At 46.0% G+C, this 60,948-nt stretch overlaps 3 long non-coding RNA genes across 6 annotated transcripts; all 3 read left to right on the top strand.

Moving 5' to 3' along the window:
* Window positions 1-1,590: 1,590 nt before the first annotated feature.
* On the top strand, window positions 1,591-4,138 carry LOC131561321 (uncharacterized). The gene is made up of 5 exons (XR_009275064.1): window positions 1,591-1,751; window positions 2,280-2,344; window positions 2,966-3,029; window positions 3,722-3,797; window positions 3,915-4,138. It is a non-coding gene; the product is annotated as an uncharacterized LOC131561321 (long non-coding RNA).
* A 6,014-nt stretch (window positions 4,139-10,152) lies between these two features.
* LOC131561308 (uncharacterized) lies at window positions 10,153-37,947 on the top strand. 4 transcript variants are annotated; one of them, XR_009275061.1, is made up of 7 exons: window positions 10,153-10,373; window positions 11,147-11,211; window positions 11,830-11,893; window positions 12,585-12,660; window positions 12,778-13,086; window positions 13,427-13,541; window positions 14,136-15,172. It is a non-coding gene; the product is annotated as an uncharacterized LOC131561308 (long non-coding RNA). The 4 variants fall into 4 exon arrangements; XR_009275063.1 differs by lacking the exons at window positions 10,153-10,373; window positions 13,427-13,541; window positions 14,136-15,172 and adding exons at window positions 36,811-36,928; window positions 37,603-37,947 and having other exon boundaries at window positions 10,993-11,211; XR_009275062.1 differs by lacking the exons at window positions 10,153-10,373; window positions 13,427-13,541; window positions 14,136-15,172 and adding exons at window positions 36,811-36,928; window positions 37,514-37,947 and having other exon boundaries at window positions 10,993-11,211.
* On the top strand, window positions 34,378-36,802 carry LOC131561328 (uncharacterized). Its single transcript, XR_009275065.1, has 4 exons — window positions 34,378-34,581; window positions 35,206-35,269; window positions 35,967-36,042; window positions 36,160-36,802. It is a non-coding gene; the product is annotated as an uncharacterized LOC131561328 (long non-coding RNA).
* Window positions 37,948-60,948: the final 23,001 nt, after the last annotated feature.

The following is a 60,948-nucleotide window of genomic DNA, read 5'->3' as shown; positions in this document are numbered from 1 at the left end:
TCAGCGGCGCCGCGGGCGAGCGTATTTTGGCGGGTTTGTGACAGGCATGTGGGTAAACGGGTCTCTGTGCCGGGGTCCTGTCACGGCCGCTTTCCCGCCCTAGGGAGCCGAGCCGGGGCGAATAGTTGCGAAGAGCCGAAGAGCCGAGTGTGGCCAGAAACAGCCGAGTTTCACCGAAGAGCCGAGTGTGGCCGGAAACAGCCGAGTTTCCCCGAGGAGCCCAGAGGAGCCGAAAACAGCCGACTTGAACCGAAGAGCCGAGTGTGGCCAAAACAGCCGAGTTTACACCAAGAGCCGATGATAGCCGAGTGTAGCCGACACTGGCCGCTTTTAGACAATGTGCCGAATATGACCGAGTTTAGCCCAATCGTGCCGAGTTCGGCCGAAGAGCCGAACTGAAACGAGTTTAGACCAAGAGCCGAACGGAGCCGAATTCAGCCGAGTTTCATTCAACAGAACCGAACGCCGCCGCAGCGCTGTGCCTGCAGTGCGCCTGTGCAGACGGCAGGAGGCGCTGTGCCTGCAGTGCGCCGGGACAGACGACAGGGAGCGCTGGGGCTGCAGTGCGCCGGGACAGACGGCAGGGGGCGCTGTATAAAGTAAGTATCAAATATCAACTATCTATAAGAAGGGATTAAAAGCTCTATGTCACGTGCAGCAGTAGAAAATTTCAGGCTCCCAGGGAATAAATAGTTTTCTTTAAATCATTTTCGTTTTGGAGGTTTTTTTTTACTCCCAGGTATCCTGACAGTTTCTACTGCTGCTGTTTTATTCTAAAGCTAGAAAGATAAACCAAGATCAGAAATACAAGAAAGGGATAGGAAAGGAAAGGAAAGGAAAGGAAAGGAAAGGAAAGGAAAGGAAAGGAAAGGAAAGGAAAGGAAAGGAAAGGAAAGGAAAGGAAGCAGGAGAGCAAGAGGGAAGGGAAGGGTTGAAAACCAGAGTGAAAAAAGAAAAAAGAGTTGGAGGGAAAAAGAGAGGGCATTCGGGAGGAGCGGTGCTGCCTCGGGTCCTTCCCCGCCCTGGGGCGAAGGAGCCGTTTGATGCCCGGGAGGGAGTGCAGCTCCCGGTGGCGCGGGACGGCGCCGTGGCTGTCAGCCCGAGACTACAACTCCCGGCAGGCCGTGCTGCCGGCGCGGCGTGTGACGCAACGGCTGACGCGGCCCATGAGTGGCTGGCGTGCCAGGCGGCCGCGCGGGGCTGTGCGCGGGCAGCTGGCGGCGCCTCTCCGGCGCGGGACGGCGACGCTGGAGGGGCGAAGGCTCCGTGTGGGCGCCCGCGTGGAGCTGAGGAGCGCGGAAGGAGCGTCCGCCCGGTTCGTCGGCCTCACTCAGCGGTGCCGGGGGCGGGGGCGCTGCCGCCCGCCGATGGCGGAGGGCGAGGCGGTGCTTTGCTGCCGCGGGCCGGGAGCTGCAGGAGCCGCCGCGGGCGAGCGGCGCCGGGCGCTGCCGCGGTCCCGGTGGGGCGGCCGCCCTCGGGCTGGCGGAGGCGCCGGAGGAGCCCCCGAGCCGCAGCCGTCTCCCTCGGGCTGCTGCCGGTGCTGCGGGCGGAGGCGGCTCCGCCGCGTGTCGGGCGTTGCGAGCAGGGAGCGCTGCGACATCGGCGGCGTGACGGGGCTGCTGCCCGCGTTAGTGCTCGTGGCTCTTTGCGCCGTGGAAACGGACGGAGCGGCGCTGAGCGGTAAAGCCCGAGATGGCCGGGAGAATGCCCAGCGCGGGGAGCCGGCGGGCTGTACCCTTCGGATGGCCCAGGTGCGAGCTGCAAACTCATCCCCGCTTCCGCCTCTGCCCTCCCGAGCCCCAGGGAAAATGCTTTCCAGCATTGTCGAGCTTCTGAAAGACAAAACTTGTGATTTGACACTAGCATCCAGAAAAGGTTTCTGTCTAGATTAGCAAATGCCTAAATTGTTCTTGGTTACATCCCGTGACCGGTTTTAGGCAGTGACTTTATACTGCTTTTAGGATGTTCTTGTACAATGGTGAGAAAAGTGGCAGGTCTGATAGTGGTTTCACTTTTTTCTACTTCACGTTCCATAAGATTCTTTTATCCAAGCACTTGTTTTAAAATTCTACTGTAGGTGTTTATGGTTCACTTTTTTTTTCTTTGCAGCACCCGTGACTTTTTTTTTGCTCTAAATCGGGAGTAAATATAGCTGAGTAAAATCACCTTGGTTTTCTTCCTTCTTTTTTTAACTGAATTGTTTTTATTAAAAATCCTATTTGAATATGTAGAAAAAGTGGGGATGTCCTGTAATATATCCTAGCTTTTCTTCTTTCCAGGGTACCCAGAAAATATGTCTCCCTTAGAGTCCCACAGAAACGTTCTCAGTGCGATCTCTATCAAGGTATGTATTTCCAAGTAAGTGATCCCTTTAGATATTTGCCTGTGAATTACCTTTTCCTGTAATTGAGAGCTTGCGTTCTGTGGGTTTTATGATAAAGCTGTAAAACATGTAAAAATGGTTTTGCAAGTCTTAATCGTTGAAGGCAGCAAGAAGTGGATTTAGAGCCTGTTCTTGAGCAGACAAAGGGAAAAAGTGTGACTTTGATGCTGAACTTGTCATTTTTCATTGGACTTGTCTGGAATGATTTAAGAATAGAGAGAGCTAGAAAAAGAGAGAAATAGAATTGGTTCTTGAGCCCTCCTCAAATGCTCACCATGATGCAGCGTAGAGCCGAAGGGAAGGGTGATGGAACAGAGCTCTGTGCTTTACAAGGAAATAAATTTAAACCTGACCTCCACACAGAGTCTCACTAACTTCTGTTGTTTTAAAATACCAAATACGTTTAGGAAGTGTTGGAAGTTAGTATTTTGGGAAAGAAATGGCAGTTCCACAGAACATTCCATGGAACAGAGGCTCTGGGAACCATTCGTGTTGTAACTGCTGTCACTGCAATCAGTTGGTGGCTCAGCCTTGCAATGTGCACTTGGCCTTCTATAAAGCACTGTTTTGTTTGCCTTTCAGTGCTGTGAGTCTTGATAAATTGGAGAAGAGCCCAAGAGAAATTTTTCATCCCTTGATATAAAAGGTAGGAAGTGACTTTTTTTGGTTTGGTACTTTTTCTTTATTATTTTCTGGAAATAAAAGTAATTAAGTATAGGTACTACTGGTTTGTTTCTTCCAGTAGCAGGTGATAATAATAGTAGTAGTACTAGTAAAAATAATAATAGACATAATTATAATAGTAATGTAATACTACTTACACTGTCTTTATCCATTGGTCTGGCCATTTCAAATCAAAACTTCTAAACACAAATCAAGCCATCATCCTTGTAGAATCTTTCACAGCAGTGGGCTAAAGATCCTGGTTTTGTTGACAGGATTTATTGGTTCTGGAAGAACAAGAGGGAAGTAGAAGCCTAACTACTTCTAGCTCACAGAGCCGTCCAGTGAACAGAGCTTTGTGTTTTGATGGGCTTGTGATGACTTTGAAATCAATTGCTCCTTACAGTAAAAAAAAAATTCATGTTTTTTTGAACGTGACAGCAGAAATACTTTTAGGCACCAACTGAATAATAATAGATCACCAATTTAAGTAAAAAATTCATGCTATACTATCAAAATTTAAAGGTAAATTATTATGTATTAGGTGATGGTCTAAAGTGTATGTTCTCATGTGTAATGCAAAGATACATACGTACCTGAAAGTCCTTAGAGGAAACAAATTTTTATGTCTGCTGTTTGACTGTTTATCATACGATATTTGGTTTTCTTTCCCAGGGATGGGTGAATTTTAACTTTGGAGTCCTCTATGCTAAGGATGCTCAGCTTACAGGTGATGAAATGTTCAGTAATGGTGAGTTTTTCACCTTCTCTTTAATTGCTGTGCTGATCTGCATAAGAAAAAAACAAAAGCAAGAGAAAAAAGAAGGATGGTTTATTATTTTTGATGCTGTTTTGTTTGTTTCCTCAGTATTTGCTGCAGCTCTGCGAACCCAAGCTTTGGGTTCCTTCTGTCCCACTGGGAGTTGCCCAATTTGGTTGCATCTGGTGAAATTCCCCCTGAGACCTTACAGAACTAGCTCAAACTACGTGAGAGCCATTTGCAGTTCTCTCCAGACACCTGGAGAATGGGCGACGTTTCTGAGGATCCGGCGAGCGTGCTTCTGTCAAAACTCAGTCTGTGAAATTCCTGGGGAAAACCCTTCTGTGTCCTGAAGGGTTCAAACTCTGGTGAGGATGCAGTTATCAGGTGCTCACCTGGATGGTTCCAGCTCCCAAAGGTAACACTTGTACTCTTGCCCTGTAGTTTACATCTATTGTATTTTTGTTATTTTGCAAGATTTTTTGTCTTTGCAAAATATTGTGCATTTCACTCTTTGGAACCTCTCAGATGGTTCTTTGGTGCAGCACCACCCCATGGGACACTTGGCTGCTGTCCTGAAGGGGTTGGTTGCTGGAATTGTAAATCCTGGAGAGTTTATATGTCTTCTGTCCCCAGGCAGGTATCATGGTTTGTTTCCTTTTGTTCTGTTGGGTAGGCGCTGCTTCTCGTTGCAAGTATGAATTTCAAACTGCCCTGTTCTTACTTTAAGTGTTTTCCTGGTTCTCTCCACACGGCAGGGAAAGACTCTCGTCTCCTTGCCGTCGGGCTCGGTGCTGTCCAAGAAGATGCAGAGACTAAAAAAATCATACGAAGCAAAATACGACTGCAGGGAAAAGAAGCTGGAGAGAACAGGAGGTGATATTGTTATCCTTACCCTGTATTAGAAACATCCGCTGTGCTTTGATGCTGGCAGCTGCCAGGGGCTCGTTAGCTCTTTGTAGGCGGGTGTAGGTGTTCACTTGTAGGTTTTTTCTCTGGACAAGTCAATTCAAACTTTGCTAAGCTTATATTTGCAGATTACTCTGTAGCACAGTCCAGCATGACATTTTTGAATGTTGTAAAAATCCCATGTTACTTGGAAATTGCTAATGAAGAGAAGCTTTAGGGGAAAATAAGATTTCAGGGTTGGAAGATGTGAGAAGAATTTTGTGGGGATGTTAGACTGAAGTAAAGCACACTTAAAGCTGGACTGGCACGCTGGCAGGTCCCCTATTAAACAGTAGTGTTGAGATTAGCCTGGGGGTTGCCCGTTGTTTCTGTAGAAATCAGTGTTTGCTGGTCTTCAGAGGTAAGCTGCTTTGAAAAGCTGGAAGGTGCAGCGTGCTGACAAGCCCCGTGCTTTGGATTAAAAGTAGATTTCAGAAGGGTCCTAAGCTTTTGTCTTTTCCTAGAAGTCGATGTAATCCTATCGAGGGGTTTTTAATATAAATCTGTGTTGCCACGTCATCCATCAGAGCCCTGTTGTACTAATCATCATACAGATACAAAAGAGAAAATCAGAGCCTGTCCCAACCACTTAGAGCCCAGAAGACGATTTCCTCGGGCTGCCATTTGCGTGCCATCGGTACTCACCACGAATTGACCCCTGTGGCTGTGACACAGCACCGGGACGCTGACGGAAGGAGGCTGGTCGCAGAGCCTGGAGGTCCCTGTCCCACGGGGAGGGAGAGGACGAGGCAGCGTCGCCTGCAGGGAGGGTCTCGTCCCCAGAGAGCAGCCGGCGACTCCATCCCTGCCCGGGGCTCCGGGTGCACCCTCGGGGAGGACGCCTGCCCTCAGGTTTCCCCCTGGGCACCCGGGGAGGGAACCAGGTCCATCCGTGTGGCAGCTGCAGGGCCTGCGGGCTCTGGGGCTCTGCAGCCGTGTGCCTTGTCACAGGGTGGCAGGGACGTGGCACTGCCCGGCCGCGCCGCTGGCCTCGGATCCTTGCTGCTTTCCTCCTGATCCCACATGGATGTACCAGCAGTCTTCTGTATTTTCTTTAAAAGTGTCCTTGGGAGACTTCAAAGAGAGGGTAATCAGTGATGTCAAAGCCGACATATTTGACCCGTTGGCACTCCGGAGAAAAGACAAAAAGCTGCTTTGCATCCTTGTGCCTGCAAGTCATGAAGGGGCTGGGCGAGGTCACTGAGGCTCTGAGATGGAGGTGAGTTTGCATTCCAGTTTATTGGAACGGAGGCTCATCAGAAGTTTCCTCGGCTATCCAAGGCACCGAGCCCCTGAGCCTGAGCTGCTGCGTGCTTGCTGTGAGCTTTGGGGTGAGCGTGCATCGTTGCAGGCCTGGGATGGATTGAAATGCGCTGAGGAAAGCAGAGGCAGGGAGGGAGGGAAATGCTCTGTTAACTTGTGCCAATTCTTCTGTCAGACTCATCACGGCGGGACAGCGTGAGGACTGAAAGTGTAAGAAGATGTGGAGGGAAACAGAGAACCTGACAGGAGCATCGGACGCACGAGTGCACAAATTTTGCTTTTTGCTTGGATGTAAACTCAGGAGTTGAAAGGAATTTGGGAGTGAGAAGGGACATTTTAGAAGGAGAAGGAAAAAAAGAAGTTGTTGTTGTTACAGACCTGGCAAAAGCTTTTGTTCTAGCTAATAAAAGAAGTTAGTTTAAAAAACAAAAAGGAAAAAATGTAGTGTTTTTTTTTTACTTCACTATGATATTCATTGGTGGTATATGGTGTGTTGTTTTATTTCTTGGTATTATTAACTCTGTGTAAATTGTTTTCTGAGTGAAGCTGTCTTTCTGGATTGGTTGGTTTGTATTTGAGGCAGGATTAATTTCAATAGGATTCTTTCATAGATTTCTGATGGGTATTACTGGGATTTTGGTTTTGTTTGTTGTATGCATAAACATAGAGCTTTGGTAGGGCCAGCTGGGCTGCTGGAGTTTTGGGTGTGAATTTATTAGATGGCTTTTGTTAGATGCAGTTTTTAATTTTTGAAATGTTTTTCAATGTAGTGGTCTTAAGGTGGTTTTTAAGAATTCCTTGTATTGTTTTCTGTTGTTTGTAGTTGGTGTATGATAAGGGATGTGGTGTGACTTCTTGAACGCTCTGGTTTTGGTGTTCCTAAGTTGTGATTTCTTTCTGGTTCGATAGTTTTTTTTGTTTTTATTTTTTGGGACAGGGGCATTTATATGGTGGGTTTTTATAGGCAATACGTTTTTTAATTTAGGCAGTGATATTTTTTAGTATTTTAATAGTTTAGATTTTTTATTTTCATGGTTTTAATTATTTTTTTTAATTTTTTCAAATAACTTGTATAGATGATAGGTTGTTATTTGTGCATGAGCATAAAGGTAGAGCTTTGGGGACTTTTTTTAGTAATGTTCAGGGTCAGTTGTACAGTTTTGAGTCTCGTGAGTTGGTTTGATTTAATTTTTAGTGGGTGTTTGTTTTTATTAGCAGTTGTGTCATTTTCAAGGTGTATTTGAGTTTTTTTGGGGTTTTTGAGATACTGGTTTAGGAGGAAGTTTATGATGAGCATGTGCGGAGGTTTTGGGCTACTTTATAGTGGGATTTAAAAATGATTTACAGTTAGGTTTATTTGAGTTTTTATTGGGGTTCAGTGACGTTGTGGGATGTTTGTTCCGTTAGTGATAGAAATAGGTTTTGTTTGATGTGCTGCGACGGGACGGGCGTGTGCTGCGTGCCGGCGCTGACAAAGGTACGGTATCGTTGTGGCTCCGGTGTGTCGGGTTAGTGAACTTGTATGGTTTAATATAGAGATGAAAATAGCAATAAATATGAATTTAAAAATAAATCTAAAATTAGAGTGGTAAACATAAATATAGATAACAGATACATACATAAAACTATAATACATGGTATATAATTGGAACATATCATATCGGTAAATGATAGTCTATTTTTTATATATATATATATATATATATATATATACAAAGATATATAAATATAGATTGTAAAAATAAAAATATTTAAATAGAGTAAAAGTAAATTGGGGGTTTTATTAGGTTATAGGCTGGGGTTTTTAAATAAATGATTGAAATAAAATATAAATTCAGATATACAAATATATATAGAAATACAAATATCTATACATATTTAATTTAAATAAATAGAAGTAAAAAAATATATATAATACAGAAAATATATATCTATGATTCTATTAGAAGGTATTCTCTCTAATATATATAATATCTATGAATAAAATAAATAAAAATATCCATATAAATATCATTCTAATTTTGAAAAATAAATTTACTTCCTAAATTTTAAACCTGGTTCAAATAAAGGGGTGTCGTTGGTTTTTATTTGGTTAGAGGCAGGAGTTTTATTTTAAATAATATAAGTAATATAGAAATGTGGATCTTAAGATAGAAATATATAATAAATATATAAAGAGAAATTGCTAAAGCATGAATATAAATTTATATATAAATATATGTAAGTAATATGAAGAGTTGTAGTACAGAATATAAATAACATTATACGGGAATATAAATATAAAAATATGTAAATATAGTTTAAAAGAAAGGGAATGTTTTGGCTTTTATTGAAGTGGAGGCAGGGGTTTGATTTTGAATATTATAAGTGTTAGAGAAGTAAAAATCTTGACGCAGAAATATTTAATCAATGTATAAAAATATATAAATAACTACTCGCATCAGATGTAGTATAGAATGTAAATTTATTTATAACTTGACATTGGTAAAGATAAATGTATATGTAAGCAATAGACATTAATATACATTATTATAAATAGAAATACGAATATAAAAATCAGACATAAGGATAAAACCTATTTAAATATTTTTTAAAAGAAAGGGTTGGGGTCTTTTTTATTATTGGGTTAGAGGCAGGGTTTTCATTTTAAATAATATGAATGTAGATATTATTGTTACATATTTCTTAATATTGAGATATTAAATCGAGATATAAATATATATATATATAAACACAAAATATAAGTAAATATAAATAATAGGAAGAGATGTAATGGAGAATACAAATAAGAGTATACATTAGTATACATTTTAAATGTAAAAGTGAATATCAACCTGGAAAATTGAATTTTAAAAAATATTTAAATACAGTTGAGAAGACTGAGGTTCTTTTTGGCTTTCATGTGGGTAGAGGCAGGGGTTTTATTTTAAATAATGTGTTACAGATGTAAAAATCCTAACACAGAAAGTTATAATAAATATATAAAGATATGAGTAAAAGTATATAAAGATATAAGTAATAGGAACACATGTAACATAGAATATAAATTTATAAATAAATCGCTAAATATGAATGCAAAATCGATCATACATCAGTAAATATTTTAAATATAAATTTGAATTTTTTTTTTTTTAATTCAAATACAGTTGAAATGAAAGGGGTTTTTTTTGCCATGTATGGGGTAGAGGCAGGGGTTTTATTTTGAGTACTGTGAGTGTTACAGAAGTAAAAATCCTAACAGAAATATATACTTACTATGTAAAAATATGTATAAAAATATAAAAATAAATTTAAGTTTTAGGGATATATGCAATATGGAATAGAAATGTATTCATAAAAACAAATGTATAAATGGACAGTGTACATCAATATACATTATTAAATAGAAATGTGAATATTAATATGAAAAAAAATTTTTTTAAAAGATTTAATTTTTTTTTTTTAAAGAAATTGTTGGGGTTTTGTTTTGTATTATCCTATTAGATTAGAGGCAGAAGTTTTTTTTTTCCTCTTCCCGGTTGTTTTGGGGCATTTATTTCAGAGCAGTTTTCGGCGGGGGTCGCCTCTGTTGTTTTTTGCCGCCTTCGCTGCCCGCAGCCCCGAGGCGCGCTGCGGCCCCGGCTGGGGCGGGCGGCAGTGCTGCCGCCTTGTGGGCAGAGCGCGGTACTGCAGCCCTGCGCCGAGAGGCCGCCACCTTGGGAGTGGCGCGTGGCGGATGTCGCGGACTTTTAATTGACCGTCTCAACAGGGCGGCGAAAAGGGCGGGGAAGTGGAGGACCGGGGTGGGTGTCAGTGGACTGCCTGCATGGAATACCGACCCCGGCGCGGCCCCGGTGGTATTTTCTGTGGCGTTTCAAGTGTACCCGACACATGCTGTGGTCTCAGCGGCGCCGCGGGCGGGCGTATTTCGGCGGGTTTGTGACAGGCATGTGGGTAAACGCCTCGCTGTGCCGGGGTCCTGTCACGTCCGCCTTCCCGCCCTGAGGGAGCCGAGCCGGGCCGAATTGTTCCGAAGAGCCGAAGAGCCGAGTGTAGGCGAACGCAGCCGACTTGAGACGAAGAGCCGAGTGTAGCTGAACACAGCCGACTTGAGACGAAGAGCCGATGATAGCCGAGTGTAGCCGACATTGGCCGCATTTAGACAAAGAGCCGAATATGACCGACTTTAGCCCAACCGGGCCGAGTTCAGCCGAAGAGCCGGAAAAGCCGAATTTAGACGAAAAGCCGAACCGAAACGATTTTAGACCTAAGCCGAACCAAGCCTAATTTAGCCGAGTTTAATTAAACAGAACCGAACGACGCCGCAGCGCTCTGCCTGCAGAGCAACGGTGCAGACGGCAGCGGGCGGTGTATAAAGTGAGTATCAAATATCAACTATATATGCGAAGGAATAAAAAGCTCTGTGTCATGTGCAGCAGTAGAAAATTTCAGGCTCCCAGGGAATAAATAGTTTTCTTTAAATCTTTTTAGTTTTGGGGTTTTTTTACTCCCAGGTAGCCTGAAAGTTACTACTGCTGCTTTTTTATTCTAGAGCTAGAAAGGCAAACCAAGATTAGAAATACAAGAAAAGGAAAGGGAAAGAAAAAAAAGGAAAAAAATGGAAAAAAGGAGAGGAGAGGAAAGGAAAGGAAAGGAAAGGGAAAAGGAAAAGAGTGAAAAACAGAGTTAAAAAAAAGAAAAAGAGTTGGAGGGGAAAAGAGAGGGCATCCGGGAGGAGCGGTGCTGCCTCGGGTCCTTCCCCGCCCTGGGGCGAAGGAGCCGTTTGATGCCCGGGAGGGACTGCAGCTCCCGGTGGCGGGGGACGGAGCCGTGGCTGTCAGCCCGAGACTACAACTCCCGGCAGGCCCTGCTGCCGGCGCGGCGTGTGACGCAGCGGCTATCGCGGCACATGAGTGGCTGGCGGGCCGAGACTCCAACTCCCGGCAGGCCCTGCTGCCGGCGCGGCCTGTGACGCAGCGGCCGACGCGGCCCGGCATTTTTCTCTAAATCGGCAGTAAATACAGCTGAGTAAAATTTGCTTGGTTTTCTTCCTTCTTTTGTAACTGAATAGTTTTTATTAAAAATCCTATTTGAATATGTAGAAAAAGTGGGGATGTCCTGTAATATATCCTAGCTTTTCTTGTTTCCAGGGTGCTCAGAAAACATGCGTCCCTTAGAGTCCCTCAGAAAGGTTCTCAGTGCGATCTCTACCAAGGTATGTATTTACTAATAAGTGATCCCTTTAGATATTTGCCTGTGTACCTTTTCCTGTAATTGAGAGCTTGCGTTCTGTGGCTTTTATGATAAAGCTGTAAAACATGTAAAAATGGTTTTGCAAGTCCTAATCGTTGAAGGCAGCAATAAGTGGATTTAGAGCCTGTTGTTGACCAGACAAAGGGAAAAAGTGTGACTTTGGTGCTGAACTTGTCGTTTTTCATTGGACTTGTCTGGAATTATTTAGGAATAGAGAGAAGTAGAAAAAGAGAGAAATAGAATTGGTTCTTGAGCCCTTCTCAAATGCTCACCACGATTCAGTGTAGAGCCGAAGTGAAGGGTGATGGAACAGAGCTCTGCGCTTTAGAAGGAAATAAATTTAAACCTGACCTCCACACAGAGTCTCACTAACTTCTGTTGTTGTAAAATACCAAATACGTTTAGGAAGTGTTGGAAGTTAGTGTTTTGGGAAAGAAATGGCAGTTCCACTGAACGTTCCATTGAACAGAGGCTCTGGGAACGATTCATGTTGTAACTGCTGTCACTGCAATCAGTTGGTGGCTCAGCCTTGAAACGTGCACTTGCCCTTCTATAAAGCACTGTTTTGTTTGCCTTTCAGTGCTGTGAGTCTTGATAAATTGGAGAAGAGCCCAAGAGAAAGTTTTCATCCCTTGATATAAAAGGTAGGAAGTGACTTTTTTTGGTTTGGTTCTTTTTCTTTATTATTTTCTGGAGGTAAAAGTAATTAAGTATAGGTACTACTGGTTTGTTTCTTCCAGTAGCAGGTGATAATAATAGTAGTAGTAATAGTAAAAATAATAATAGAAATAATAATAATAGTAATGTAATACTACTTGAACTGTCTTTATCCATTGTACTGGCCATTTCAAATGAAAACTTCTAAACACAAATCCAACCATCATCCTTGTAGAATCTTTCACAGCAGTGGGCTATAGATCCTGGTTTTGTTGACAGGATTTATTGGTTCTGGAAGAACAAGAGGGAAGTAGAAGCCTAACTACTTCTAGCTCACAGAGCCATCCAGTGAACAGAGCTTTGTGTTTTGGTGGGCTTGTGATGACTTTGAAATCAATTGCTCATTACAGTTAAAAAAAATTGATGTTTTTTTGAACGTGACAGCAGAAATAACTTTAGGCACCAACTTAATAATAATAGATCACCAGTTTAAGTTAAAAATTCATGCTATACTATCAAAATTTAAAGGTAAATTATTATGTATTAGGTGATGGTATAAAGTGTATGTTCTCATGTGTAATGCAAAGATACATACGTACCTGAAAGTCCTTAGAGGAAACAAATTTTTATGTCTGCTGTTTGACTGTTTATCATACGATATTTGGTTTTATTTCCCAGGGATCGGTGAATTTTAACTTTGGAGTCCTCTATGCTAAGGATGCTCAGCTTACAGGTGATGAAATGTTCAGTAATGGTGAGTTTTTCGCCTTCTCTTTAATTGCTGTGCTGATATGAATAAGAAAAAAACAAAAGCAAGAGAAAAAAGAAGGATGGTTTATTATTTTTGATGCTGTTTTGTTTGTTTCCTCAGTATTTGCTGCGGCTCTGCTCACCCAAGCTTTGGGTTCCTTCTGTCCCACTGGGAGTTGCCCAATTTGGTTGCATCTGGTGAAATTCCCCCGAGACCTTACAGAACTAGCTCAAACTACGTGAGAGCCATTTGCAGTTCTCTCCAGACACCTGGAGAATGGGCGACGTTTCTGAGGATCCGGCGAGCGCGCTTCTATCCAAACTCAGTCTGTGAAATTCCTGGGGAAAACCCTTCTGTGTCCTGAAGGGTTCAAACTCTGGTGAGGATCCAGTTATCAGGTGCTCACCTGGACGGTTCCAGCTCCCAAAGGTAACACTTGTACTCTTGCCCTGTAGTTTACATCTATTGCATTTTTGTTATTTTGCAAGATTTTTTGTCTTTGCAAAATATTGTGCATTTCACTCTTTGGAACCTCTCAGATGGTTCTTTGGTGCAGCACCACCCCATGGGACACTTGGCTGCTGTCCTGAAGGGGTTGGTCGCTAGAATTGTAAATCCTGGAGAGTTTGTAAGTCTTCTGTCCCCAGGGAGGTATCATGCTTTGTTTACCTTTGTTCTGTTGGTTAGGCGCTGCTTCTCGTTGCAAGTATGAATTTCAAACTGCCCTGTTCTTATTCTAACTGTTTTCCTGGTTCTCTCCGTCCGGCAGGGAAAGACTCTCGTCTCCTTGTCGTCGGGCTCGGTGCTGTCCAAGATGCAGAGACTAAAAACATCATAAGAAGCAAAATACGACTGCAGGGAAAAGAAGCTGGAGAGAACAGGAGGTGATATTGTTATCCTTACCCTGTATTAGAAACATCCGCTGTGCTTTGATGCTGGCAGCTGCCAGGGGCTTGTTAGCTCTTTGTAGGCAGGTGTAGGTGTTCACTTGTAGGTTTTTTCTCTGGACAAGGCAATTCAAACTTTGCTAAGCTTGTATTTGCAGATTACTCTGTAGCACAGTCCAGCATGACATTTTTGAATGTTGTAAAAATACCATGTTACTTGGAAATTGCTAATGGAGAGAAGCTTTAGGGGAAAATAAGATTTCAGGGTTGGAAGATGTGAGAAGAATTTTGAGGGGATGTTAGACTGAAGTAAAGCACACTTGAAGCTGGACTGGCACGCTGGCAGGTCCCCTATTAAACAGTGGTGCTGAGGTTAGCCTGGGGGTTGCCCGTTGTTTATGTAGAAATCAGCGTTTCCTGGTCTTCAGAGGTAAGCTGCTTTGAAAAGCTGGAAGGTGCAGCATGCTGACAAGCCCCGTGCTTTGGATTAAAAGTAGATTTCAGAAGGGTCCTAAGCTTTTGTCTTTTCCTAGAAGTCGATGTAATCCTATCGAGGGGTTTTTAATTCTGTGTTGCCATGTCATCCATCAGAGCCCTGTTGTACTGATCATCATACAATTACAAAACAAAACATCAGACCCTGTCCCGACCACTTAGAGCCCAGAACACGATTTCCTCGGGCTGCCATTTGCGTGCCATCGGTACTCACCACGGAAGCGAGCTGGGGATTGTTGCACCCGTTGGGAACAAACCGCTTCTCGTCACACAGAAATGGAATTGGGACGACGCCTCGGCCAGCCCCTCTCTGCCATCAGCTCCTGAATCTGCAGCAGAGCAGTTCCAGTCCATGCAGGCACGTGTAATCCAGCTCCTGATGATCTGAGCGCACGGAGCAGCGCTCAGCTGCTTTGGGGGGCTCAGGGAGGGCAGAGTGTGCATTGTCATCTTCCTGAACCTACAGACGAATCCAAGTCAGAATCCACAGCGTGGAAATCAGTCGCATATATGCTAAATAAAACTTGCAGATTTATTTAAGAATTGTTTCTGCTTGTTCTTTGTTGTGCTTCTGTGCTTAGAAAACCTCCCTTTAAAATCAGTTCAGTCCATCAGTTGAACCTTTGTTTGCAGACCCTCAGTGAGCAGAATTTGTTGCAGACTCAGTGCACGCTGTGCTGGCCTCCTGGGAGTGTGAGGAGCTCATGTGTGCTACTTTTTGCTTTAGGACGCTCTAAGGTATTTATTCCTTTTGGGATACATGATGAGAATTCCCAAGAGAGGTAGTTATAAGGTATGACATCGGGAAAAAGCCTGTGTGGTTGGAATGTTGTTGCTGTCAAAAGTTAATTTTTCCTTCTTTCTTAGCCAGTAGTTAGCTTTTTGCTTAATTTTTGTGGTATCAGTATTTTATTGTCTAAAAAATTGCTTCAAAATAACTTCGGTGGTTGGTGTTGGCCACCAGTACCTTGTTCAGATTTGCCTATTTGCTTGTAGCTGAAATGTTCACATCTTGTTTATCATTCTATTTAAGAAACTGCTGCCCAGCCAACTAATAACTGAATATCCATCTGTCTAGGACATGGGGAGAGGATTTAGGTAATGTCTTTATTTCCAGAAAAAAGTTCCAGTGTAGTTTCTAAATAGAGGAGAAGGGGGTGAAGACTCGGGGCTCTGATGCCGTTGGGGCACCCCAAGGTCCCCAGGAGAAGGAGCCCCACTGCGGTGCAGGAGCAGGTGTGTTCTCATGTAATATTGAACAAATTATAAATATAAATATGAAAATTATAAACATGAAAATATTTTTAAAATACTTAAATAAAGTGGGTTTTCTTTATTGGTCAATATGAAGGGTTTTGATTGTAAAAATTATAAATACAAATAATATAAAGGTAGAAATCTAAGTTTAGAAATATATAATAAATACATACAGATAAATATAAAAATTAAAAATATAAGAAAAAATTAGTTGTAGCAGTAGATATTATACATAATTTAAATAATAATTTAAATATATTTTAAAATTTTATATATATCATTATTAATGTAATACATCCAAAGAAACGATAAATTAAAATATGAATGTATAATTATACAAAGTATAAATAAAAAACATTTCAGTATCCTTTAAAAGAAGGGGTTTTTTTATTTATTTGGTTAGAGACGGGGTTTTTATTTGGAATAATGAAAGTATTATAGAAGTATAAAACTAAATATAGAAATATACAGTCAATATAGAAAGATATTTGTAAAAACACGAACGACGCCTCCTTCGGCCGAATGGAACGAGCTCAGCCGAACCAAGGCGAGACCGGCGGAACCTGACGGCCTCGAGCGAACCGAGGCCAGGCTTGCGAGGCTGCCTGAACGGAGCCGAGCTCAGCCGAACCGAGCCCGCTGCTCTCGTGCGCGCTAATTAGCGCGAGTGCGGTCACAGCCCAATGAGCTCCTGTGCCACCCCGCGCTCCCGGTCGTGTCCGTGCGATGGCCGGGCCGCCCGCGGGACGCGGCAGGAGGAGAGCCCCGAGCCGAGTTTAACGTGAGGCGGCGCCGCTTGCCCGCCCTCAGGGAGCCGAGCCGAGGCGAGCTCAGCCGAACGCGGAGAGAGCAGCTCCGAGTTCGGCCGAAGCGAGCCGAGCCGCGCCGAGCGCACAGAGCGGCTCCGAGTTCGGCCGAAGCGAGCCGAGCCGCGCCGAGCGCAGAGAGCGGCTCCGAGTTGGGCCGAAGCGAGCCGAGCCGCGCCGAGCGCAGAGAGCGGCTCCGAGTTGGGCCGAAGCGAGCCGAGCCGCGCCGAGCGCACTGATCGGCTCCGAGTTGGGCCGAAGCGAGCCGGGCCGCGCCGAGCGCAGAGAGCGGCTCCGAGTTCGGCCGAAGCGAGCCGGGCCGCGCCGAGCGCACTGATCGGCTCCGAGTTCGGCCGAAGCGAGCCGAGCCGCGCCGAGCGCACAGAGCGGCTCCGAGTTCGGCCGAAGCGAGCCGGGCCGCGCCGAGCGCAGAGAGCGGCTCCGAGTTCGGCCGAAGCGAGCCAAGCCGCGCCGAGCGCAGAGAGCGGCTCCGAGTTCGGCCGAAGAGAGCCGAGCCGCGCCGAGTTGGGCCGAAGCGAGCCGAGCCGCGCCGGGCGCAGTGAGCGGCTCCGAGTTCGGCCGAAGCGAGCCGAGCCGTGCCGAAGGGTCGAGTCCAGCCGAATGCAGATGACAATGGCCGAGTTTAGCCGATTACAGCCGCATTTAGCCGAGCAGCTGTGAGCCTTGCACGCTTGAGGTGAGCGTGCATCGTTGCCGGCCTGGGATTGAGTGAAATGCACTAAGGAAACCAGCTCTGGGGAGGGAGGCAGGGAAATCCTCTCTTAATGTTAGCAATTCGTCCGTCAAACTCGTCACGGCAGGACAGAGTGAAGACTGAAAGTGTAAGAAGATGTGGAGGGAAACAGAGAATCTGGCAGGAGCATCGAACGCACAAGTGCACGAATTTTGCTTTTTGCTTGGATGTAAACTCAGAAGTTGTAAGGAATTTGGGAAGGAGAAGGGACGTTTCAGGAGGAGAAGAAGTTGTTGCAGTCCTGGCAAAAGCTTTTGTTCTAGCTAATAAAAGAAGTTAGTTTAAATTAAAAAAAAAAAGTGGTTTCTTTTTTCTTCACTATTATATTCTTTGGTGGCATATGGTGTGTTGTTTTATTTCTTGGTGTTATTAGCTCTGTGTAAATTGTTTTTTGAGTCAAGCTAACTTTGCATGGGTTGTTTTGTATTTGAGGTAGGATCAATTTCAATCGGTTTCTTTCACAGACTTCTGATAGGTATTACTGGGATTTTGGTTTTGTTTACTGTATGCATAAACATAGAGATTTGGTAGGGCCAGCTGGGCTGCTGGAGTTTTGGGTGTGAATTTATTAGATGGCTTTTATTAAACACAGAATAATTATGTAAGGTAACAGCAAATTACCCAATTACCCAATTGATCTAGCTATGTAACCTTACCACAAAGTTTTATATCTTACCAGTTTTCTGTTCTTCTGCTCCAAGTAGTTGTTGCAAAAAAGAAAGCACTGTTACTTTTCTGAAAAGTTTTCTTCTATAACAAGCCCTTTACTGCCCTTGAATGTGAGTCAGAGGAGCCAAACAGCTGCAGCTGCTCTGAGGGGTTGGTGGGATTCGCCCCCTCCCTTTTCCTGGGTGCCATGGGAACGAGAGGCGGGCACAATCAGGGGTATATTAACCCCAGCCGTGGCTGAGGGGCTTCATTCCCTCTCTGGGATGTGCTGGGTTAAGAGCTCTCCTCATTTCAGTGAAGAGGCTTTTTCAGCCCATCTCAGCTTCTTTTCAGCAGGTGTTTCTGGGCATCTAAAGCACAGAGGCTCGGAAGATTCTGTGAAGAAAACAGCATGGAATACAGAGAGTATTTAGGTTTGTGATTTTGGGTTTTGTGTTTAGGAGTGGTAAGGTGCTTTTGTAATTTTTAGTTTTGCTCTGGTTGTTTTTTTGGTTGGATTTCTTTTGGTAGAATTTTTGGGGTTTTTTGGGGGGTTTTTGGTTGGTTTTCGTGGGTTTTTTGGATTTTTTGATGTTTTCTGTGGTTTTTTTTTGTTTCTGTGGGGAGTTAGGTGTTTAGGGTTTTATTGTTTTTGTGGGGTTTTGTTTGTTCATTTTTTTTTTCATTGTTTGTTTTTGGGATTTTTTTTTCTTTAATTGAGGAGTACAACTCCCTGAAATTCCAAGCTGTGTCAAGCACAATATTTCCCTCAGCAGATTTATCATATCAAAAGAGGGATCTGCCCAGTGTCCAAGATGATGTTTGAGATTGAGGCTTCAGGTGAGTTGAGGATGGTGACTGGGAGAGGGAGGGTGATCAGGTATCCAGTTAGGAGTTCTTGGGAGGGGGTTTGCAGGCAGCAGGGTGAGAAAGGGTGTTTATTTGTTTATTTGAGGGCCCCCCCCCAAGGCCGTTCAGAAGCCTAGCAGAGGCATTGCCATGTCTTAGAGCACACAAGGTCATCCACTGCACTCAGGGGAATGCCATTTAACTTTGCCTTTCTCTAAGCCAGGTGCCACTCCTAATGAAGGCCACCGCCTTGGAATCAGGATGAAGCTGGAGCCTGAGGGAGCCAGGCACACTCAGGAGAGGGCAAGTAGCTGACTTGCAGGGGTTTGGCCCACATAACTCTGGACTCACACTTTGGTTTTCGTTTTCTTTATTGCAGCTGACCGAGAGGCTCACAGGCCATCACGAGGCCCTCCGAGGCAGACTCATTTCAGGTGCAACGTGGATTCTCCTCACTGATCATCCAAAAGATAAGTCAGGGGCCTTGGCCTGGAGATGAGAGAATAGTGGGTTGGGAGTTCTTGGGGTAGATTTGAAAATTGGCAGCAGGAAAAGCAATCTTCTGCAAGGGCCTGTTAGGAGAGCTAAAGGGAGAGGCTCTACTTTTGATGGCAGCTTTGAGGCGGGCAGTGCAGAACAGCTCCGGTCTGTGTTGTGTTGTCCAGTGTTCTGTGTTCCCTAGTGTGTCTTTGGGGTCCCTTTTGCCTTCTCCCCTCGAGACCCTCACCACAAGCATGATGTGTCGTGTTTCATGTCCCCCTGTTTGCCACGTTCTGTGTCACGGGTGTGTGCACACGTTTGTGCTGGAGCTATTCTGCCCTGCTGCATGGCCTGCTGCAATAGGACAAGCCTTGGGGAGGGGAAATTTGTAATGTGGGCTGTACTTGGGCTCTAGATGCTGTTCCTAGATTGACATATGGTGTTTGCAGCTTGTGAGTTACCCTGGTGGTGTTTGACATATGTTCTAACTTTCTTTCAGGTGCAGATGCATTCCACGTGTGGCAGAGGGTCAGGGTTAGGAGGTGCCGGGCCTTCTTAGGAGCGCGGTGAGTAGCAGAGTGGTGGGGTTTTGGCCGATGCGGTGCCAAGATCAGGCACTGATGTTTGGTTCTCTTTAATACAGCTGTCTGAGAGACACCAGCCCGGTGCCAGCAGGACCTTCCCAGCTGACGAGGTGGCCTTTCTCTGCACCTGACAGGGACCAGCATCCCCAGATGTCTGAGAGATAAGTAGACGGCTGTGACCCACAGTGGGGATGAAGGCCTGGTGCTGGTTTGGGAATTACTGGGAGGGGGTTTTGAGTCCAGTTTGGAGGGGGGGGTGTTCATTAAATGGCTCATTAGGCCCCATGAAAGCCAAGTCTCACATTTGATAACAGTGCTGAGGTGTGCAGCAGGGCAGAGCAGTCCCGGTGTGTCTGGTGTCGCTTGTCTGTTGTGCATTATGTGTTGTTTGTGTATCCCATGTCTTTTACCTTAGGGGGGGCCTGTCAGAAACCTTGGCATCATTGGTAGCATCTGTGATCTCTGCATTCCCTGGTCTGGCACCCAGGCCATAGATGCAATTCTGATACTTGTCTGAGCTCCCCAGTCAAAAGTTCTCTCTTTGGAAGCATCCAGTCAGATTTCTTGTCAGGTCTTCCTCCTAGCTGTACCGACAGCTATGCCCCACCTGGATCCATTATGGTGGATTAGGACTTGTATTAATATGAGTTTAGGTGCAGCATTCTGACAGTAGGATTCCTAGGCATCCATCTTTGCTGTCCTTGGAATTAATCCTTCAGTTATCATCTTCTTCCTCCAGGGTTCTCTGAGCCTCATCAGCTCACCATCGGTCTCAGCTCGGTCATCTCCTTTTGCATTCTCTCAGTCCTTGCAGCCATTTTCCTTGCCAAGAGATTTCTGTCTGTGTCTTGTGCCCATTGTTTGTCACGTCCTGTCCTGTGTCACGGGTGTCAGCACACATTTGGGACGGGGCTGCTCTGCCCTGCCGCACAGCCTGGTGCGATAGGAGAAGTCTTGGAGCCTTGGAATTTGTAATGTGGGGTGTAGATGGACTCTAGATGGGATTTGTAGATGGACACAGGATATCTGGAGCTCTTCAGTTATCCTGCAACAGTGTGACTGTTGTCCTAACTTTTTTTTTCAGATTGAGATGGATTAAATCTGTGCCAGAGGGCCCCATCCTGGGTGAGGGTATTCCCCCGGGCAGGTGAGGCCCCATTTGTCTCTGCAGCAGAAGTGTGTATGGTGACGGTGTTACAGCTCTGGTCTTTGTCTTTCTTTTAGAAAGTCAATTTGGATGCCAGCAGTCAAGGTGAGCAGCGGGGAGAAGTGGTTGTTATTGCTCATCTCTCAAGCACAACAATTTTTCAGCAGATTCATCGTGTCACAAGAGGGATCTGCCCAGTGTCAAGGATGATGTTTGAGATTGAGGCTTCAGGTGAGTTGAGGGTTGTGACTGGGAGAGGGAGGGTGATCAGGTATCCAGTTAGGAGTTCTTGGGAGGGGGTTTGCAGGCAGCAGGGTGAGTAAGGGTGTTTATTTGAGGGCTCCCCCCCAAGGCTGTTCAGAAGCCTAGCAGAGGCATTGCCATGTCTTACAGCATACAAGGTCCTCCACTGCACTCACAGGAATGCCATTTAACTTTGCCTTTCTCTAACCCAGGTGCCACCACTAATGAAGGCCACCGCCTGGGAATCGGGATGAAGCTGGAGCCTGAGGGAGCCAGGCACACTCAGGAGAGGGCAAGTAGCTGCCTTGCTGGGATTTGGCCCACATAACTCTGAACTCACACTTTGGTTTTGGTTTTCTTTATTGTAGCTGACCAGAGGCTAACAGGTGATCATGGGGCCCTCCGAGGCAGACTCATTGCAGGTGCAACATGGATTCCCATCACCTATCATCCAAAAGATAAGTCGGGGGCCACGGCCTGGAGATGGGAGAGTATCAGGTTGGGAATCCCTGGGACAGATTTAAAGATTGGCATGTATGTAAGCATGTCGCCTTATATTGTGTGTACTTACACTGTACCACTAATGATCGCAGCTGCCCTGCCCTGGCACGTAGTCACAGTTAGGTAGAACAGTTATAACAACTTTACTGTTCATCTGTCTTTTGTGGGATTTTGGGTAGAAAATTTATCAGTCCAGAGTGGGGACAAGTCCTAGCTGTCAGCCACCTGTTGACCCTTCCTGTTGTCTCACAGGTCCTCATGGCTGCTGTTTTCCCCAGGATCTGCCATTTACCTCAAGGAGCGGCAGCCAGAAGATGTGTCAAAGCACCTTCTTCAGCATCTCAGGTAAGGGCCACAGTGAGCATGTAAGTGGAAGGAGTATGTGTGAGAGCACGTGGCTGTGTCTGTCTGCTCGTCTCTATGTGTGTGAGCGCATGCTGACTGGATTTAAGCTTGTGTGTGTGACTTTTGCTTTCCAGGTTTTGCAACTCCTTGTTAAATTTAGAATAAAAAATCCCCAGCTGCCTTCCACCCTGGCTGATTTTTTTTTTTGGTCCTGGCCAAGTAAAAACCCAGAAAAATACCACAAGATAGGCTAGAAAAGAACCAAAAAACCAAGGAACAAAACCCAGTATGGGTGAGAATACCGAGAAAAAAACCCCCAAGATGGGCAAGAAAAAAATGCAGAAAACACCCACAGAAAACCAAGAAAAAAACCCCAGGATGGGCAAGAAGAATCCCAGAAAAACAATGCTACATGGACCAGAAAAAACCCAGGAAAAACCGGAAAAAAATCCGGAAAAAAAAGGGAAAAAAATCCCAAGATGGGCAAGGAAAAAACCCCCCCCGAAAAAAACCACATGATGGGCAAGGAGAAGATCCACAAAAAACCCAGAAAAATCACAGAAAAACCCCCAAGAAGGGCAAGAAAAAAGCCAGAAAACACCCACAGAAAACCAAGGAAAAAACCCCAAGATGGGTGAGAAAACTCCCAGGAAAAAAAACCAAGATGGACCAGAAAAAACCCTTAAAAAACCAAGGAAAAAAAAAAAAAAAAAAAAAAAAAAAACGGAAAAAAACCCAAGGATAGGCAAGAATACTCCAGAAAAAACCTCAGAATAAATCCGCAAGCTGGGCAAGAAAAAACCCAGAAAAAAACACAAAAAAAACCCCCAAGATGGGCAAGAAGCAATCTGGAACAAACACCCCAAGACTGGCAAGAAAAAATGCCAAGATGGGCAAGAAAAAACTGACGTAAAATCGGTCGTAAAGCGCGACTGTCGTAAAATCGGTCGTAAAGCGCGACTGTCGTAAAAGGTGCCGTAAAGCGCGACTGTCGTAAAATCGGCCGTAAAGCGCGACTGTCGTAAAAGTTGCCGTAAAGCGCGACTGTCGTAAAAGGTGCCGTAAAGCGCGACTGTCGTAAAATCGGCCGTAAAGCGCGACTGTCTTAAAATCGGCCGTAAAGCGCGACTGTCGTAAAATCGGCCGTAAAGCGCGACTGTCGTAATGACAGCCGTAAAGCGCGACTGTCGTAAAAGGTGCCGTAAAGCGCGACTGTCGTAAAATCGGCTGTAAAGCGCGACTGTCGTAATGACAGCCGTAAAGCGCGACTGTCGTAAAAGGTGCCGTAAAGCGCGACTGTCGTAAAAGGTGCCGTAAAGCGCGACTGTCGTAAAACCGGCCGTAAAGCGCGACTGTCGTGAAAGGTGCAGTAAAACGCGACTGTCGTAAAAGGTTCCGTAAAGCGCGACTGCCGTAAAATCGGCCGTAAAGCGCGACTGTCGTAAAAGGTGCAGTAAAGCGCGACTGTCGTAAAATCGGCCGTAAAGCGCGACTGTCGTAAAAGGTGCCGTAAAGCGCGACTGTCGTAAAAGGTGCCGTAGAGCGCGACTGTCGTAAAATCGGCCGTAAAGCGCGACTGTCGTAAAATCGGCCGTAAAGCGCGACTGTCGTAAAAGGTGCCGTAAAGCGCGACTGTCGTAAAACCGGCCGTAAAGCGCGGCTGTCGTAAAACCGGCCGTAAAGCGCGACTGTCGTAAAATCGGCCGTAAAGCGCGACTGTCGTAAAAGGTGCCGTAAAGCGCGACTGTCGTAAAACCGGCCGTAAAGCGCGACTGTCGTAAAAGGTGCCGTAAAGCGCGACTGTCGTAAAAGGTGCCGTAAAGCGCGACTGTCGTAAAATCGGCCGTAAAGCGCGACTGTCGTAAAACCGGCCGTAAAGCGCGACTGTCGTAAAACCGGGCGTAAAGCGCGACTGTCGTAAAAGCGGCCGTAAAGCGCGACTGTCGTAAAAGGTGTCGTAAAGCGCGACTGTCGTAAAATCGGCCGTAAAGCGCGACTGTCGTAAAATCGGCCGTAAAGCGCGACTGTCGTAAAAGGTGCCGTAAAGCGCGACTGTCGTAAAATCGGCCGTAAAGCGCGACTGTCGTAAAACCGGCCGTAAAGCGCGACTGTCGTAAAAGGTGCCGTAAAGCGCGACTGTCGTAAAAGGTGCCGTAAAGCGCGACTGTCGTAAAAGGTGCCGTAAAGCGCGACTGTCGTAAAATCGGCCGTAAAGTGCGACTGTCGTAAAAGGTGCCGTAAAGCGCGACTGTCGTAAAAGGTGCCGTAAAGCGCGACTGTCGTAAAATCGGCCGTAAAGCGCGACTGTCGTAAAAGGTGCCGTAAAGCGCGACTGTCGTAAAATCGGCCGTAAAGCGCGACTGTCTTAAAATCGGCCGTAAAGCGCGACTGTCGTAAAATCGGCCGTAAAGCGCGACTGTCGTAATGACAGCCGTAAAGCGCGACTGTCGTAAAAGGTGCCGTAAAGCGCGACTGTCGTAAAATCGGCCGTAAAGGGCGACTGTCGTAAAAGGTGCCGTAAAGCGCGACTGTCGTAAAAGGTGCCGTAGAGCGCGACTGTCGTAAAATCGGCCGTAAAGCGCGACTGTCGTAAAATCGGCCGTAAAGCGCGACTGTCGTAAAAGGTGCCGTAAAGCGCGACTTTCGTAAAATCGGCCGTAAAGCGCGACTGTCGTAAAAGGTGCCGTAAAGCGCGACTGTCGTAATGACAGCCGTAAAGCGCGACTGTTGTAAAAGGTGCCGTAAAGCGCGACTGTCGTAAAACCGGCCGTAAAGCGCGACTGTCGTAAAGACAGTCGTAAAGCGCGGCTGTCGTAAAAGGTGCCGTAAAGCGCGACTGTCGTAAAACCGGCCGTAAAGCGCGACTGTCGTAAAAGGCCCTAGGTAGGTTCTAGATACAGTTCTAGGTCTAGTTCTAGGTGCGTTCTAGGTATGTTCTAGATGTAGTTCCGTACACTGAATATGGTCTGGGTGTGGTCTAGATTACATTATAGGTGCGTTCTAGACTGCGTTCTAGACTGCGTTCTAGGCATGTTTTGGGTTACGCTCTAAGTTTGTCCTAGAGCGCGTTCTAGGTATGTTCTAGATTGTGTTCTAGGCGCGTTCTAGAGCGCGTTCTAGGTATGTTCTAGATTGTGTTCTAGGTATGTTCTAGAGCGCGTTATGGAGCGCGTTATAGCTATGTTCTAGATTCCATTCTAGGTGGGCGCTAGATTGTGTTCTAGGCACGTTCTAGACTCTAAATTGCGTTCTAGATTGCTTTGTATTGTGCTCTAGATTTGCGTTCTAGGTGCGTTCTAGACATGTTCTAGACTCTACGAATCGGTGTAGATTGTGTTCTAGGTATGTTCTGGATTCCGTTCTAGATACAGTTCTAGGTACGTTCCAGAATGTTATGTTCTGTGTATGTACTAGATATGTATTAAGTATGCTTCCGGATACGGTTCTAGGTATGGCTCTATGTTATATAGAATTATGTATAATATATATTCATAATATATAATACATACAATATATAATTCTATATAATCTATATAATACTATATATAAAGTATATATTCTATTTACAAATATTAATTAGTTTCACTCCAAGTATGAATTGAATTTGGCTGCTCAGTCATGCAACAAGCCGGTCCTTCATCTGAATGGATGTGCTTGCTTGAATGCTTGCCAGTGCCTGATGGCTGGAAGGCAAATGAAACTTTCCCTCACAAAACTGTGCAGTGGTATCATGGGTTGACTGGCAAAAAATAATGTATTTTCCTATGCCCGTTTGAGTTACTGATGATTATTTTCAGATTCAGAATAGAAGCATAAATTGTCAAAGCAAAATACCAGGTGAGAATTCTCTGAGGAAGAAGGAAAAGCCAGGCGTTTTTATAATCCCTAAAAGTTTGTGTTTTGAAGAACCCAAACATAAACTTAACTTTGGAGCATTTATGTTTATACAATTCATTGTACTCACAGGAAATAACATTAGGAATTGATTACTGCTGGTATCACCCCCTTCATAGCTGTGTGGACTAAGTTGATTCCAGTCATGTACAGAACTTGTGGCATTTTACTTCTTCAATTGTAATTGTTGTCCCAACCTCAATTTGAACCTGAAATGTCACCAGACTATCCTTTTTAGGTTAAAATAGAAAATAAAATATTGGAGCCTTTTGACTTCAGTAGTCTAACTCTGCTGAGTTTTCAGGATCCATCTGTAAATTAGTTTGGCTTTCAGCTTCCACTGTCCATAACATGTTCACTGTTCATAATTTTAACTTCAGACAGGGAACTGATGTTCAGGCAAAAATGGATGGTTTAACACATAGCTCTAGATATAGCTCTAGATATAGCTCTAGATATATAGAATTAGATATAATATATATTAATAATATATAATATATAAAATATATAATTATATATAACAATAGATATAATATTATCTATAAAGTATATATTCTATATAAGATATATTTCTATGAATACTATATATTTATATACATATTTTCAACTGCTTCTCAGATGAAAATGATTCAAGAACACTCCTCTTTCCAGACCAGTGACAAAATTGGATTTTCAGCAGAACAAAACACATGTGAGCTCTCAGGTGGGGAGCTCCTGAGTCCTGAGCCCCCAGCTGATTCCAGTGCTGCCTTCTGTCTAATCCCAGCCTGTGTTGGCAACCTGCCCTCCCATTTCAGCAGAAATTCAGAGAGGTGAGCTGGAATCACTGGGCACAGCACAGTGGCTGGAGCTCATCAGCCTGTTCCATACAGAAACCAGCTCTAGCAGAGTTATTCTGCTCCTGTGGTGTGCTCAGCTGGGCTGAGGTGAATCAGTCTGTTTGAATGGATTGCCTGGGAGCATCATGCAGTAATAGTCTCAAAGTGCATTGTCACCATATCCTTACCTGCTCAAGGAAAATTCCCTGGAGCTTTGAGTGCTAAGAACATGGAGTGCATGGAGGAATGGTTTCCTTCAGGCTCTCTGGTTTCCCAATATGTTTTTGGTGTCGACTGGTTCATGGAGAGGATGAGAAACAAGTATGATGTTCTATAGAAGAAGGTTTATTAGTTCTGTTGGTCTCTGACTATATTTCTGTTATTAATCTGTTTTAGTTAGTAATTGGACAGGTCACCTGTGCATAGGACTGGGAGTTGTTATAACTCCTCTAGGTGAGGCTGTAGCATGTTTCTTCAATCCTTGGCATAGAGAGGAGTCAATACCATGTTATTTAATGGAGGCTGAAGAGTGTTTGTGCTCCTAAAGTATTTGAGACAAGGAAGATCCTGTCCATAGTGATTTGATAAAGGACAGGGATCCTACCCTTTCTGTCTGTCAGTGCTGACTCACATGTGTTTGTTATTTGCACCATACCACTGCCTGTGTAGCTCTTAAGACCCCCTTAGGCATCCAGACACAGTCTGTATCTCAAACAGCCTAAAAATTCAATGATGGGATGAATTCTTTTGGAGACTATTTTTCTCTTATTAGGTTCCTATCTCAAGTGAACAAACTGCTTGATTTACAGCACTGTTGTTTGAGAGGTTCCCTTGTGTACCTGAAGATTCGTGTAATTGCTACTTTGCAGCAAATAAAAAACATTTCTCTGGTTCAAACTGCAATTTGACTATTTCTGCTGTGTAGAGCCCATTATCAGAGCCTTGATGAGGCGCAGAACAGATTTGGATGAAAATGATGAGATTTGGATGAAATGGCCCTCCATCAGGGCAGGCTACAAAGATCCTCCTCTTTGAGGTATTGGCCCTTTTGATGCATAAAATGCATGAAAATTTGCTTGAAAAGTGCAAGTTGATGAGTAAAAGAGAATTCACAGTAATTGTAGTGAAATGAAAAAAGAAAACAAGGCAAAAGCATTGGAAAGAATATGTTTAATTGCATGTAATTACTTGATGTGGGTTTCAGTCAGGGAAAAAAGGAGAAAGGAACATGCTAAATAGCGCTGGTGTGGCAATTACTCTTTGATGATTTTCTCAAATGACTGAACTTTGTGTATTATTAAAAAAAATAAAGATACAGCAACAACAAAAACAAAAAAAAAAAAAAAAACCCAACCAGGAAAACCGCACACACTACTTTATGTTGTAAGAACTTTGCTTTATCAGTCAATATGCTCTGCCACATCTTTCACCTCATGATTTTTGCATGTATAGACAAAATGAACTTTGTTTCCTGGTAATGCTGTGTCAACATGCTAGGTGGGATGCAAGTTTAATAGTTTTAACTATCAGGGTGTGAGTAAAACATTGCCTGGGTTATCTGATAGCCTAAGCACTTTGAGATGGAGCTTCTCAGTTGAACAATTTTTTGACATGCCAGGTTTGCTGACAAACAAATCTGAACAAGTTGCAGTCTGGTGAAATAAAAATACAAGAGAAGCAGAAATAGAGGTCCAATAGAGGTGGGACAAGGTTCCTAGCACTAATTCAAATGGTTTTGTCTCTAAACAAGTAATCAGACTGTGGTGGTGTTTGAGGGTCCCCAGGACAAGGGAAGAAATGACATCTGATAATACCTCATCTTCCCTGAGGAGGCTTCCAGTAAGGAAAGGACAAATGCGGGAGTCTGGGGCTTCCCTTCTGGGAAATTGAAAATCGAGGAAGAAAACTAGATAGGGACAAAGAAAACTGATGCTATCCTTCTGATAACAGAACTGAAGTCATAAATGAATTTAGGACTGGTTCTCAGCATCTTTTAGGATTCTGTCAATGCACCTGTGACTGAGACTGGCAGTGATTTTCCCAGGTACAAAAGTACAACTTCATTTCAATGTGAAGGATCAGTCAAGGTCCAGCTGTATTTTGCTTGGGAAAAAATTCTGCCTGCTATATCTGCACCAGAACAGGCTTATTGGTGGAATTCTTTTCTGCAGATGTGGCAATTTTTGGGGGGGCTGTTTTTGGTCCTAATCTGGATTATTTCTTCTGGTTTTTGTGATAACTTTCACAGATAGGCAGGTAACTGGTAGTATTCTCCCAGTCTAAGTAGGTTTCTAGGAAAATGGAGTAGTAATAAAAAAGTAGGCATAGCAAGCTAAGGAAAGAAAAGACCTGTAGCCTTTTTTTTTATTTCACTGTGATGGAACATCACTCAGCTGAGTAGGGAAATATTGTCCAGTTCAGACTGTAATTGAGTAGAATCTGGCTTATTTGGGGCTGAACACAAAAGTGAGGATAAATCAAGGAATTAACAAGACCAAGAGAACAGACTCTACTTTCCAAATCCCAGAGTGCCAGTGCTGGAAAGTTTATTGTAATGGAATTTCAAGCCAGGATTTCCAGGCTCAGGAGGTTTAGTTATTTTGGATGCATTTCAGATCAGCAGTGCCTGCTTGGCATGCTGTCTGCTCCTGTTGCAGCATTTAGTTTTGTGACAGGTTCTGTGTGAGAAACAAGAATGGCCCATATCAGCACACCTTGGCAGCTTTATTTCAGCTGTAGCATTTTCAAGGAGAAGTTCCACAGCTGTTATTCCTTGTAACCCTGGGCCGGTGTCTTTGCTTGAAATGGTTGAAAAGGACGTGCAAACTGAAGGCTCTTCCCCATAGAAAGGTGTCAGCTCAGCTGCTGTCGCTCCCAACGTGTGCAGAGTTACAAACACAGAGCCCTGGGGCAGCAATGCCATCAGCTGGCAGTTCAGCAGTTATAATTTACCACAGGGGATGGAATGGTTTTTTTGTGAGGGTTATCTTAGCAAGGCGCTCACTGGGGAACCCATCTGTTTCTGCTCATGTGCTTCCAAGGGTGACGTTTGCTAGCAGGGCCAAAAACCCCCCGGGAAACTGCATGTGAGCACAGTTCTCAGGCGTAACCCATTGTAACTACATTTCCTCCTGTCTGATCTGCAGAACTCATCTGATAGGGAGTTTCTTTCCCAGTACTTTGGGTGAGTAGACTCACTAAATCCTGCTTCCTCTGTTTCTGCACTAGGGTTCATCCAGCACTGAGTACTGTGGGAATGTGTAAAATCAGAGGGGTTTGGGAAAGCTGCAAAAGGCAGGCCTCAGAGACAGCAGAACTGTGATCAGAGCTGAGCAGCAGCCATGAGATTGGTCAGCAGAAAAACTATTTAAACTGTGGAAAAGCAAGGACAAATAGAACAATGGTCTGTGTATTAGCACTTGCCTAGAATAACTCCCTAAGCTACAGAAAGTTTATCTAGCAAGATATTAGGAAGTTCTAGGCTTAATACTGGAGCTCTGTGCATTGTGTTTAAGGCTCACAAGCAGGTATTGTATTTGAAATAAGCAAGCATTGTTTAACCAAAGGTACCTGTGCTTACAGTGGTTGGATAGAGCTACTGTCAATGTGCTTTTGCTTTGTGTGATTGGGCAAAAAACTGATAAAGTGAGTTGTGACATTGAGTTCTCGGTCTGCTGCCTGGGATGTGAGCTGGTGGCATCTTCCCATTGCCGTAACCATGGAATGAGGCTGATGCTGGAAAATCAAACGGCTCAAGGCAGTTCCCAGCAGCCCTGCCCTGTTTGTGATTTGTGCACAGACCCCTGCCAGTGTCAAGTACTTGGCACAGAGCTATGGTGAGAGGCACTGTGAAACTCCTGATCTCCTGCCTTCCTGCTTCCTCCCCATTTCCCTGATCCCTGAAAGCGTTTAGCCATGACAGCACTTCTCTTCACTTTAGCCATGACAGCACTGCACTTCATGTCCTAACAAGTGTTGGTTGCACAGAGGTAGTGCTGAAACTGTTGATGGTGCTGTTATTAGATGACCCCTGACACCAACTAACTGAGAAACTGGACACCATGAATTTCCCATTTCTCCTGAAATCACTTTCTTTCAGAAACCGCTGCACAGTCTTCCACACAACGCATTACTTAAAGGCAGAGATGAGAATTCAGGGAGTGGGGTCTGACTTCCAGCTGAGGTAATTGTGCAAGGCTACTGCCAGGGAAGAAGCGAGGCAATCCTCACTGGATTGAAAGCTGCCTCACAGTGAGCAACCCCTGAACCTGGAGAGAACATCTGAGTGCTTGTTAGGCTGCTGAGAGTTGGGTCTGACAGCTGCTCCTTGTGTGCATAAAGACACAGAAAGCACACAGTCCTGAGGAAGGGAAAGTTGGATGTTAATTGGCTCCGAGTGACTTCTGGTGCCAGGAATGCTCAGTATGGGATGACGCTGGGGATGTAAATGGCAGGAGAGAATTAATTGCATATTGTGAGTGAGGAAGGACTATGGTGCTCAGAAATGAGTTTAGCTTGTTTTGTTGGTTTTCTGGTAATTTTTCTACTTTGGGTTAATTTTGTGGTAGTGATTACGCCTAAATATTTTTCTAAGTCTGAAATTAGTACTGTGGTTATCTGTTGAAAAAGTTCTTAGTCTCTTATCAGGTTGTTTTTGTATATATATATTTGTATATATTTATTTAAATTAAATAAATATAAGTAAAAAAATATGATACAGAAAATATATATCTATTATTATATTAGAAGGTATTCTCTCTAATATATATAATATCTATGAATAAAATAAATAAAAATATCCATATAAATATCATTAAATTTTGAAAAATAAATTTACTTCCTAAATTTTAAATCTGGTTCAAATAAAGGGGTGTCCTTGGTTTTTATTTGGTTAGAGGCAGGAGTTTTATTTTAAATAATATAAGTAATATAGAAATGTGGATCTTAAGATAGAAATATATAATAAATATATAAAGAGAAATTGCTAAAGTATGAATATAAATTTATATATAAATATATGTAAGTAATATGAAGAGTTGTAGTATAGAATATAAATAACATTATATGGGAATATAAATATAAAAATATGTAAATATAGTTTAAAAGAAAGGGAATGTTTTGGCTTTTATTTAAGTAGAGGCAGGGGTTTTATTTTGCATATTATAAGTGTTAGAGAAGTAAAAATCTTGACGCAGAAATATTTAATCAGTGCATAAAAATATGTATAAAAATATATAAGTAACTACTAGCATCAGATGTAATATAGAATATAAATTTATTTATAACTTGACATTGGTAAAGATAAATGTATAAGTAAGCAATAGACATTAATATACATTATAAATACAAATATGAATATAAAAATCAGACATAAGGATAAAACCTATTTAAATATTTTTTAAAAGAAAGGGTTGGGGTCTTTTTTATTATTTGTTTAGAGGCGGGGTTTTTATTTTAAATAATATTAATGTAGATATTATTGTTATATATTTCTAAATATTGAGATATAAAATCAAGATATAAATATATATATAAACACAAAATTTAAGTAAATATAAATAATAGGAAGAGATGTAATGGAGAATACAAATAAGAGTATACATTAGTATACATTTTAAATGTAAAAGTGAATATGAACCTGAAAAACAGAATTTTAAAAAATATTTAAATACAGTTGAGAAGACTGAGGTTCTTTTTGGCTTTAATGTGGGTAGAGGCAGGGGTTTTATTTTAAATAATGTAAGTGTTACAGATGTAAAAATCCTAACACAGAAAGATACAATAAATATATAAAGATATGAATAAAAGTATATAAAAATATAAGTAATAGGAACACATGTAACATAGAATATAAATTTATAAATAAATTGCTAAATATAAATACAAAATCGATCATACATCAGTAAACATTTTAAATATAAATTTGAAAAATGTTTTTTTAAAAAATTTAAATACAGTTGAGATGAAAGGGGGTTTTATTTGCCATGTATGGGGTAGAGGCAGGGGTTTTATTTTGAGTACTGTGAGTGTTACAGAAGTAAAAATCCTAACAGAAATATATACTTACTATGTAAAAATATGTATAAACATATAAAAATAAATTGAAGTTTTAGGGATATATGCAATATGGAATAGAAATGTATTCATAAAAACAAATGTATAAATGGACAGTGTACATCAATATACATTGTAAATAGAAATGTGAATATTAATATGAAAAAAATATTTTTTTAAATATTTAATTTTTTTTTTTAAGAAATTGTTGAGGTTTTGTTTTGTTTTGTTCTATTAGATTAGAGGCAGAAGTTTTTTTTTCCTCTTCCCGGTTGTTTTGGGGCATTTATTTCAGAGCAGTTTTCGGCGGGGGTCGCCCCTGTTGTTTTTTGCCGCCTTCGCTGCCCGCAGCCCCGAGGCGCGCTGCGCCCCCGGCTGGGGCGGGCGGCAGTGCTGCCGCCTTGTGGGCAGAGCGCGGTACTGCAGCCCTGCACCGAGAGGCCGCCACCTTGGGAGTGGCGCGTCGCGGGTGTCGCGGACTTTTAATTGACCTTCTCAACAGGGCGGCGAAAAGGGCGGGGAAGTGGAGGACCGGGGTGGGTGTCAGTGGACTGCCTGCATGGAATACTGACCCCGGCGCGGCCCCGGTGGTATTTTCTGTGACGTTTCAAGTGTACCCGACACATGCTGTGGTCTCAGCGGCGCCGCGGGCGGGCGTATTTCGGCGGGTTTGTGACAGGCATGTGGGTAAACGCCTCGCTGTGCCGGGGTCCTCTGACAGCCGCTTTCCCGCCCTGAGGGAGCCGAGCCGGGCCGAATTGTTCCGAAGAGCCGAAGAGCCGAGTGTGGGCGAAAACAGCCGAGTTTCACCGAAGAGCCGAGTGTAGCCGACAACAGCCGAGTTTCACCGAAGAGCCGAGTGTGGCCGAAAATAGCCGAGTTTCACCGAAGAGCCGAGTGTGGCCGAACACAGCCGACTTGAGACGAAGAGCCGAGTGTGGCCGAACACAGCCGACTTGAGACGAAGAGCCGAGTGTAGCTGAACACAGCCGACTTGAGACGAAGAGCCGAGTGTAGCTGAACACAGCCGACTTGAGACGAAGAGCCGATGATAGCCGAGTGTAACCGATAGCCGACTGTAGCCGACATTGGCCGCATTTAGACAAAGAGCCGAATATGACCGACTTTAGCCCAACCGGGCCGAGTTCAGCCGAAGAGCCGGAAAAGACGAATTTAGACGAAAAGCCGAACCGAAACGATTTTAGACCTAAGCCGAACCAAGCCTAATTTAGCCGAGTTTATTTAAACAGAACCGAACGATGCCGCATCGCTCTGCGCGCAGAGCGCCGGTGCAGACGGCAGGGGGCGGTGTATAAAGCGAGTATAAAATATCAACTGTATATAAGAAGGAATAAAAAGCTCTGTGTCATGTGCAGCAGTAGAAAATTTCAGGCTCCCAGGGAATAAATAGTTTTCTTTCAATCATTATAGTTTTGGGTTTTTTTTTACTCCCAGGTAGCCTGAAAGTTACTACTGCTGCTTTTTTATTCTAGAGCTAGAAAGGCAAACCAAGATTACAAATACAAGAAAAAGAAAGGGAAAGGGAAAGGGAAGGGGAAAAAAAGGAAAGGAAAGGAAAGAAAGCAGGAGAGCAGAAGGGAAGGGAAGGGAAGGGAAAGGGGTGAAAAACAGCGTTAAAAAAAGAAAAAGAGTTGGAGGGGAAAAGAGAGGGCATTCGGGAGGAGCGGTCCTGCCTCAGGTCCTTCCCCGCCCTGGGGCGAAGGAGCCGTTTGATGCCCGGGAGGGACTGCAGCTCCCGGTGGCGGGGGACGGAGCCGTGGCTGTCAGCCCGAGACTACAACTCCCGGCAGGCCCTGCTGCCGGCGCGGCGTGTGACGCAACGGCTATCGCGGCACATGAGTGGCTACCAGCCCGAGACTCCAACTCCCGGCAGGCCCTGCTGCCGGCGCGACGTGTGCCGCAACGGCCGACGCTGCCCGGCATTTTTCTCTAAATCGGCAGTAAATACAGCTGAGTAAAATTAGCTTGGTTTTCTTCCTTCTTTTTTAACTGAATTGTTTTTATTAAAAATCCTATTTGAATATGTAGAAAAAGTGGGGATGTCCTGTAATATATCCTAGCTTTTCTTGTTTATAGGGTGCTCAGAAAACATGCGTCCCTTAGAGTCCCTCAGAAAGGTTCTCAGTGCGATCTGTACCAAGGTATGTATTTACTAATAAGTGATCCCTTTAGATATTTGCCTGTGTACCTTTTCCTGTAATTCAGAGCTTGCGTTCTGTGGGTTTTATGATAAACCTGTAAAATATGTAAGAATGCTTTTGCAAGTCTGAATCGTTGAAGGCAGCAGTAAGTGGATTTAGAGCCTGTTCTTGACCAGACAACGGGAAAAAGTGTGACTTTGATGCTGAACTTGTTTTTTTCATTTTTCATTTGACTTGTCTGGAATGATTTAGGAATAGAGAGAGCTAGAAAAAGAGAGAAATAGAATTGGTTATTGAGCACTCCTCAAATGCTCACCACGATTCAGTGTAGAGCCGAAGTGAAGGGTGATGGAACAGAGCTCTGTGCTTTAGAAGGAAATAAATTTAAACCTGACCTCCGCACAGAGTCTCACTAACTTCTTTTGTTTTAAAATACAAAATATGATTAGGAAGTGTTGGAAGTTAGTGTTTTGGGAAAGAAACGGCAGTTCCACAGAACATTCCATTTAACAGAGGCTCTAGGAAGGATTCATGTTTTAACTGCTGTCACTGCAATCAGTTGGGGGTTCAGCCTTGAAATGTGCACTTGCCCTTCTATAAAGCACTGTTTTGTTTGCCTTTCAGTGCTATGAGTCTTGATAAATTGGAGAAGAGCCCAAGAGAAATTTTTCATCCCTTGATATAAAAGGTAGGAAGTGACTTTTTTTGGTTTGGTTCTTTTTCTTTATTATTTCCTGGAAATAAAAGTAATTAAGTATAGGTACTACTGGTTTGTTTCTTCCAGTAGCAGATGATAACAATAGCAGTAGTAATAGTAAAAATAATAATAGAAATAATAATAATAGCAATGTAATACTACCTAAACTGTCTTTATCCATTGAACTGGCCATTTCAAATCAAAACTTCTAAACACAAATCAAACCATCATCCTTGTAGAATCTTTCACAGCAGTGGGCTATAGATCCTGGTTTTGTTGACAGGATTTATTGGTTCTGGAAGAGCAAGAGGGAAGTACAAGCCTAACTACTTCTAGCTCACAGACCCATCCAGTGAATACTGCTTTGTGTTTTGGTGGGCTTGTGATGACTTTGAAATCAATTGCTCATTCCAGTAAAAAAAATTAATGTTTTTTTGAACCTGACAGCAGAAATAACTTTAGGCACCAACTTAATAATAACAGATCACCAATTTAAGTTCATAATTTTATGCTGTACTATCAAAGTTTAAAGGTAAATTTTTACTTATTAGGAGATGGTATAAAGTGTATGTTCCAATGTGTTGGATGTATGCAAAGGTACATACGTACCCGAAAGTCCTTAGAGGAAACAAATTTTTACGTCTGCTGTTTGATTGTTTATCATACAATATTTGGTTTTATTTCCCAGGGATCGGTGAATTTTAACTTTGGAGTCCTCTGTGCTAAGGATGCTCAGCCTACAGATGATGAAATGTTCAGTAATGGTGAGTTTTTCACCTTCTCTTTAATTGCTATGCTGATCTGAATAAGAAAAAAACAAAAGCAAGAGAAAAAAAAAGGATGGTTTATTATTTTTTACGCTGTTATGTTTGTTTCCTCAGTATTTGCTGCAGCTCTGCGAACCCAAGCTTTGGGTTCCTTCTGTCCCACTGGGAGTTGCCCAGTTTGGTTGCATCTGGTGAAATTCACCCTGAAACCCTTACAGAACTAGCTCAAACTACGTGAGAGCCATTTGCAGTTCTCTCCAGACACCTGGAGAATGGGTGATGTTTCTGAGGGTCTGGCAAGTATACTTCTATCAAAACTCAGTCTGTGAAATTTCTGGGGAAAACCCTTCTGTGTCCTGAAGGGTTCAAACTCTGGTGAGGATCCAGTTATCAGGTGCTCACCTGGATGGTTCCAGCTCTTAAAGTGAACACTTGTACTCTTACCCTGTAGTTTACATCTATTGTATTTTTGTTATTTTGCAAGATTTTACGGCTTTGCAAAATATTGTGCATTTCACTCTTTGGAACCTCTCAGATGGTTCTTTGGTGCAGCACCACCCCATGGGACACTTGGCTGCCGTCCTGAAGGGGTTGGTCGCTAGAATTGTAAATCCTGGAGAGTTTGTAAGTCTTCTGTCCCCAGGGAGGTACCATGCTTTGTTTACTTTTGTTCTGTTTGTTAGGCGCTGCTTCTCATTGGAAGTATGAATTTCAAACTACCCTGTTCTTATTTTAACTGTTTTCCTGGTTCTCTCCCTACGGCAGGGAAAGACTCTCGTATCCTTGTCGTCGGGCTCGGTGCTGTCCAAGAAGATGCAGAGACTAAAAAAATCATAAGAAGCAAAATATGACTGCAGGGAAAACAAGCTGGAGAGAACAAAAGGTGATATTGTTATCCTTACCTTGTATTAGAAACATCCGCTGTGCTTTGATGCTGGCAGCTGCCAGGGGCTTGTTAGCTCTTTGTAGGCAGGTGTAGGTGTTCACTTGTAGGTTTTTTCTCTGGACAAGTCAATTCAAACTTTGCTAAGCTTATATTTGCAAATTACTCTCTAGCACAGTCCAGCATGACATTTTTGAATGTTGTAAAAATACCATGTTACTTGGAAATTGCTAATGATGAGAAGCTTTATGGATGTCAGGGTTGGGAGATGTGAGAAGAATTTTGAGGGGATGTTAGACTGAAATAAAGCACACTTGAAGCTGGACTGGCACGCTGGCAGATCCCCTATTAAACAGTAGTGCTGAGATTAGCCTGGGGGTTGCCCATTGTTTCTGTAGAAATAAATGTTTTCTGGTCTTCAGAGGTAAGCTGCTTTGAAAAGCTGGAAAGTGCAGTATACTGACAATCCCCGTGCTTCAGATTAAAAGTAGATTTCAGAAGGGTGATAGGCTTTTGTCTTTTCCTAGAAGTCTATGTAATCCTATTGAGGAGTTTTTAATTCTGTGCTGCCATGTCATCGATCAGGGCCCTGTCGTACTAATCATCATACAGATGCAAAACAAAAAATCAGACCCTGTCCCGACCACTTAGAGCCCAGAACACGATTTCCTCAGGCTGCCATTTGTGTGCCATCGGTACTCACCATGGAAGCGAGCTGGGGATTGTTGCACCCGTTGGGAACAAACCGCTTCTCGTCACACAGTAATGGAATTGGGACGACGCCTCAGCCAGCCCCTCTCTCCTGAATCTGCAGCAGAGCAGTTCCAGTCCATGCGGGCAATCCAGTTCCTGACGATCTGAGCGCACGGAGCAGCGCTCAGCTGCTGTGGGGGGCTCAGGGAAGGCAGAGTGTGCATTGTCATCTTCCTGAACCTACAGACGCGAATCAAAGTGAGAAGCCACAGGGTGGAAATCAGTCGCATATATGCTAAATAAAACTTGCAGGTTTTTTTTAAGAATTGTTTTTGCTTGTTCTTTGTTGTGCTTCTGTGCTTAGAAAACCTCCCTTTACAATCAGTTCAGTTCATCAGTTGAACCTTTGTTTGCAGACTCTCACTGAGCAGAATTTGTTGCAGACTCAGTGCACGCTGTGCAGGCCTCCCGGGAGTGTGAGGAGCTCATGTGTGCTACTTTTTGCTTTAGGACGCTCTGAGGTATTTATTCCTTTTGGGATACATGATGAGAATTCCCAAGAGAGGTAGTTATAAGGTATGACATCGGGAAAAAGCCTGTGTGGTTGGAATGTTGTTGCTATCAAAAGTTAATTTTTTCTTAGCCAGTAGTTAGCTTTTTGCTTTATTTTTGTGGTATCAATATTTTATTGTTTAAAAAATTCCTTCAAAATAACTTCAGTGGTCGCCCACCAGTACCTTGTTCAGATTTGCCTATTTGCTTGTAGCTGAAATGTTCACATCTTGTTTATCATTCTATTTAAGAAACTGCTGCCCAGCCAACTAATAACTGAATATCCATCTGTCTAGGACACGGGGAGAGGATTTAGGTAATGTCTTTATTTCCAGAAAAAAGTTCCAGTGTAGTTTCTAAATAGAGGAGAAGGGGGTGAAGACTCGGGGCTCTGATGCCGTTGGGGCACCCCAAGGTCCCCAGGAGAGGGGGCCCCACTGCGGTGCAGGAGCAGGTGTGTTCTCATGTAATATTGAACAAATTATAAATATAAATATGAAAATTATAAACATGAAAATATTTTTAAAATACTTAAATAAAGCGGGTTTTCTTTATTGGTCAATAGGCAGTGTTTTGATTGTAAAAATTATAAATGCAAATAATATAAAGGTAGAAATCTAAGTTTAGAAATATATAATAAATACATACAGATAAATATAAAAATTTAAAATATCAGAAAAAATTAGTTGTAGCAGTAGATATAATACATAATTTAAATAATAATTTAAATATATTTTTAAATTTTATATATATAATATATCATTATTAATGTAATACATCCAAAGAAACGATAAATTAAAATATGAATGTATAATTATACAAAGTATAAATAAAAAATATTTCAGAATCCTTTAAAAGAAGGGGTTTTTTATTTATTTGGTTAGAGACGGGGTTTTTATTTGGAATAATGGAAGTATTATAGAAGTATAAAATTAAATATAGAAATATACAGTCAATATAGAAAGATATTTGTAAAAACACGAGCGAACGACGCCTCCTTCGGCCGAACCAAGGCGAGACCGGCGGAACCTGACGGCCTCGAGCGAACCGAGGCCAGGCTTGCGAGGCTGCCTGAACGGAGCCGAGCTCAGCCGAACCGAGCCCGCTGCTCTCGTGCGCGCTAATTAGCGCGAGTGCGGTCACAGCCCAATGAGCTCCTGTGCCACCCCGCGCTCCCGGTCGTGTCCGTGCGATGGCCGGGCCGCCCGCGGGACGCGGCAGGAGGAGAGCCCCGAGCCGGGCGAGTTTAACGTGAGGCGGCGCCGCTTGCCCGCCGTCAGGGAGCCGAGCCGAGGCGAGCTCAGCCGAACGCGGAGAGAGCGGCTCCGAGTTGGGCCGAAGCGAGCCGAGCCGCGCCGAGCGCACAGAGCGGCTCCGAGTTGGGCCGAAGCGAGCCGAGCCGCGCCGAGCGCAGAGAGCGGCTCCGAGTTCGGCCGAAGAGAGCCGGGCCGAGCGCAGAGAGCGGCTCCGAGTTCGGCCGAAGCGAGCCGAGCCGCGCCGAGCGCACAGAGCGGCTCCGAGTTCGGCCGAAGCGAGCCGAGCCGCGCTGGGCGCACTGATCGGCTCCGAGTTCGGCCGAAGCGAGCCGAGCCGCGCCGGGCGCAGTGAGCGGCTCCGAGTTCGGCCGAAGCGAGCCGAGCCGCGCCGAGCGCAGAGAGCGGCTCCGAGTTCGGCCGAAGCGAGCCGAGGCGCGCCGAGCGCACTGATCGGCTCCGAGTTCGGCCGAAGCGAGCCGAGCCGCGCCGGGCGCAGTGAGCGGCTCCGAGTTCGGCCGAAGCGAGCCGAGCCGCGCCGAGCGCACAGAGCGGCTCCGAGTTCGGCCGAAGCGAGCCGAGCCGCGCCGGGCGCAGTGAGCGGCTCCGAGTTCGGCCGAAGCGAGCCGAGGCGCGCCGGGCGCACTGATCGGCTCCGAGTTCGGCCGAAGCGAGCCGAACCGCGCCGGGCGCAGAGAGCGGCTCCGAGTTCGGCCGAAGCGAGCCGGGCCGCGCCGAGCGCAGAGAGCGGCTCCGAGTTCGGCCGAAGCGAGCCGAGCCGTGCCGAAGGGTCGAGTCCAGCCGAATGCAGATGACAATGGCCGAGTTTAGCCGATTACAGCCGCATTTAGCCGAGCAGCTGTGAGCCTTGCACGCTTGAGGTGAGCGTGCATCGTTGCCGGCCTGGGATTGAGTGAAATGCACTAAGGAAACCAGCTCTGGGGAGGGAGGCAGGGAAATCCTCTCTTAACGTTTACCAATTCGTCCGTCAAACTCATCACGGCAGGACAGAGTGAAGACTGAAAGTGTAAGAAGATGTGGAGGGAAACAGAGAATCTGGCAGGAGCATCGAACGCACAAGTGCACGAATTTTGCTTTTTGCTTGGATGTAAACTCAGAAGTTGTAAGGAATTTGGGAAGGAGAAGGGACATTTCAGGAGGAGAAGAAGTTGTTGTTGGAGTCCTGGCAAAAGCTTTAAAAAAAAAAAAAAAAGTGGTTTCTTTTTTCTTCACTATTATATTCTTTGGTGGTATATGGTGTGCTGTTTTATTTCTTGGTGTTATTAGCTCTGTGTAAATTGTTTTTTGAGTCAAGCTAACTTTGCATGGGTTGTTTTGTATTTGAAGTAGGATCAATTTCAATCGGTTTCTTTCACAGACTTCTGATAGGTATTACTGGGATTTTGGTTTTGTTTACTGTATGCATAAACATAGAGATTTGGTAGGGCCAGCTGGGCTGCTGGAGTTTTGGGTGTGAATTTATTAGATGGCTTTTGTTAAACACAGAATAATTATGTAAGGTAACAGCAAATTACCCAATTACCCAATTGATCTAGCTATGTAACCTTACCACAAAGTTTTATATCTTGCCAGTTTTCTGTTCTTCTGCTCCAAGTAGTTGTTGCAAAAAAAGAAAGCACTGTTACTTTTCTGAAAAGTTTTCTTCTATAACAAGCCCTTTACTGCCCTTGAATGTGAGTCAGAGGAGCCAAACAGCTGCAGCTGCTCTGAGGGGTTGGTGGGATTCGCCCCCTCCCTTTTCCTGGGTGCCATGGGAACGAGAGGCGGGCACAATCAGGGGTATATTAACCCCAGCCGTGGCTGAGGGGCTTCATTCCCTCTCTGGGATGTGCTGGGTTAAGAGCTCTCCTCATTTCAGTGAAGAGGCTTTTTCAGCCCGTCTCAGCATCTTTTCAGCAGGTGTTTCTGGGCATCTAAAGCACAGAGGCTTGGAAGATTCTGTGAAGAAAACAGCATGGAATACAGGGAGTACTTAGGTTTGTGATTTTGGGTTTTGTGTTTAGGAGTGGTAAGGTGCTTTTGTAATTTTTAGTTTTGCTCTGGTTGTTTTTTTGGTTGGATTTCTTTTGGTGGAATTTTTGGTTTTTTTTGGTTTTCATTTTGGGGTTTTTAGTTGGTTTTTGTGGGGGTTTTGGATTTTTTGATGTTTTCTGTGGTTTTTTTGTTTCTGTGGGGAGTTAGGTGTTTTGGGATTTATTGTTTGTGTGGGTTTTGTTTGTTTGGTTTTTTTTCTTTGTTTGTTTTTGGGATTGGTTTTGTTGGGTTTTTTTTTGTTTTGTTTTGGTTTTTTTTAATTGAGGAGTGCAACTCCCTGAAATTCCAAGCTGTGTCAAGCACAACATTTTATTCAGCAGATTGATCATGTCACAAGAGGGATCGGCCCAAGGTCCAAGATGATGTTTGAGATTGAGGCTTCAGGTGAGTTGAGGATTGTGATTGGGAGAGGGAGGGTGAGCAGTGAGGAGTTCTTGGGAGGGGGTTTGCAGGCAGCAGGGTGAGAAAGGGTCTTTATTTGTTTATTTGAGGCCTCCCCCACACAAGGCTTCTCAGAAGCCTAGCAGAGGCATTGCCATGTCTTAGAGCACACAAGGTGATCCACTGCACTCAGGGGAATGCCATTTAACTTTGCCTTTCTCTAAGCCAGGTGCCACTCCTAATGAAGGCCTTGGAATCATGATGAAGCTGGAGCCTGAAGGAGCCAGGCACACTCAGGAGAGGGCAAGTAGCTGCCTTGGTGGGATTTGGCCCACATAACTCTGGACTCATACTTTGGTTTTGGTTTTCTTTAATGTAGCTCACCGAGAGGCTCACAGGCCATCACGAGGCCCTCCAAGGCAGACTCATTTCAGGTGCAACGTGGATTCCCATCACCGATCATCCAAAAGATAAGTCGAGGGCCTTGGCCTGGAGATGACAGAATAGCGGGTTGGGAGTTCTTGGGGCAGATTTAAAAATTGGCAGCCGGAAAAGCAATCTTCTCCAAAGGCCTCTTAGGACAGCTAAAGGGAGAGGCTCTACTTTTGATGGCAGCTTTCAGGCGGGCAGTGCAGAACAGCTCCGGTCTGTGTTGTGTTGTCCAGTGTTCTGTGTTCCCTAGTGTGTCTTTGGGGTCCCTTTTGCCTTCTCCCCTCGAGACCCTCACCACAAGCATGATGTGTCGTGTTTCATGTCCCCCCTGTTTGCCACGTTCTGTGTCACGGGTGTGTGCACACATTTGTGCCGGAGCTGTTCTGCCCTGCCGCATGGCCTGCTGCAGTAGGAGAAACCGTGGGGCGTTGGAATTTGTAATGCTGGCTGTACTCGGGCTCTAGATGCTATTCCTAGATTGACATAAGATGTTTGCACCTTTTGAGTTATCCTGGTGGTGTTTGACATATGTTGTAACTTTCTTTCAGGTGCAGACGCATTCCATGTGTGGCAGGGGGTCAGAGTTAGGAGGTGTCGGGCCTTCTTAGGAGTGTGGTGAGTAGCTGAGTGGTGGGGTTTTGGCCGATGCGGTGCCAAGATCAGGGACTGATGTTTGGTTCTCTTTAATACAGCTGTCTGAGAGACACCAGCCTTGTGCCAGCAGGACCTTCCCAGCTGACGAGGTGGCCTTTCTTTGCACCTGACAGGGACCAGCATTCCCAGATGTCTGAGAGATAAGTAGAGGGCTGTGACCCACAGAGGGGATGAAAGCAGGGTGCTGGTTTGGGAATTCCTGGGAGGGGGTTTTGAGTCCAATTTTGGGGGAGGGGGTGTGGTGTGTTCATGAAGTGGCCCCTTAGGCCCCGTAAAAGCCAAGTCTCACTTTTGATTGCAGTGCTGAGGTGTGCAGCAGGGCAGAGCAGTCCCGGTGTGTCTCGTGTCACTTCTCTATTGTGCATTATCTGTTGTTTGTGTATGCCATATCTTTCACTTAGGGGGGCCTGTGAGAAACCCTGGCATCATTGTTAGCCTCTGTGATCTCTGCACTCCTTGGCCTGGCGCCCAGGCCACAGAACTTTTGACTAGGGAGCTCAGACAAGCATCAGACTCTCTTCTCTCTTTGGAAGCATCCAGTCAGACGTCTTTTCAGGTCTTGTTCTGAGCTGTATGGACAGCTGTGCCCCACCTGGATCCATTATGGTGGATTAGGACTTGTAATATTACGAGGTTAGGTAGAGGATTTTGACTGTAGGATTCCTAGGCATCCGTCTTTGCTGTTCTTGGAATAAATCATTCAGTAATCATCTTCTTCCTCCAGGGTTCTCTGAGCCTCATCAGCTCACCATCGGTCTCAGCTGTAGTGGACAGGGCCGGGCGTTCGGAAGGTCTCGCGATGTTACGGAAAGCAGCAGAGCTCCTCTCCCCCTAATGCCTAGTGATAAGGGATCACCCAAGAATGTAGTCCCCCCTAACATTAGTAACTTTCTACTCCTTACTAACCAATTACAGTAAAGTAAGACCCCCTGACGTAGGGAAAAAACTTTCCCAGTATAAAACCCGATGAGGCGGGACAATAAAGGTCTTGAACCGTCCACCATACTGGTGTCTGCGTGTGTTCTTGGCCCGAGTGACCCTGGAGAGTTTGGGTCGCCGTGCCGTTTCCTCAGAACCAGGTCACCTCGCCTTGCATCAGAAGGCGACACTCAGCTCACTCATCTCCTTTTGCATTCTCTCAGTCCTTGCAGCCGTTTTCCTTGCCAAGAGATTTCTGTTCCTGTTGTGTCCCCGTTGTCTGTCCTGTCTGTCCTGTGTCACGGGTGTCTGCACACATTTGGGATGGGGCTGCTCTGCCGTGCTGCACAGCCTGGTGCGATAGGAGAAGTCCCAGGGACTTGGAGTTTGTAATGTGGGATGTAGTTGGACTCTAGATGGGATTTGTAGATGGGCACATCATATCTGGAGCTCATCAGTTATCCTGCCACAGTGTGACTCTTGTCCTAACTTTTTTTTCAGATTCAGATGGATTAAATGTGTGCCAGAGGGCCCCATGCCAGGTGTGGGGATTCTCCTGAGTAGGTGAGGCCCCATTTGCCTCTGCAGCAGACTCTGTTACACCTCTCAACTGACTCTGTTACACTGCTGTTCTTTGTCTTTCTTTTAGGAAGTAAATCTGGATGCCAGCAGTCAATGTGAGCAGCGGAGAGAAGTGGTTGTTATTGCTCAGCTCTCAAGCACAACAATTTCGCAGCAGATTCATCGTGTCACAAGAGGGATCTGCCCAGTGTCAAGGATGATGTTTGAGATTGAGGCTTCAGGTGAGTTGAGGATGGTTACTGGGAGAGGGAGGGTGAGCAGGCATCCAGTTAGGAGTTCTTGAGAGGGGGTTTGCAGGCAGCAGGGTGAGAAAGGGTCTTTATTTGTTTATTTGAGAGCCCCTCCCAAGGTGTCTCAGAAGCCTAGCAGAGGCATTCCCATGGCTTACAGCATACAAGGTGATCCACTGCACTCAGAGGAATGCCATTTAACTTTGTCTTTCTGTAACCCAGGTGCCACTCCTAATAAAGGCCACAGCCTTGGAATCAGGATGAAGCTGGAGCCTGAAGGAGCCAGGCACACTCAGGAGAGGGCAAGTAGCTGCCTTGGTGGGATCTGGCCCACATAACTCTGGACTCACTCTTTGATTTTGGTTTTCTTTATTGCAGCTGACCGAGAGGCTCACAGGCCATCACAGAGCCCTCCAAGGCAGACTCATTTCAGGTGCAATGTGGATTCCATTCACCGATCATCCAAAAGATAAGTCGGGGGCCACGGCCTGGAGATGGCGGAGTAGCAGGTTGGGAGTTTTTGGGACAGATTCAAAAATGAGCAGAGAGGAAAGCAATCTTCTCCAAGGGCCTCTTAGGACAGCTAAAGGGAGAGGCTCTACTTTTGATGGCAGCTTTCAGGCGGGCAGTGCAGAACAGCTCCGGTCTGTGTTGTGTTGTCCAGTGTTCTGTGTTCCCTAGTGTGTCTTTGGGGTCCCTTTTGCCTTCTCCCCTCGAGACCCTCACCACAAGCATGATGTGTCGTGTTTCATGTCCCCCCTGTTTGCCACGTTCTGTGTCACGGGTGTGTGCACACATTTGTGCCGGAGCTGTTCTGCCCTGCCGCATGGCCTGCTGCAGTAGGAGAAACCGTGGGGCGTTGGAATTTGTAATGCTGGCTGTACTCGGGCTCTAGATGCTATTCCTAGATTGACATAAGATGTTTGCACCTTTTGAGTTATCCTGGTGGTGTTTGACATATGTTGTAACTTTCTTTCAGGTGCAGACGCATTCCATGTGTGGCAGGGGGTCAGAGTTAGGAGGTGTCGGGCCTTCTTAGGAGTGTGGTGAGTAGCTGAGTGGTGGGGTTTTGGCCGATGCGGTGCCAAGATCAGGGACTGATGTTTGGTTCTCTTTAATACAGCTGTCTGAGAGACACCAGCCTTGTGCCAGCAGGACCTTCCCAGCTGACGAGGTGGCCTTTCTTTGCACCTGACAGGGACCAGCATTCCCAGATGTCTGAGAGATAAGTAGAGGGCTGTGACCCACAGAGGGGATGAAAGCAGGGTGCTGGTTTGGGAATTCCTGGGAGGGGGTTTTGAGTCCAATTTTGGGGGAGGGGGTGTGGTGTGTTCATGAAGTGGCCCCTTAGGCCCCGTAAAAGCCAAGTCTCACTTTTGATTGCAGTGCTGAGGTGTGCAGCAGGGCAGAGCAGTCCCGGTGTGTCTCGTGTCACTTCTCTATTGTGCATTATCTGTTGTTTGTGTATGCCATATCTTTCACTTAGGGGGGCCTGTGAGAAACCCTGGCATCATTGTTAGCCTCTGTGATCTCTGCACTCCTTGGCCTGGCGCCCAGGCCACAGAACTTTTGACTAGGGAGCTCAGACAAGCATCAGACTCTCTTCTCTCTTTGGAAGCATCCAGTCAGACGTCTTTTCAGGTCTTGTTCTGAGCTGTATGGACAGCTGTGCCCCACCTGGATCCATTATGGTGGATTAGGACTTGTAATATTACGAGGTTAGGTAGAGGATTTTGACTGTAGGATTCCTAGGCATCCGTCTTTGCTGTTCTTGGAATAAATCATTCAGTAATCATCTTCTTCCTCCAGGGTTCTCTGAGCCTCATCAGCTCACCATCGGTCTCAGCTGTAGTGGACAGGGCCGGGCGTTCGGAAGGTCTCGCGATGTTACGGAAAGCAGCAGAGCTCCTCTCCCCCTAATGCCTAGTGATAAGGGATCACCCAAGAATGTAGTCCCCCCTAACATTAGTAACTTTCTACTCCTTACTAACCAATTACAGTAAAGTAAGACCCCCTGACGTAGGGAAAAAACTTTCCCAGTATAAAACCCGATGAGGCGGGACAATAAAGGTCTTGAACCGTCCACCATACTGGTGTCTGCGTGTGTTCTTGGCCCGAGTGACCCTGGAGAGTTTGGGTCGCCGTGCCGTTTCCTCAGAACCAGGTCACCTCGCCTTGCATCAGAAGGCGACACTCAGCTCACTCATCTCCTTTTGCATTCTCTCAGTCCTTGCAGCCGTTTTCCTTGCCAAGAGATTTCTGTTCCTGTTGTGTCCCCGTTGTCTGTCCTGTCTGTCCTGTGTCACGGGTGTCTGCACACATTTGGGATGGGGCTGCTCTGCCGTGCTGCACAGCCTGGTGCGATAGGAGAAGTCCCAGGGACTTGGAGTTTGTAATGTGGGATGTAGTTGGACTCTAGATGGGATTTGTAGATGGGCACATCATATCTGGAGCTCATCAGTTATCCTGCCACAGTGTGACTCTTGTCCTAACTTTTTTTTCAGATTCAGATGGATTAAATGTGTGCCAGAGGGCCCCATGCCAGGTGTGGGGATTCTCCTGAGTAGGTGAGGCCCCATTTGCCTCTGCAGCAGACTCTGTTACACCTCTCAACTGACTCTGTTACACTGCTGTTCTTTGTCTTTCTTTTAGGAAGTAAATCTGGATGCCAGCAGTCAATGTGAGCAGCGGAGAGAAGTGGTTGTTATTGCTCAGCTCTCAAGCACAACAATTTCGCAGCAGATTCATCGTGTCACAAGAGGGATCTGCCCAGTGTCAAGGATGATGTTTGAGATTGAGGCTTCAGGTGAGTTGAGGATGGTTACTGGGAGAGGGAGGGTGAGCAGGCATCCAGTTAGGAGTTCTTGAGAGGGGGTTTGCAGGCAGCAGGGTGAGAAAGGGTCTTTATTTGTTTATTTGAGAGCCCCTCCCAAGGTGTCTCAGAAGCCTAGCAGAGGCATTCCCATGGCTTACAGCATACAAGGTGATCCACTGCACTCAGAGGAATGCCATTTAACTTTGTCTTTCTGTAACCCAGGTGCCACTCCTAATAAAGGCCACAGCCTTGGAATCAGGATGAAGCTGGAGCCTGAAGGAGCCAGGCACACTCAGGAGAGGGCAAGTAGCTGCCTTGGTGGGATCTGGCCCACATAACTCTGGACTCACTCTTTGATTTTGGTTTTCTTTATTGCAGCTGACCGAGAGGCTCACAGGCCATCACAGAGCCCTCCAAGGCAGACTCATTTCAGGTGCAATGTGGATTCCATTCACCGATCATCCAAAAGATAAGTCGGGGGCCACGGCCTGGAGATGGTGGAGTAGCAGGTTGGGAGTTTTTGGGACAGATTCAAAAATGAGCAGAGAGGAAAGCAATCTTCTCCAAGGGCCTCTTAGGACAGCTAAAGGGAGAGGCTCTACTTTTGATGGCAGCTTTCAGGCGGGCAGTGCAGAACAGCTCCGGTCTGTGTTGTGTTGTCCAGTGTTCTGTGTTCCCTAGTGTGTCTTTGGGGTCCCTTTTGCCTTCTCCCCTCGAGACCCTCACCACAAGCATGATGTGTCGTGTTTCATGTCCCCCCTGTTTGCCACGTTCTGTGTCACGGGTGTGTGCACACATTTGTGCCGGAGCTGTTCTGCCCTGCCGCATGGCCTGCTGCAGTAGGAGAAACCGTGGGGCGTTGGAATTTGTAATGCTGGCTGTACTCGGGCTCTAGATGCTATTCCTAGATTGACATAAGATGTTTGCACCTTTTGAGTTATCCTGGTGGTGTTTGACATATGTTGTAACTTTCTTTCAGGTGCAGACGCATTCCATGTGTGGCAGGGGGTCAGAGTTAGGAGGTGTCGGGCCTTCTTAGGAGTGTGGTGAGTAGCTGAGTGGTGGGGTTTTGGCCGATGCGGTGCCAAGATCAGGGACTGATGTTTGGTTCTCTTTAATACAGCTGTCTGAGAGACACCAGCCTTGTGCCAGCAGGACCTTCCCAGCTGACGAGGTGGCCTTTCTTTGCACCTGACAGGGACCAGCATTCCCAGATGTCTGAGAGATAAGTAGAGGGCTGTGACCCACAGAGGGGATGAAAGCAGGGTGCTGGTTTGGGAATTCCTGGGAGGGGGTTTTGAGTCCAATTTTGGGGGAGGGGGTGTGGTGTGTTCATGAAGTGGCCCCTTAGGCCCCGTAAAAGCCAAGTCTCACTTTTGATTGCAGTGCTGAGGTGTGCAGCAGGGCAGAGCAGTCCCGGTGTGTCTCGTGTCACTTCTCTATTGTGCATTATCTGTTGTTTGTGTATGCCATATCTTTCACTTAGGGGGGCCTGTGAGAAACCCTGGCATCATTGTTAGCCTCTGTGATCTCTGCACTCCTTGGCCTGGCGCCCAGGCCACAGAACTTTTGACTAGGGAGCTCAGACAAGCATCAGACTCTCTTCTCTCTTTGGAAGCATCCAGTCAGACGTCTTTTCAGGTCTTGTTCTGAGCTGTATGGACAGCTGTGCCCCACCTGGATCCATTATGGTGGATTAGGACTTGTAATATTACGAGGTTAGGTAGAGGATTTTGACTGTAGGATTCCTAGGCATCCGTCTTTGCTGTTCTTGGAATAAATCATTCAGTAATCATCTTCTTCCTCCAGGGTTCTCTGAGCCTCATCAGCTCACCATCGGTCTCAGCTGTAGTGGACAGGGCCGGGCGTTCGGAAGGTCTCGCGATGTTACGGAAAGCAGCAGAGCTCCTCTCCCCCTAATGCCTAGTGATAAGGGATCACCCAAGAATGTAGTCCCCCCTAACATTAGTAACTTTCTACTCCTTACTAACCAATTACAGTAAAGTAAGACCCCCTGACGTAGGGAAAAAACTTTCCCAGTATAAAACCCGATGAGGCGGGACAATAAAGGTCTTGAACCGTCCACCATACTGGTGTCTGCGTGTGTTCTTGGCCCGAGTGACCCTGGAGAGTTTGGGTCGCCGTGCCGTTTCCTCAGAACCAGGTCACCTCGCCTTGCATCAGAAGGCGACACTCAGCTCACTCATCTCCTTTTGCATTCTCTCAGTCCTTGCAGCCGTTTTCCTTGCCAAGAGATTTCTGTTCCTGTTGTGTCCCCGTTGTCTGTCCTGTCTGTCCTGTGTCACGGGTGTCTGCACACATTTGGGATGGGGCTGCTCTGCCGTGCTGCACAGCCTGGTGCGATAGGAGAAGTCCCAGGGACTTGGAGTTTGTAATGTGGGATGTAGTTGGACTCTAGATGGGATTTGTAGATGGGCACATCATATCTGGAGCTCATCAGTTATCCTGCCACAGTGTGACTCTTGTCCTAACTTTTTTTTCAGATTCAGATGGATTAAATGTGTGCCAGAGGGCCCCATGCCAGGTGTGGGGATTCTCCTGAGTAGGTGAGGCCCCATTTGCCTCTGCAGCAGACTCTGTTACACCTCTCAACTGACTCTGTTACACTGCTGTTCTTTGTCTTTCTTTTAGGAAGTAAATCTGGATGCCAGCAGTCAATGTGAGCAGCGGAGAGAAGTGGTTGTTATTGCTCAGCTCTCAAGCACAACAATTTCGCAGCAGATTCATCGTGTCACAAGAGGGATCTGCCCAGTGTCAAGGATGATGTTTGAGATTGAGGCTTCAGGTGAGTTGAGGATGGTTACTGGGAGAGGGAGGGTGAGCAGGCATCCAGTTAGGAGTTCTTGAGAGGGGGTTTGCAGGCAGCAGGGTGAGAAAGGGTCTTTATTTGTTTATTTGAGAGCCCCTCCCAAGGTGTCTCAGAAGCCTAGCAGAGGCATTCCCATGGCTTACAGCATACAAGGTGATCCACTGCACTCAGAGGAATGCCATTTAACTTTGTCTTTCTGTAACCCAGGTGCCACTCCTAATAAAGGCCACAGCCTTGGAATCAGGATGAAGCTGGAGCCTGAAGGAGCCAGGCACACTCAGGAGAGGGCAAGTAGCTGCCTTGGTGGGATCTGGCCCACATAACTCTGGACTCACTCTTTGATTTTGGTTTTCTTTATTGCAGCTGACCGAGAGGCTCACAGGCCATCACAGAGCCCTCCAAGGCAGACTCATTTCAGGTGCAATGTGGATTCCATTCACCGATCATCCAAAAGATAAGTCGGGGGCCACGGCCTGGAGATGGTGGAGTAGCAGGTTGGGAGTTTTTGGGACAGATTCAAAAATGAGCAGAGAGGAAAGCAATCTTCTCCAAAGGCCTTTTAGGACAGCTAAAGGGAGAGGCTCTACTTTTGATGGCAGCTTTCAGGCGGGCAGTGCAGAACAGCTCCGGTCTGTCGTGTTGTCCGGTTTGCCGTGCTCCCTGGTGTGTCTTTGGGGTCCCTTTTGCCTTTTCCCCTCGAGGCCCTCACCACAAGCATGATGTGTCATGTTTCATGTCCCCCCTGTTTGTCACTTTCTGTGTCACAGGTGTGTGCACACATTTTTTGCCGGAGCTGTTCTGCCCTGCCGCATGGCCTCCTGCAGTAGGACGAACCATAGGGAGGGGGAATTTGTAATGTGGGCTGTACTTGGGCTCTAGATGTTGTTCCTAGATTGACATAAGATGTTTGCAGCTTGTGAGTAACCCTGGTGGTGTTTGACATATGTTGTAACTTTCTTTCAGGTGCAGATGCATTCCATTTGTGGCAGAGGGTCAGGGTTAGGAGGTGCCGGGCCTTCTTAGGAGCGTGGTGAGTAGCAGAGCGGTGGGGTTTTGGCCAATGCGGTGCCAAGATCAGGCCCTGATGTTTGGTTCTCTTTAATCTAGCTGTCTGAGAGACACCGGCCCGGTGCCAGCAGGACCTTCCCAGCTGATGAGGTGGCCTTTCTTTGTACCTGACAGGGACCAGCATCCCCAGATGTCTGAGAGATAAGTAGAGGGCTGTGACCCACAGTGGGGATGAAGGCATGGTGCTGGTTTGGGAATTACTGGGAGGGGTTTTTGAGTCCAGTTTGGAGCGGGGGGTGTTGATTAAACGGCTCGTTAGGCCCCATGAAAGCCAAGTCTCACTTTTGATCACAGTGCTGAGGTGTGCAGGGCAGAGCAGTCCCCGTGTGCATCGTGTCACTTGTCTGTTGTGCCTTGTGTGTTGTTTGTGTATCTCCTGTCTTCTACCTTAGGCCTTTGAGGGCCCTGTCAGTACCCCTGGCATCATTGTTAGCATCTGTGATCTCTGCATTCCCTGGTCTGGCACCCGGGCCACAGAGCTTTTGACTCGGGAGCTCAGACAGGCATCAGACTCTCTTCTCTCTTTGGAAGCATCCAGTCAGGTGTCTTGTCAGGTCTTCTTGTGAGCTGTATGGACAGCTGTGCCCCACCTGGATCCATTATGGTGGATTAGGACTTGTAATATTACGAGGTTAGGTAGAGGATTTTGACTGTAGGGTTCCTAGGCATCCGTCTTTGCTGTTCTTGGAATAAATCATTCAGTTATCATCTTCTTCCTTCAGAGTTCTCTGAGCCTCATCAGCTCACCGTCGGTCTCAGCTCGGTCATCTCCTTTTGCATTCTCTCAGTCCTTGCAGCCATTTTCCTTGCCAAGAGATTTCTGTCTGTGTCTTGTGCCCATTGTTTGTCACGTCCTGTCCTGTGTCACAGGTGTCTGCACACATTTGGGATGGGGCTGCTCTGCCGTGCTGCACAGCCTGGTGCGATAGGAGAAGTCTTGGAGACTTGGTGTTTGTAATGTGGGGTGTAGTTGGACACTAGATGGGATTTGTAGATGGACACAGGACATCTGGAGCTCATCAGTTATCCTGCCACAGTGTGACTCTTGTCCTAACTTTTTTTTCAGATTCAGATGGATTAAATGTGTGCCAGAGGGCCCCATCCCGGGTGAGGGGATTGCCCCGAGCAGGTGAGGCCCCATTTGTCTCTGCAGCAGAAGTGTGTATGGTGAGTGTGTTACAGCTCTGTTCTTTGTCTTTCTTTTCAGGATGTCAATCTGGATGCCAGCAGTCAAGGTGAGCAGTGGACAGAAGTGGCTGTTATTGCTCAGCTCTCAAGCACAACAATTTTTCAGCAGATTCATCATGTCACAAGAGGGATCTGCCCAGTGTCAAGGATGATGTTTGAGATTGAGGCTTCAGGTGAGTTGAGGATGGTGACTGGGAGAGGGAAGGTGATCAGGTATCCAGTTTAGGAGTTCTTGAGAGGGGGTTTGCAAGCAGCAGGGTGAGAAAGGGTGTTTATTTGAGGGCACCCCACACAAGGCTGAGAAGCCTAGCAGAGGCATTGCCATGTCTTAGAGCACACAAGGTGATCCACTGCACTCAGAGGAATGCCATTTAACTTTGCCTTTCTCTAACCCAGGTGCCACTCCTAATGAAGTCCACAGCCTTGGAATCAGGATGAAGCTGGAGCCTGAAGGAGCCAGGCACACTCAGGAGAGGGCAAGTAGCTGCCTTGGTGGGATTTGGCCCACATAACTCTGGACTCATACTTTGGTTTTGGTTTTCTTTATTGCAGCTGACCGAGAGGCTCACAGGCCATCACAGAGCCCTCCGAGGCAGACTCATTTCAGGTGCAGCGTGGATTCCCCTCACCGATCATCTAAAAGATAAGTCGGGGGACGCGGTCTGGGGATGGGACGATGGGAGAGTATCAGGTTGGCAGTTCTTTGGCCAGATTTAAAAATTGGCAGAGGGGAAAGCAATCTTCTCCAAAGGCCTCTTAGGACAGCTAAAGGGAGAGGCTCTACTTTTGATGGCAGCTTTCAGGCGGGCAGTGCAGAACAGCTCCGGTCTGTATCCTGTTGTCCAGTGTGCTGTGTTCCCTAGTGTGTCTTTGGGGTCCCTTTTGCCTTCTCCCCTCGAGACCCTCACCACAAGCATGATGTGTCGTGTTTCATGTCCCCCTGTTTGTCACTTTCTGTGTCACGGGTGTGTGCACAGATTTGTGCCAGAGCTGTTCTTCCCTGCCGCATGGCCTGCTGCAATAAGACGAACCATAGGGAGAGGGGGAATTTGTAATGTTGGCTGTACTCGGGCTCTAGATGCTATTCCTAGATTGACATAAGGTGTTTGCAGCTTATGAGTAACCCTGGTGGTGTTTGACATATGTTCTAACTTTCTTTCAGGTGCAGATGCATTCCGCGTGTGGCAGAGGGTCAGGGTTAGGAGGTGCCGGGCCTTCTTAGGAGCGCAGTGAGTAGCAGAGTGGTGGGGTTTTGGCCAATGCGGTGCCAAGATCAGGCACTGATGTTTGGTTCTCTTTACTCTAGCTGTCTGAGAGACACCAGCCCGGTGCCAGCAGGACCTTCCCGTTTGACAAGGTGGCCTTTCTTTGCACCCGAGACCTGCATCCCCGGCTGTATGAGAGATAAGTAGAGGGCTAGGACCCACAGTGGGGATGAAGTCATGGTGCTGTTTCGGGAAATACTGGGTGGAGTTTTTGATTCAGCTTTGGAGGTGGGGGATGTTCATGAGGTGGCCCCTTAGGCCTCATAAAAGCAAAGTCTCACTTTTGATCACAGTGTTGAGGTGTGCAGGGCAGAGCAGTCCCGGTGTGTCTCGTGTCACTTGTCTGTTGTGCATTATGTGTTGTTTGTGTATCCCATGTCTTTTACCTTTGGAGGGCCCTGTCAGTACCCCGGCATCATTGTTAGCATCTCTGATCTCTGCATTCCCTGGCCTGGCACCCAGGCCATATATGAGTTTCTGATACCTGTCTGAGCTCCCCAGTCAAAAGTTACCTCTTTGGAAGCATCCAGTCAGGTGCCTTGTCAGGTCTTGTTCTGAGCTGTAGGGACAGCTATGCCCCACCTGGATCCATTGTGGTGGATTAGGACTTGTAATAATATGAGGTTAGGTACAGCATTCTGACAGTAGGATTCCTAGGCATCCATCTTTGCTGTTCTTGGAATTAATCATTCAGTTATCATCTTCGTCCCCCAGGGTTTTCTGAGCCTCATCAGCTCACCATCGGTCTCAGCTCACTCATCTCCTTTTGCATTCTCTCAGTCCTTGCAGCCATTTTCCTTGCCAAGAGATTTCTTTTCCTTTTGTGTCCCCGTTGTCTGTCCTGTCTGTCCTGTGTCACGGGTGTCTGCACACATTTGGGATGGGGCTGCTCTGCCGTGCTGCACAGCCTGGTGCGATAGGAGAAGTCTTGGAGACTTGGAATGTGTAATGTGGGGTGTAGTTGGACACTAGATGGGATCTGTGGATGGGCACAGGGCATCTGGAGCTCATCAGTTATCCTACAAGAGTGTGACTCTTGTCCTAACTTTTTTTTCAGATTCAGATGGATTAAATGTGTGCCAGAGGGCCCCATCCCGGGTGAGGGGATTGCCCCGAGCAGGTGAGGCCCCATTTGTCTCTGCAGCAGAAGTGTGTATGGTGAGTGTGTTACAGCTCTGTTCTTTGTCTTTCTTTTCAGGATGTCAATCTGGATGCCAGCAGTCAAGGTGAGCAGTGGACAGAACTGGCTGTTATTGCTCAGCTCGCAAGCACAACAATTTTTCAGCAGATTCGTCGTGTCACAAGAGGGATCTGCCCAGTGTCAAGGATGATGTTTGAGATTGAGGCTTCAGGTGAGTTGAGGATGGTGCCTGGGAGAGGGAGGGTGATCAGGTATCCAGTTTAGGATTTCTTGGGAGCGGGTTTGCAAGCAGCAGGGTGAGAAAGGGTGTTTATTTGAGGGCCCCCCCACACAAGGCTGTTCAGAAGCCTAGCAGAGGCATTGCCATGTCTTAGAGCATACAAGGTGATCCACTGCACTCAGAGGAATGCCATTTAACTTTGTCTTTCTGTAACCCAGGTGCCACTCCTAATAAAGGCCACAGCCTTGGAATCAGGATGAAGCTGGAGCCTGAAGGAGCCAGGCACACTCAGGAGAGGGCAAGTAGCTGCCTTGGTGGGATTTGGCCCACATAACTCTGGACTCATACTTTGGTTTTGGTTTTCTTTATTGCAGCTGACCGAGAGGCTCACAGGCCGTCACAGAGCCCTCCAAGGCAGACTCATTTCAGGTGCAGCGTGGATTCCCCTCACCGATCATCCAAAAGATAAGTCGGGGGCCACGGCCTGGAGATGGTGGAGTAGCAGATTGGGAGTTCTTGGGACAGATTCAAAAATGAGCAGAGGGGAAAGCAATCTTCTCCAAAGGCCTTTTAGGACAGCTAAAGGGAGAGGCTCTACTTTTGATGGCAGCTTTCAGGCGGGCAGTGCAGAACAGCTCTGGTCTGTGTCGTGTTGTCCGGTTTGCCGTGCTCCCTGGTGTGTCTTTGGGGTCCCTTTTGCCTTTTCCCCTCGAGGCCCTCCCCACAAGCATGATGTGTCGTGTTTCATGTGCCCCCTGTTTGTCACTTTCTGTGTCACGGGTGTGTGCACACATTTTTTGCCGGAGCTGTTCTGCCCTGCCGCATGGCCTGCTGCAATAGGACAAGCCTTGGGGAGTTGAAATTTGTAATGTGGGCTGTACTTGGGCTCTAGATGCTGTTCCTAGATTGACATATGGTGTTTGCAGCTTGTGAGTTATCCTGGTGATGTTTGACATGTGTTCTAACTTTCTTTCAGGTGCAGATGCATTCCACGTGTGGCAGAGGGTCAGGGTTAGGAGGTGCCGGGCCTTCTTAGGAGCGTGGTGAGTAGCAGAGTGGTGGGGTTTTGGCCGATGCGGTGCCAAGATCAGGCCCTGATGTTTGGTTCGCTTTAATCTAGCTGTCTGAGAGACACCGGCCCGGTGCCACCAGGACCTTCCCAGCTGATGAGGTGGCCTTTCTTTGCACCTGACAGGGACCAGCATCCCCAGATGTATGAGAGATAAGTAGAGGGCTGTGACCCACAGAGGGGCTGAAAGCATGGTGCTGGTTTGGGGATTACAGGGAGGGGTTTTTGAGTCCAGTTTGGAGGTGGGGGTGTGTTAATGAAGTGGCCCCTTAGGCCCCATAGAAGCCAAGTCTCACTTTTGATCACAGTGCTGAGGTGTGCAGCAGGGCAGAGCAGTCCCGGTGTGTCTCGTGTCACTTGTCTGTTGTGAATTGTGTGTTGTTGGTGTATCCCATGTCTTTTACCTTAGGGGTGCCTGTCATTAATCTTGGCATCATTGTTAGCATCTGTGATCTCTGCATTCCCTGGCCTGGCACCCAGGCCACAGAACTTTTGACTGGGGAGCTCAGACAGGCGTCAGACTCTCTTCTCTCTTTGGAAGCATCGCATCTGATGTCTTTTCAGGTCTTGGTCTGGGCTGTATGGACAGCTATGCCCCCACCTGGATCCATTTTGGTGGATTAGGACTTGGCGTAATATGAGGTTAGGTAGAGGATTCTGACCGTAGGATTCCTAGGCATCCATCTTTGCAGTTCTTAGAAGAAATCATTCAGTTATCATCTTCTTCCTTCGGGGTTCTCTGAGCCTCATCAGCTCACCATCAGTTTGAACTCGGTCATCTCCTTTTGCATTCTCTCAGTCCTTGCAGCCATTTTCCTTGCCTAGAATTTTCTGTCTGTGTTGTGTCCCCGTTGTCTGTCCTGTCCATCCTGTGTCACGGCTGTCAGCACACATTTGTGCCCGAGCTGCTCTGCCCTGCCACATAGCCTGGTGCAATAGGAGAGGGCCCGGGGATTTGTAATGTGCAGTGTGGGGTGTAGTTGGACTCTAGATGGGATTTGTAGATGGACACAGGATATCTGGAGCTCTTCAGTTATCATTGAACCGTCTGACTGTTGTCCTAACTTTTTTTTCAGATGCACCTCCTCAGATGACTGCAGTAGTTGTGTAGGTTCCTTCTTCTGAAAGGGAATAGGGCGCAAGAATTCATCTTCCAGAGAATTTTTGCAAGTCCTGGCTTGTATTGTATCTGCCTATGGTGGCTTATGTTCTATGTACCTATACATCTGTCTTCTATTGGATTTTGGGTAGAAAATTTATCAGTCCAGAGAGGAGACAAGTCCTAGCTGTCAGATAACCACTCGTTGACCCTTCCTGTCGTCTCACAGGTCCCCGAGGCTGCTGATTTCCCCAGGATCTGCCATTTTACCTCAGGGAGCGGCAGCCAGAAGATGTGTCACAGCACGTTCTTCAGCATCTCGAGTAAGGGCCGCAGTGAGCATTTAAGTGGAAAGATTGTGTGAGCGTGTGTGAGAGCACGTGGCTGTGTCTGTCTGTGTCTGCTCGTCTCTGCGTGTGTGAGTGCATGCTGACTGGATTTAACCTTGTGTGTGTGACTTTTGCTTTCCAGGTTTTGCGACTCCTTGTTAAATTTAGAATAAAAAATCCCCAGCCGGGTTGTATTGCATGAACTGACATGATATGTACCGATTTTGGCTTAAAACCCAGAAAACCAGACAAAGATGAGCAGGAAAAAACCAGAAAAAAACCACATGATGGACAAGAAAAAAACCCAGAAAAAGCCCAGGATGTGCAAGAAAGCAACGAGAAAAAAACCCCAGAAAATAATCCCAGATGGGCAAGAAAAAAACGTAGAAAAACCCCAGAAAATTACCCAAGATGGGCAAGAAAAAAACCCAGAAAAAACCCCAAAAAAAACCCTCTGAGATGGGCAAGAAAAAAACCAGAAAAAAGTCTGAAGATGGGCAAGAAAAAACCCCCCAAGATGGACAAGAAATAACCCAGAAAAAAATTCGAAGAAGGGCAAGAAAAGACCCAGAAAACACCCAGAAAAAAATCGCAACCCAAGTATAAATATAGAAATGTTTGTCAAGTATATGCAAATATATAAAGAAATGTTAAATTATTTGAAATATAAAATAACATAAATATAACATTTATACAGTATTACTTGTGTTATGGATTGTATTGATTTTTATTTATTTCCTATAATACACTACAATATTTATATCAATTTTACATCTATCATATCTATCATTTGTTATATGTTATACCAGATTGATATACTCTAGGTTTTTTTAAGTAGTTTAAAATAAAGGGGATTTTTTTTTTTTATTTGGCAAAAGCAGGTGTTTTAGTATAAACATTATAAATACAAATAATATAAAGGTAGAAATCTAAGAATAGAAATAGATCATAAATAGCTGAAGGTTAATATAAAAATTAAAAATGTAAGGAAAAATAAGTTGTAGCAGTAGATATGGTACATAATTAGGAAAATAATTTATCTCTTATTTGAATAGGATACATGTTATACATAATGATTAATATAATACTTAAGTATAAACTACAAATATAAATGTGAATATAGTCATGAGCGCTATAAATATAAAAATATTTCAATGTAGTTTAAAAGAATAGAGCTTTTTTGTATTTATTTAGTTAGGATGGGATTTGTATTTTAAATAGTGAAAGCATGATAGAAATGTAATTTTAGACATAGAAATATACAATCAATGTGGAAAGATATTTATGAAAGCACAAAATATAAGTAAATATAAATAATAGAAATAGAATAATGTTATATAAATTACATGCTACATCAATGTCCACTATAGCTATGCATGTGACTATAAATACGAAAAATGGAAATAAAAAATTTATTTAAACATGGCTTTAAAGCAAGGGGCCTTGTTTGATTCTGGTGGGGTAAGAGGCAGGTTTTTGGCATTTATTTCAGAGCAGTTTTTGGCGGGGGTCGCCCCTGTTCTTTTTTGCCACCTTCCCTGCCCGCAGCCCCGAGGCGCGCTGCGCCCCCGGCTGGGGCGGGCGGCAGTGCTGCCGCCTTGTGGGCAGAGCGCGGTACTGCAGCTCTGTCGCTACCGGCAGCCGCGAGGCCGCCATCTTGGGAGTGGCGAGTCGCGGGTGTCACGGACTTTTCTTTGACCTTCTTAACATGGCAGCGAGAAGGGCGGGGAAGTCGAGGGCCCGCGTCGGTCTAATCGGCTGCCTGCATGAAACACCGACGCCATGGCGGCCCCGATGGATTTTTATGTGGCATTTTAAGTGTATAAGACACGGCCTATGTGGTCAGCGGCGCCGTGGGCGAGCATATTTAGGCGGGTTGCTGAGAGGCATCTGGGTAAAACCCTATTTCTTCCGAGGGTCCTCCTCGGCCGCCATTTTGGGAGGGGCGCGTCGCAAATGTCGCGGGCGTTCTTTGACCTTCTCAAGATGGCGGCGAAATGGGCGGGGAAATCGCACGCCCCCATAAATCTCCTCCCCCTGTGGCCACAGAGCGGGATCGCACCCCCCCGAGCCAGCGCCCTGCCCCTCGCCGCTGAGTGCCGGGGGCGGGGCAAGGACGCGGCTGCCGAGCGAGGGAAGGGCGCTGGAGCCAGCGGCGGTCGGGCCAGGGTCTGTAAATGGCGGGGGCGGGTGAAGGACATTCGGTCATGCAAAGGGATGCGATGGCCGAGGAGAACGGCCGCGGCGGGGGCGGCCGGGCGGCGCCGGTTTCGGCGGGCGGCGGAGGTGCGGTCGCAGCGCTGCGCGGGCCGGGGCAGCGGGCGGGGGCGGGCGAGCGGCGTCGGAACAGGGCGGCAGCTCCCGAGCCCGCGCCCGCCCCGCTCCAGGCGCTGGGAGCGACCGCGGGCCGGACAATCCCGGCGGGGCGGCCCCGGGGCGGCGGGCAGGCGGCGGAGCGGGGCCGTGGCGCTCCCCGCCCTCGCTGCCGCCAGCTTTGGAAGGTCGGGCCGGGCGCCCGCCCCGTCCCGCTGCCTCCCGGTCTCTGTAAACTCCTCTCTGGCTTCGTAGGTCCATGCTGGAGAGTGGGACAAAGGGCCCCGCCGGTTGCCGTGTCCTCGGGGGGCAGAGAGTTCTGACCTTGGCCGCATGGGCTGCCGAGTGTTGGAACAATGGGGATGCGCTTTTATGTATTTAGTGACATTTATGTATTTTTATTTGTGTACATTTTATGTATTTAGTGACATTTAGAGATTTATTCCCCTGCTTCAGGTGAGCGTGCATCATTGCCGGCTTGGGATTGAGTGAAATGGCTGAGGAAACCAGCTCTGGGGGGGAGGCAGGGAAATCCTCTCTTTACCCATTCTTCCGACAAACTCATCACGGCAGGACAGCCTGAAGACTGAAAGTGTAAGAAGATGTGGAGGGAAACAGAGAATCTGGCAGGAGCATCGAACGCACAAGTGCACGAATTTTGCTTTTGGCTTGGATTTAAACTCAGAAGTTGTGAGGAATTTGGGAGTGAGAAGGGATATTTCAGAAGGAGAAGAAGAAAAAGAAGTTGTTGTTACAGTCTTGGCAAAAGCTTCTGTTCTAGCTAATAAAAAAAGTTAGTTTAAATTAAAAAAAAAAAAAAAAAAGTGGAGTATTTTTTTTCCTACACTATTATATTCATTGGTGGTATATGGTGTGTTGTTTTATTTCTTGGTATTATTAACTGTGTGTAAGTTGTTTTTTGGGTGAAGCTGA

Source organism: Ammospiza caudacuta, chromosome 1, assembly GCF_027887145.1.
Source record: "Ammospiza caudacuta isolate bAmmCau1 chromosome 1, bAmmCau1.pri, whole genome shotgun sequence".
NCBI classification, from domain to species: domain Eukaryota; kingdom Metazoa; phylum Chordata; class Aves; order Passeriformes; family Passerellidae; genus Ammospiza; species Ammospiza caudacuta.
This window is presented reverse-complemented; position numbering and strand designations above follow the sequence as displayed.